General features: G+C 38.6%; 2 protein-coding genes and 1 pseudogene across 3 annotated transcripts; all 3 read left to right on the top strand.

The window, feature by feature from the left end:
• Nucleotides 1-29440: 29440 nt before the first annotated feature.
• LOC140936625 (fibroblast growth factor receptor 2-like) lies at nt 29441-40515 on the top strand. The gene is made up of 8 exons (XM_073386124.1): nt 29441-29720; nt 30005-30213; nt 32169-32353; nt 34288-34848; nt 36889-37103; nt 37633-37673; nt 39970-40066; nt 40314-40515. The coding sequence occupies exons 2-8, from the start codon at nt 30033-30035 to the stop codon at nt 40513-40515; spliced, it is 1482 nt and encodes a 493-aa protein (XP_073242225.1). The 5' UTR covers nt 29441-29720; nt 30005-30032.
• Nucleotides 40516-45786: 5271 nt separating this feature from the next.
• Nucleotides 45787-46557, top strand: LOC140936626 (uncharacterized; annotated as a pseudogene).
• Nucleotides 46558-51986: 5429 nt separating this feature from the next.
• On the top strand, nt 51987-55869 carry LOC140938841 (uncharacterized). 2 transcript variants are annotated; one of them, XM_073388366.1, is made up of 7 exons: nt 51987-52251; nt 52713-53080; nt 53410-53633; nt 53880-53971; nt 54136-54264; nt 54729-54919; nt 55612-55869. In XM_073388366.1, exons 1-7 carry the CDS (start codon nt 52170-52172, stop codon nt 55762-55764), a joined length of 1239 nt encoding a protein of 412 aa, XP_073244467.1. In that variant the 5' UTR covers nt 51987-52169; the 3' UTR covers nt 55765-55869. The 2 variants fall into 2 exon arrangements, with proteins under 2 accessions (XP_073244467.1, XP_073244468.1); XM_073388367.1 differs by lacking the exon at nt 54136-54264.
• Nucleotides 55870-72089: the final 16220 nt, after the last annotated feature.

Below are 72089 nucleotides of genomic sequence, written 5' to 3' on the forward strand. Positions count from 1 at the left end.
TAACATTACTGCAGCTCGCGTTTAGGAGGCCTGACAGGAATTTCACGCCTTTAACCATTCATTAATTAAGAAACCTCGCTGGCGATGAAAAACACGCCAGACACATCAATTTCACGTGTTTACAAATATCTCCTTTCGGAACAGTGATTTTAAACAGTTTCTGGGACATTCCTCCAAATAAAATCGGCAAACATGCTCGGGTGAAACATTTTCCTAATCCAAGGGCTAAGTATGCTCGCTTCACCACAGATTCAAACGGTAAAACTTCCCGATAAAAAGCCAGGCATTTCTGACAAGTCGTCTTCTATGCGTCGGCGTAGCGTTAAATTTCAATTCGTTTGGCAGAACAGTGTTGCAACATTCCCCTGAACGGGCTGCTTCAAAAGCATGTTGGCTTGCCTCATTCATCCGCAAAATACCAAAAATCCTTTGTGTGTTTGGCACTGTACTATGAAAGTGTTCGTTTTATAGACACGACGACTTGTCAGTGTCGGCAACTTAAGCTAAACCTGTTGTCAACGAAAATTAACTTCTATTGTGTAATGACCAATCAAACGCCTGCGTTGCTGGTACAACGAGCTCCGTGAACGCGAGCTGCAGTGATCTTATTACAGTCCCTCTATTTTTCTCGCCCCCCTCCCCCTAGAGCTATAATGCCCGACGCCCGCCCCCTAGGTACCGTACATTTGAAAATCAAGATGTCCGCCGTAAATGATAAGACGCGCTATAGCCTGTTCCAGGCGTTCAGATCGTAGAGTGCGGGAGAAAAATTCACGAAGAAAAAAATGGTGAGGGAGACTAAAGGGGGAAAGGGGGAAAGAACGCCTGCAAACATTCCCTTACAGAGCTCTTTCCGCCCTTAATTGACCGCCGACCGCGTAACTGTGACATGAAGTACAAAGTGTTAACAGGCTTGACGCGACCCATAAGTTCGTGATAGTGTGAGATGTGACCTTTGAGTTAGCTTTCAATAAACAGCATGAGAGGTTTTCCTTCTTTTAACTAAGCAAATCTAATTTCTGTCGCTCCGAGTCTAACATTCAGACGGTCAGTCGTGCATACTGGGCAATTATTCCTGCGGTTTGTTTCTGAAAGAATTCGATTCCAGATGCAGTTAAGTACTGATTTTCTTTGACCTCTGTTGATTAAAAGCATAAATTTTTTTATTGCGGCTAAATAACCTTTCAAATTAGATTTTTTTGCCTTTCTGGGCTTCCGTAAGTGATCTCACACGAACACCTTCCTTTCACATTGCCGTGTCTTCGTCCATGCCTTCCTCGTACCCCCAACCTATGGCTGTTGTTGCTGTTATCCCAAATCGCTTGAGCTTGGTTTCATTATGGCTACGAGAGGCGCAACGGTGATGATCGTGGAAATTGACTCGCCAACTTTTCCTTTAATTACGTTTATTATTCGTGGAAAGAGTAGAAAAATGAAGGTCTCCCAGAGCCCGTTGGAAGAATCGCGAAAACCTCCTGGCCTCGGCAAACGAGATTCAAGCAAATTTTCTGCTCTTCACGAAAAGATTCCTCATACAGCAAATGCTCGATTGCATTGTTTATAGTAGCTTCGATGCCCGCGTGATTCGATAACAGATGTCTCTCTCCCTCCATATCGCATTCCTCATCAATGCCACCAGTGCTCGAGTGTTAACAGAAGGTGTCATAATGGACCAATAAGAGGGTATACTGGATTCCACTATACCGGAACGACCTTTTGTTAACAACGTATACAGGCGTTCTGTCGCTCTCGCCCCCCTCGTCCCCCCCCCCCCCCTTCTTCCCCCGTTCTCCCGTTGTACAACTTAACTCGCTCCCCACTTACCGCCGCGCTGTACTATCTGAACGCCTGGAACAGGCTATTCCCGCTATATCATGACGATCTCATGGAAAAATAGGGGACTGTGAACAGTCTAGATTTCTAAGGTGACTCAAATAATGCCAATTTACTTGTAAGTGACCATGCTGAGTTGGCTAAAACAGATGCACTTATAACAAGCTTAGTGTTCTAAATTACTGCCAAAACTTCGATTGTAGAACATCAAAATGCTCGAAAATAGACCAATTTCGATATTATATTGAAATTCATTCTTGGCTCCGTCAGGCCTGTGAGAATAAATCAATAGAAATGTGTTATTAATTCATGGCTTAGCCTCATGGTGATTTAAGAGTGGTTGTCAGAGAAAACCGGACAAAATGTTAAAAATGTCAACGGAGGGGGGTCAACAGAATAAGCTCATACTAACATCATAGATAGGTTAGGTGGAGTAATGGACAAATATAATAAACATAGGTTCTTCACTGCTCTTGTATTAGAGATACGAGCATCACTTTATTTGACCCCTTCGGACGCCATTTTTGTAAGCAAATTTTGACCATTTTCTGAAGCTCACAAACTCCTCAAAATTAAACTAGCGAAGTTCATTTTTTGTATGCCATACAACACAACACAGGACTATCTTCGAAACCCATAAACATTGTTAAGTAGCTACGGGCAAGACTAAAACTTTCTTATTTTACCTGACCTAAACTTAGTGTCTGCAAGCCAATCCAAAATCGGTCGTTTTTGAAGTGATCTGTACCGCACAACTAAAAGGATGATAAAACTCTGACAACCAAATTGCAGTCTACAATCATCTATGTTACCAAAACACTAATAATCATTTTGGCTCGTTGGAAAAGGAAGAAATTAGAAAATTCACGTTTGTCATAGGTACCAACCTTTTTCTTGAAAATAGGCCGATCCTTTTTTGTTTGTTTTAAGTCCTTTTCATGATTTTTGTTCCCTATTTCGCTGTCAGTTATGGTCAGCAGGTATAGGAAATATCAGAAAGTTCGAAATACTATCGCTGTAACATCTTGGAACGGCAAAAGTGCTAAACCATCGGAAAAAACTAGAAAAAGCGACCCCATCTTGAAAGTTCAGTACACGGGAGGGACTGGCACTAGTAGTTGACAAGACGACGATTAATAAGGTAAAAGACGGTGTTGCTAAAACAAGGGTAAGGGTAACACCAAGGGCAAGGGTTGGGGGGTGAGGATAAGGGTAAGGGTAAGGGTGAGAATTGTTCTGGGAATTCCAATTTAGATTTTCATCCAAAATTTTTCCCCTCCTCAAATTGTCTTCTTTATACTTTATATTTCTTTGAATTTTACAATTCGTACGTCTTGGACTTAGCGCGGTTTGAAGACCATACATTTGCCTTTTTTAAGGGCAAGTGTTAGATGAACAGTTTGTTCGTCTCCAAATGTAACATATCTGAAAGAATGTCGGCATATTTTTTGTAACATGAGGGACTGTGGACGTTCGAAGATTGCACGAAAAGGTGGTTTGCTTTTTAACCCTTTTGCGGATCGCCTCGCCAACCCAGGGTCCCACATCCCCATATAAAGAGTCCTTTAGTGTATTCAAGCCTTTCAAGAGCAAAACATTTATTTCCGGTCACGTCGTTGGAAATTCTTAACTGCAACAGAAACGCGAAAGCTAGCCAAACCTTGAAATTAGAACAGCCCTGGACCAGCCTTTCATTTTAAAGAGCACCGTTTTCCAATAATATGCCAGATGATGCTTAATGACAGGGAATTAATGACAATATGCCTCCTAAACAGGCACCCTTACCCTTACACTCACCCCCCACCCCTTTACCCTTACCCTCGTTTTAGCAACGCCGGGTAAAAGACAGAAACAAACGACTCAGTAAATAAATGTACACTTTTTATACAAATCACAAACAAACCCTTATCAGCTACTTGCTCCAATATTACTTCTCTCTTTACTACTGGTTCGTTCACTTCTGAGTTGTCATTTTTTCCGGAGTGAATGGAGTGGAGAATATAAAGGGCTATCAACCTGGGACTTCTCTTTCCATTTGGGAGGCGAAAAAGAAAAATAAGAACTCCTGATCGCAGGTTAATGGGTGATTAACTCGACGTATATATTTGTACCTAGAATTTAGTTAGAAGAACAAAGGGTCTTAAAATCCATCGCTTACATTTCAGTTTCATGTGGGTCAGTAGTGAACAATACATTGAAAAGTCCTGCATACCCAAATGGCTTCTATGCAGCCAGCATGAGTTGCGTCTACAATACTTCGATTCCGTATGGTAAGGCGATGAGACTCAAGTTTCAAAGTTTTGACCTGGCGTCAGATTCAGAATGCAGGTAGGAATAAATAATTTTTTTATAAATGACGACAGCCAAATCCTGCTGTTTTATCCAAGACAAAAATATAGACATAAATAACAAAAGAGCACAGAGAAAAGCGACTTGAGTTTTCCCGATATTTTGGACGGACAATCCGTCCTTCGTCAGGGGATTTAATGAAGAATTAGAAAGTCGACTTTCCGACTCTTCATTAAATCCCCTGAAGAATTAAGGATGGCTTGTCCGTCCAAAATATTTGAAAAACTCAAATCGCTTTTCTCTTTGGTGTTTTGTTGTGTAGGAATAAATACGTTTAGCTTGTCTTTTCTGCACTTATGTCCAGGATCGATCTTGTTAGCAAAAATTTGCTAGCAAATTGCTTTCGCAATTGTCGCAAAAGAAATAATTGAGAAAAAATTATGTAAGAAAATCACTTACAAATATCGCAAAAATCGCAAAAATAACAAATCTAACAAGAATCAAGGCTTAGAAAAAAAGAAACCAAGAAGGACCCCGAAATGTCCGCAAATATCGCAAAAGTAACAAGGATTTTTCTTGCTAGCTGAAAACACCGGTGACAAACATCGCAAAAATCGCAAAAATAACAAATCTAAAAAGAATCAAGACTTGGAAACAGAAGAAGACAAGAAGGGCCCCGAAATGTCCGCAAATATCGCAAAAATCGCAAAAGTAACAAGGATTTTTCATGTTAGCTAAAAACACCCATGACAAATATCGCAAAAATACCAAATGTAACAAAACTCCAGACTTACAAAGAAAAGAAGCCAAGAAGGGCCCGACATGTCCGCAAATATCGCAAAAATCGCAAAAGTAACAAGGATTTTTCATGCTAGCTGAAAACACCCATGACAAATATCGCAAAAATAACAAATGTACCAAAATTCCAGACTTACAAAGAAAAGAAGCCAAGAAGGGCCCCGAAATGTCCGCAAATATCGCAAAAATCGCAAAAGTAACAAGGATTTTTCATGTTAGCGAAAACACCCATGACAAATATCGCAAAAATCGCAAAAACCAAAAGTAAAAAAATTCCAGGCTTACAAAGAAAAGAAGCCAAGAAGGGCCCCGAAATGTCCGCAAATATCGCAAAAATCGCAAAAGTAACAAGGATTTTTCATGTTAGCTTAAAACACCCATGACAAATATCGCATTAAATATCGCAAAAATACCAAATGTAACAAAATTCCAGACTTACAAAGAAAAGAAGCCAAGAAGGGCCCCGAAATGTCCGCAAATATCGCAAAAATCGCAAAAGTAACAAGGATTTTTCGTGTTAGCTAAAAACACCCATGATAAATATTGCAAATATCGCAAAAATACCAAATGTAACAAAATTCCAGACTTACAAAGAAAAGAAGCCAAGAAGGGCCCCGAAATGTCCGCAAAAATCGCAAAAGTAACAAGGATTTTTCATGCTAGCTGAAAACACCCATGACAAATATCGCAAATATCGCAAAAATAACAAATGTAACAAAATTCCAGACTTAGAAAAAGGAAGCTAAGAAGGGCCCCGAAATGTCCCCAAATATCGCAAAAATTGCAAAAGTAACAAGGATTTTTCTTGCTATGTGAAAAGATTGAGCAAGAAATATGGCAAAAATAGCAAGAATAACAAATTTAACGAAATACTTCACTTAGAAAGAGAAAAGGTCAAGAAGGGTTTCGAGATGTCCGCAAATTTCGCGAAACTCGCAAAAGTAAGAGGAATTTTTCTTACTATGTGAAAAGACTGAGCAACAAATATGGCAAAAATTGCAAGAATAACAAATTTCACAAAATTCTACACTTGGAAAGAGGAAAGGTCAAGAAGGGCTTCGAGATGTCCGCAAATTTCGCAACGTTCTTGTCCAGTAATTTTGTAATGCTTTCCATTTTCGCGAAAATGAAAGCATCAGTTACAAACGTGACACTATTTATAATTACTGACAGTAGCAAAATACTATAATATCAATCTGTGTATGCTTCGTTCTTCCATCAACATACAGCTGCAATGCATAGAAAGGAGTGTCGCTCACAGAAGGGCAATAAAAGCAATAAAAAGGGGGTGGTTAATTATATTGTATGACTCTTTTTTACGATCATTTTCTGAGTACTCAGTTTATTATCTGTATAACAATAGAACCTCCTCTATTCACGAAACACACCCTTGGGACCGAGACAATAAACCCTTCTCCTCCACGCCTGCCAGCCCTATTAATAAATCAGTAGCTTACATAAAACAAAGAAAAAATCATTTAAATCACACCTTAGCGGTAACTCGCTCTATTTCATTTCAAACAATACCTGCGTATAAACAAGCATATAAGCATACAACCATATTGGGACAGCGCATTTAACCTTTTGGCTGCGTACCGTGGTGGAAGGAATTGGCTCTGACGATGGCGACCAGCAATGCATATGTCAACGGAATTTTGAATGTTAGAGAACAACTTCAAAAATGCTGGGTGGCAGATTTGGATTGGAGTCTCTTACCCGAAAACGTAGGAAAGGTAAGGAATGCAACAACACATGCAGTGACATAAATTTCTAGAAATTTGCCTTGCCACGACAAATAATTGAAAGTGACTTTCCAATAGACGACCGCATGGTCAGACCTTCCGAGACCAGATCACCTAATTTCAACAGTTACTTATTTTGACTAACAGTAAGCTCGTTTTAGGATAACAAAGAAGATTCATAGTACTTGACCAACAATCGAAAAGGATCATAACACTAAATGCCCATGACAGATGTATTTCGAGAATTGCGATATTTGTCTTGGGTGTTTTAAGCTCGCAAGAAAAATCCTTGTTACTTTTGCGATTTTTGCCATATTTGCGGACATTTCGGGGCCCTTCTTGGCTTCTTTTCTTTCTAAGTCAAAAATTTTGTTAAATTTGTTATTTTTGCGATTTTTGCGATATTTGTCATGGGTGTTTTAAGCTAGCTAGAAAAATCCTTGTTACTTTTGCGATTTTTGCGATATTTGCGAACATTTTGGACCCCTTCTTGGCTCTTTGCTTTCTAAGTCAGGAATTTTGTTAAATTTGTTATTCTTGCGATTTTTGCGATATTTGTCACGGGTATTTTCAGCACGCAAGAAAAAACCTTGTTACTTTTGCGATTTTTGCGATAATTGCGGACATTTCGGGGCCCTTCTTGGCTTCTTTGCTTTCTAAGTCTAGAATTTTGTTACATTTGTTATTTTTGCGATTTCTGCGATATTTGTCACGGGTGTTTAAAGCTTGCTAGAAAAATCTTCGTTACTTTTGCGATTTTTGCGATATTTGCGGACATTTCGGGGCCCTTCTTGGCTTTTTTGCTTTCTAAGTCAGGAATTTTGTAACATTTGTTATTTTTGCGATTTTTGCGATATTTGTCACGGGCGTTTTAAGCTAGCTAGAAAAAAACCTTGTTACTTTTGCGATTTTTGCGATAATTGCGGACATTTTGGGGCCCTTCTTGGTTTCTTTTCTTTCCAAGTCAGCAATTTTGTTACATTTGTTATTTTTGCGATTTTTGCGATATTTGTTACGGGCGTTTTAAGCTAGCTAGAAAAAACCTTGTTACTTTTGCGATTTTTGCGATAATTGCGAACATTTTGGGGGCTCTTCTTGGCTTCTTTTCTTTCTAAGTCAGGAATTTTGTTAAATTTGTTATTTTTGCTTTATATGTCACGAGTGTTTTCAGCTCGCAAGAAAAAACCTTGTTACTTTTGCGATTTCTGCGATAATTGCGGACATTTCGGGGCCCTTCTTGGCTTCTTTTCTTTCTAAGTCAGGAATTTTGTTAAATTTGTTATTTTTGCGATTTTTGCGATATTTGTCACGGGTTTTTTCAGCACGCAAGAAAAAATCTTGTTACTTTTGCGATTTTTTCGATAATTGCAGACATTTTTGAGCCCTTCTTGGCCTCTTTTCTTTCTAAGTCTAGAATTTTGTTAAATTTGTTATTTTTGCGATTTTTGCGATATATGTCACGAGTGTTTTCAGCTCGCAAGGAAAAACCTTGTTACTTTTGCGATTTTTGCGATATTTGCTGACATTTCGGGGTTCTTCTTGCCTTCTTTTCTTTCTAAGTCTAGAATTTTGTAAAATTTGTTATTTTTGCGATTTTTGCGATATTTGCCGACATTTTGGGGCCCTTCTTGGCTTCTTTGCTTTCTAAGTCTGGAATTTTGTTATATTTGTTATTTTTGCGATTTTTGTGATATTTGTCATGGGTGTCCCAAGCTAGCAAGAAAAGTCCTTGTTACTTTTACGACTTTTGCGATATTTGAGGACATTTTGGGGCCCTTCTTGATTTCTTCCTTTGCTATAAGTCTAGAATTTTGTTACATTTGTTATTTTTGCGATTTTTGCGATATTTGTCACCGGTATTTTAAGCTAGCTAGAAAAATCCTTGTTACTTTTGCGACTTTTGCGATATTTGCGGACATTTCGGGGCCCTTCTTGAATTGTTCTTTTTCTAAGTCTAGAATTTTGTTGCATTTGTTATTTTTGCGATTTTTTCGATATTTGTCATAGGTGTTTTTAGCTAGCAAGAAAAATCCTTGTTATATTTGCGATATTTGCGGACATTCCGGGGTCCTTCTTGGCTTCTTCTTTTTCTAAGTCTAGAATTTTGTTAAATTTGTTATTTTTGCGATTTTTGCGATATTTGTCACCGGTATTTTAAGCTAGCTAGAAAAATCCTTGTTACTTTTGCGACTTTTGCGATATTTGCGGACATTTCGGGGCCCTTCTTGATTCTTCTTTTTCTAAGTCTAGAATTTTGTTACATTTGTTATTTTTGCGTTTTTTTCGATATTTGTCATAGGTGTTTTTAGCTAGCAAGAAAAATCCTTGTTATATTTGCGATTTTTGCGATATTTGCGGACATTTCGGGGTCCTTCTTGGCTTCTTCTTTTTCTAAGTCTAGAATTTTGTTAAATTTGTTATTTTTGCGATTTTTGCGATATTTGTCATAGGTGTTTTTAGCTAGCAAGAAAAATCCTTGTTATATTTGCGATTTTTGCGACATTTGCGGACATTTCGGGGTCCTTCTTGGCTTCTTTTTTTTGTAAGTCTTGATTCTTGTTAGATTTGTTATTCTTGCGATTTTTGCGATATTTGTTAGCGATTTTCTGACATAATTTTTTCTCAATTATTTCTTTTGCGAGAACTGCGAAAAACATTTGCTACCAAATTTTTGCTAACAAGATCGATCCTGGACATATCTTTTCTGAACCTTAATTTTGAGATTGCGGGTCAAAAGCTTGAAGGCATACAAAAACATTCTCAAATAGCTTAATTCTTGTAAGTTTAGTCCAATCGAATCTCACTTTCATCAAGTATACGTTTAGGTCAGCTACCGTCCCTTTAGCCCTGATTGGTGGATTTTTTATCAATCTCGAGAATCAGTCTGATAAACCGTTATTTTGGCATCTAGCGGGGAGAATGAGGGGTAGAGATATTTGTTATTATACAGCAACTTGTATTGATAGAGATTTTCTTGTAGGATCGATTATTTGAAAATAACGAATGGAATCACCGAACTTCGATACTGCGGTGACCAGCTTACTGGAACAGACCTTCTTGTATCAGGAAACTACGTTGTATTAACGTTCCACACGGACTGGCTGCTAGAGAACAAGAGAGGATTTGAAATATTCTTCGCTCAAGAAATTTCTAGTAAGTAGGAAAAGGTAACAACTTTACAGTTAAGGCTATTTATACGGGGAGAAATAAGACCTTTCTTACATAAGACGCGCCCTAAATAAGACGCGAACTTTACCGTATAAACGACACATAGTGTCTGAAATAAGATAAGACCCGACGTATCTAAGAATAGCCCTTAACACCTGTTTTTCTCTTGGTTAAGTCGCGTCTTATTTACAATACTTTTTATTAATTCTCCCGAGGGGCTTTTCAGAATTAATTTAAAATATGTATATATAATACAACTAAGACTAATGATATACATGTTCTTGATATATATATAACAACTTAAAACTACTACTTCTAATAATAACTAACAAAGTAAAAATATACTATGGCATGTATACCGGTATCCTATTTTTTTATTAATTCTGCCTTTGTATGCTTTTTAAATGATCTTAATGATAGGGCAGTTCTAGTGTCGTTACTGAGACTATTCCACGATTTTGCTGCCCTATAAAAGAAGCCACTCTGGGCAGCCGCCGTCCGGCATCCTGGCAGGTTTAGATCTTCACTGTTGAGGAGATTGTAAGCGTGCGCATTGGATCGCTTCTCTATTTCACAGCTAATATATGCTGGCACTAAATTGTTAACATATTTTTACATCATTGTCACGTCCCGCAACCAAAGTTGCTCCTCTATAGTCAGGCAGCCAAGAGCTTTTAAGCAAAGTTCTGCATGAGTTGTAATTTATGGATGTTCTGTTTATAAGTACCAGCCCATACAGCGGAACAGTAAAATAATTTACTAAACACAACAGAGTTGATCATTACATACAAAAATTCTTTGGAAAACAGCCGGCGGACCCTACTTATTTGACACAAACTAGATAGCAAGGACGATAATGATGAGATGTGATTATTGAATGTTAAGCCAGAGTCCAGGGTAACACCCAGATCTTTGGCGGACGAGACAGGGCATAGTTGTTGTCCAAGGAAGGATACAGTGACATCAGGTAGCTTTGATACAAGTTGCCGTGTTTCAAAGAGCACAAGTTTAGTTTTATCCGGGTTTATAGGCAGGTGATTTGCGCAACACCAACCAGCAATATTTTCAAGATCTCAGAGACTTGTTGCATACAAGAATTGTATCGTTTATACGGTGAAGTTCGCGTGTTATTGAGGACGCGCCCTTTTTTTCTTGGTATAAATGGCCGTAACTGTTCCACCTCTAAGATTGAACGAATGTGCTTCATCCCGGCCGAGCAATGGATAACGAGACACATCCGGGAAGAATGTTTCAATCCAGTTTGTACCGCGACACTGGAAATAAAATCACGTACGCAATTTTGAAAGCGGTTTTCATCAATTACATCTCTAAGGGGTCGACCATCTGACTTTTGAATCTATTTTACAAATATTGCATTACAAAACTGTTGCTTAGTTAGTTAATTACTTACTTAGCTATTTTTTTAATCTTATCCAATAATCCTCACAGTTGGGTTCGCAGCCCTCCTACACCCCTCCCCCTCCAATTTCCCATCCCCTCCCCGATTCATTAGTTACACACAAGTCTAAACTGTAAGATAATATTCTAAGGTGACTTAAATAATGCCAGTTTACTTGTAAGTAACCGTGCTTAGTTGGCTAAAACAGATGCACTTGTAACAAGCTCAATGTTCTCAATTATTCCCAAATCTTCTAGTGTAGAACATCAAAATGTGAGGAAAAAGACCAATTTCGATATTATATTGAAATCATACTTGGCTTCGAGGCCTGTGAGAATAAAACAAAGGAAATGTCAGTATTGTTCATTGCTTAGCCTCAAGGTGATTTCTTTTGTTTTATTCCCCTAAGCCTTGGTGCCAAGAATGAATTTTAATATACAGAAATTGGTCTGTTTTTCAAGCTTACCAATTTAAGGGAGCAGCCTGTTTAAAAGCATTGTCTTTTTTTTGATTTCCGCCCTTTTCTCTTAAAATCTAATAGCTACAATGTAGCCAGGATTTTATTGGAAAAAAAATGACTCCATGTATTAAGTTGGAGTCCTGTGGTGCAATATTTTTTTGAGAATTTTTGGATGATTTTCCCGAATGTTTTTTAATGTATGCAAATGGGAGAGGGATGTTTAAAATTTTGGAAAAACTGGAAAATATTGGATTTGGAGTTGTTAAAATTTTAAAAAAGAATAGAATAAGTGGTAGAAAAATACCAGATAGTCCACTACCACAACAAGGTGCCTCTGATCCCATTAGCGAACTAACTGGTTTATGTTCATACCTTTTCTACCCTAATTTATTTCCTTCCTAAATCAACGTAATTTCCACTAATAAACAACCAAAATGCCCTCTTTTACAGAGTGCTAGTCCTGTGAATTGCTTCTTGTACTCTGCTAGAACCGGGTCCATTCCTTGGTCTTGAGGTGCTAGAGGGTTATTTTACTGGATGAACAGAAATCTTAGCATGCGCGCTGTATGTTTCTAAGAGCATGATCTTTTGCAGCTCATTGATGTTAATAGCTTCAGACATCTTTCCTAAATTATGTTCCATTCCCTTACTTATGAGTGCCAGCTCACCAACAATAACTGGCATAATCTCTGTTTTCACTCTCCGTATTTCCGTGATTTCGATCTCAAAGTCTTTGTATTTCGAGATCTTTTCAGTGACCTTTGTCGAGGTGTTTTGGTCGGATGATACTGACACATCTGTAAACTTGCAACATCGGTTGCTGTGGTGCTTGATCACTACCTATATCAGGCATGTTCGCTGACAACTCTCTATCCGTATATTTTTTTGTATTCCAAAGGATTGTAACTTATTCAATTTCGGTGACCGTCTCAGGTTTTTATTGATAGCACCTCTTCGGTACTTCGATTTTGTAATGTTGACACTACTTTCAATGGATATATGCAGCTACCTCGTTAATATTGTGCCTCTCTAAAAATTCAGTTTTGGAAGTTCGGGACATCCAGTGTATAATCTACCGTTTCTTTTGGCTTGTCACATATCCTGCGTAGACTTTAGTGTCATCAATTACTAGTAAGACTTGGTAGGGAGGTTCTGGTCCTAGTGGGCTGCATTTTAGATCCTCTGTCTCAGCTTTCCGTCTCGTACTTCTGAGCCACTGGTTGGTTTTGCGATCACCAATTACCGTACTTCCTCTAATAAGCGCCAGGGCGCTTATTTGAAAATTTCTGCTAAAAGGAGGACTGCCTATTGGAAAGAGGGCGCTTATTTAGTTGAAAATTAGTTGGAATTCAGAAAAACGGAAGGTACCTACACCATTTTAGATAACTTTAAGGCTCCGCAACAAAACCAGATCCTATTATTTTATCAAGCAACTCTTATTCTATAACTTAATTTAAAATACAGAGGCTCATAATTATATTGGGATTATTCTTTTCAAATGAAAAAAACCTACCATTTAAACCGAAGGAACCCGGGTTGAGGCGGGTCGTTCATCCGCCTCACTTGCACTAGGATCACAGGCATGCCAAGCTTCATGATGAATACTTTTTTTTGGCTTTGAAGGAACGTAATGAACTCTGCTTACTTCGACGTGGATTCAACAGATCTTTACTTTTCCTATGTAACCTGGGCTGGAGTTCAAGGGCCTGGCACGTTTATTAAGGAAAATAGACAAGCCGGTTTTAAGTCGAGGGAAAATGTCATATCTTATTCATATGACAGACGCGGTGACGTAGCCAGCCCATAGACCGGTAGACCCGGGCCTAAAAATTTTTGGTTTGATCCCTCTACCGCTTGGAATAAGTTAATATGTGTTGTTGAATTGGGGTGAGCTAAAAAATTTAATCAAAGTGTTGGTGAGGTCAGTGCGTACTATATCCGCGCAATGGTTTCCGCCTTTGCGGATTAATAAAACAAAAGCGGGAAAAGTAAAACTAGTCATGCGTGCAATCATATATCAGAATGTATAGAAATGAAAGTCAGCCAGGCCTACAACTAGTCGAAAAGCTCGTTACACCGAGACGTTTATATCGGCAAAAACTACATCGAGTAATGATCACCGTTTGGATAAAAACGTCCCATTTTGATCAGTACACTCTTTTTTCTCATAAGATTGTTGGTTTTTCGGGCCAGGCTGAGTATTCTTATTTTTCTACCGATTTTAGCCTGAAAATATTCATGTATTATTCTTGAATTATAATTGAAAAAGAAAGAATTTATCATATCCTTTTTTGCGGTTTGTTCATTTATTTTGTTATTATTTTTCTTTGGCTGTATACTATAGATATGTATTTCATGTACCGTTCATCGAACTGTCATTAACACTGAACATTTGGCTATATAACCAATGCAGGTTTCTTCGTTTTGTTGGGTAGCTTTGCCGTGAGAGGAAGCAATAACTTGATACGGTTAAGTTAAAAACATACTTTTTAGATTTTCATCACTCAAAATAATCATCCTTCTGGGAATCTCAGCCTCGGGTTTATTCTTAAAATATTCTTAAAATTTTGCAAATTTCAGCCTAGCTATTCTTATAAAATATATTCTTATAGGAAAAAAAAGAGTGTATATCTGTAATCAGTTAAAACACAAGGTTTTGTTCATGAAATCATACTTTTACTTTCAGTTTCAAGTACTTTCAGTTTCAGTTGTTCGTCTGTCATATGAATATAGTAACATGACACTGAAAAGTCCTGCGTACTGTGATCGAACTTGATGCGTAGTGATTTTTTTTCGCAAATCCAACGCGAAATCCATATCGAATCCTGACTCGAAAATCTAATTCGAAAAACCAACTCAAAGTCTTAGCCCGGCAATGGGTATCCTCCTCCGCATGCAAATATAATGACAGATCCATGACAGTTCTTGAATACATTGTTATAGCTAATTTCTTCCCATTTACTTCAACTCTTACTTTCATGACAATGCCACCGTACCAGCATCCAAATAACGACGGCTCTTATTTCCTTTCAGTACTTTGTCCAGGAGGTTGGTTTTCAGGTTTTCATGGCGGATGTTTCAAAGTCCATTCCAATCCCCTGAACTGGACTTTAGCAAAATCCGCGTGTGAAGCACTGGGATCAAGCCTCGCCGTACTGAATTCGAAAGCTAAATCACGAGAATTTCCTCAGTTGTTGAACAGTGCAGGTGCAAGCAAACTTTGGTGGATTGGTTTATACAGGGATCCTAAAAACGAGCGACAATGGCTATGGGTCGATGGGTCAATCCTTTTTTTCACTTCCTGGGATGCTCGAGAACCAAACAATTCTGGTTCAAACGAGAATTGTGTGGTATTTAGAATGACGTCAGAGAAATGGAATGATAAGCCATGTCATTACAGCCTTCCTTACATTTGTGAAATCAGTGGTAAGTACAACATCCTTCATGAACATATATACAATTGATGGTTTGAAACTGGTTTTAAACCCAGGGGGTACTCAACAAATGTTTATACGAGGAGGCTCCGTCCCCGATTTTTTCACGAAAAAGGTACCCCTTTCGTATACCTTCTATTGACAAATGGTTCCTCTTTCACATACCCTGTTTAGATCTTTGCATCCCTTTTAACTGCTGTAAATGCACCGTCTATTAAAAAGGAATCAATCACAAAAATAGTGCATTTACTCGACTTGTCAAAGCCATAAAATTCATCTGTTAACCCCTTTGGGTCCTTTTACAGACCCAAATGACAGATTTCCCTACCCTTTCATATACTTCAAATAGTGAAATCTCTACCCTTTTGTACAGCTGAAGCCTGAAAAAGGTACCCCTTACGGGTGGAGCCTCCCCGTATAGGCTATCATAGGGAGTATCTCCCCCGGGGTCTTAAGACAAGACATCCCAGTTGGCTTGTTAGCTAAATGGGTAAGAGCGCTGCACCGGTCTCGCAGAGGTCAAGGGTTCGAATCCCGTTTTTTTTTTTTTTTTTTTCAGGCTTTCTTTTCGCAACTGCAAAAGTTGTGTCTATAACTTCGATGATCTACTTTCATATAATTCTTTCACACCGCAGTTCACATATTTTCATACATTCATAACTTCAAAGGTGAGCTATCTTCGCTCTAATGTGTAATTAGGATCCCTACATGAAAATTTATTCTTGAGTCTATTGGCCCCTGAATTTATTGGCCAATAAAGTTACCGCTTACTGAGTTGAGCAGGGAAAAAATGAGTCCTCCCAACAGGAGTCGACCTTCTGGTGACTTTTCCAGATGCTCTACCACATGGGAAACTCGTAAGAGTTAAAAACATTAGACTGGGTTCATTTAGGAGCCTGGTTTATTTGAAGAGGTTCTCTCAGGCCAGAGGTCCACCTCTAAATTTTACGTTTTGGAAGTATTAAGTGCGAGGAAAGGGGACAGGGGGTCCAAACCTCCCGTCTCCCGTACCTCGCATATCCGGCTTCCTCCCCTTTTTTCTTAGCTTCTTCCCTTTAGCTATTTTGGATTCCGAAATATTAAGCATTGATCAGTAATTTCCGACTATTTCTTTTGCCTCTGTTCCTTTTCTCTCCCGCCTCCCCCACCCCTTTCGCCCCTTTTCTCCCGTGTTCCAACCCCTCTATCCTTCCCCACAAGTGTAGGCAGCCTAAAGATATTCGTTAAGGGAAACCGGGGAAGTGAACGGAAGCTGTAGACAGTCAGTGGATGGTGGCATTTATTATATTCAGGAAGAATATAGCTGGAGGGGTCAGCTCTTAAATCTTTTTACGGTGAGAAATCAAGTTTACGAACTCCGTCGATAAAACTAACCCCGCCCCCCTCCCTCCGCCCATACCTCTGCAGCGCCAAAGTTCCAAGTAACCTTGCGATATTAAAAAAAAGGCGTGTTTTTTTTTTTCGAGAGCGCGAAAATCACCTAAAAGTCGCCTCCAAAGGGAGAAAAGGGACAAAAACCGCCTTATCACTGGTTATTTCGGAGTTAAAACTACTCAACCAGGTCCTTAATTTCTAAGTTGTAAGTTAGAAACTAAGAAAAATCTTGCAAGGCAATGTATCAAAAAGGTATAACCTAGGAAAGTACAGACGCAGTCATTTTAAAACACTTCGAAATGACCGACGTGCATATTAAATCAGCAGTGCACGAAAAATTTTTAGATTAACACCAAATATTTGCTTGGGGAAAATATGATGCAAAGAAGTGCAAAGTACCGTGTAGGACGAAATCAGGGTGAGGGTAAATACCGCAACTGAATCCTAATTTACAAGATCGGGTTGCAAATTCAGGAGCAAATGTGGTATTTACCAACTTTGCCCCTAATTTCCTCCTAGTTTGTACTTTTCAGTATTATGTTTGCCCTGAGCAAGTTTGGTGCAAATCTTATTTTATGCGAGGTGATGAAATATTTAGAAACTTGACCGGATTTTAAAATTCAAAGATGTATCTCAAATCTAGATTTAGTGCCTGATCTGTAAGCATAATAGGGAATCAGCGCAGTCATAAACTCAATTGAAGAAATTACAATCCTGGCCTCAATTTTTATATAATTATCTTTTATAGGTTGCCCTCTTGATTGGACTCAGCACCAATCTACTTGCTATAAACTATCCTCTAATACCCTGGAATGGATCGCGGCAAAATTTGCGTGTGAAGCACTCGGATCTAATCTCGCAATGTTGGATTCACCAGCTGAACAACAAGAAATTGTTTGGGGAAACAGGACATGGATTGGTTTGCACCGAGACTCAAGTAATAAGTCACGCTGGCAATGGGTAGATAGCTCGTTAGCGGTTCGCCTAAACTTTTTTCCTAACAACCAAGACAACTCGGGAGGCACAGAAGATTGCGTAGAAATGTATCCGTCAGGGAAATGGAATGACTTGAACTGTAATTCTCGTCGTCATTATTCTTGTGAAGTGTCCTCGGGTAGGTCACGTTAGTTATTTTCGGACAACAAGAAATGAAATAGTTTTATATTCAAAGAGACGTATCTCAAATGTTTACCGGCATTTGTTTTTTTTTTTAAGAAAAGTCACAATGGTGTAGATTGAAATAATAATAGCTCCTACAAGACTAGCCTAGTATGTTATATTTGATAGTAACTAATGCTATGCACTTGTGTAGCGCATTTTCAACAGTTACTTTAAGTAAGGGGCCGGGGCTTACCTACCTATTTACATTTTCTACAAACACACACACACAAACTCTTTATTGTCATTAAGTCGCTGTTATTCGTCTGCGGTCATTGCCCAATAGCGGTTTTCTAGAGGACTGGATAATATTTTACCAGATTTGTGACACGATTGCATGACGGTTTTATGTTCGATTCTGCAGTAAACACAGCCTCGTTCCCTAGGTCTTCTTTTACTCTCCGGAATTCGAATAAGAGAGACACTCCGGAGAAAGAGTAGAATAGGACCCTGAAACTAGGTTGCAGCAAACTAAGGCGAATCGCGAATTTAACTGAAATCGAGGACACAAATAACTCCTCTGCGAAAAAGTATGTTGCTAAAATGTCCTTACGTCCACGAGCACAAGGCTGGTGACCGCATGGTCGGGCAGGCAGCGAAAAGAAAAGAGTGATTTTTTTTCTTTTTTGGTTGTAAGAAGTTTCATTCCATTGTGTTGAGTATTCTAATGAATTTGAATGAAAAATACAACAAATGAGAAGAAAAAAAACAGCAACAACAAAAAACAGAAATTTCAATTAATGAAGAGCCTAAATTGAGGATCAAGTCCCAGATAACAGTTATTATTATTGCGTTAGACAAAAGCAAAACGCGGTTATAAACTTTTTGACACATTTAAAGGTCTAAGTAAACTACTATTAGTGTCGTGATTGTTTATCTCCTTTAATTCTTAAACTTTCTTTATATCCCCTCTTTTAAAGGAATTACATGCCGAAAACTCTCCTCCTTAAATGATGTACAAATTTTGCCCGACAATTGTGTTTTATACAATCAAAGATACGGCTCAATTTGCTCATTTTCCTGCGCTAATGGAAAACCAATTAGTGGTCCTTTATCTGTTCGGTGCGGAATAAAAGGATACTGGAGCGAGGAAGTGAACGAAGTCAGCTGTAATGGTTCGTATAACTCTAATTTCTTTTTTTGTTTTTTTTTACATCTTGTTACCCTTGTTTTTCTCTTGATGTTCCAAGCAGCGTTAAAAAATAATGGTAAGGATGTTGTAAAAGAATTAAAGCGCGAAGTCACTGGTTACATCACGTCCGCCATGTTGGTGTGCCAATTTGCGAAGACGCTGGCCACGTGGGTGAAAACACTCTATACCAAAACGTTGCGAGCACTGGAAACGTCGCCTCAATGATTTTTTTTGTGAGCCCCAGTTCAAACGTCGAACTTTTTATTACCGAACCTAATCCTTCAATTAACTACAAGAAAAAGATTGACGTTTGAATCAATTAAGTCTGACATGTCTAATTTGGGTCGACCATGCGGCATGCGCACATGGTAATTTCGACTTAGGAGCGGCGTCGACTGACTTTTCATGTGCCGAACCTAATGCAAAAATTACTATAATTTATTTTCACTGGTAAACGTTGTAGACTATGTACTTCTTGAAAATGAATTAAGTCCAACCAATTAAGTTTGACGTAGGAATCAACCATCGGACTTTTATCAATTGGGTCAACCCAAATTGCTATTAAGTTCAGTACATGAAAAGTTCGACGTTTGAACTGGGTCTTAGTCCCCTTTTTTTTTCTCATTCGCCCTTAGTGAATTATCGTTTCAAGATTTTAAGGTGTTTCGATACAGTTTTTCGCAGACCATACCGATTATTTTCGATCGCCTTAAAAAAGATTTTATCTTTGTCCGATCTAATAAAATCGACATCACTATGACAACAATAAACAAAAAAACTTTGACATCGATTAAATCCCAAATTCGCGCGATCTAGAACTGCTACTGAAAATCTGACACCAGGAACTTAAAGTGTGGTATTTAGCAAATAACCCCCGTGAGCAGTAAAAAATTATGTATGTTAAAATTCAAATAAAACGTAAATATATTTCACACCTTATATTTTCAATAGCCGTGATAAATTGTTTAATGAAAAGGTTCTAAAAAACTTAGTAATCTTAACTAGCGTCAGAAGGTTGCTTAATATCTTATTTCGATGCATGGAAATTTTGGTTTATTTCCTTTTTTGCGCTCCTGAAAACTAACCTGTTTTCTCACCACCTGTCTAAGGGAGGTGGCTAGTATTGGATATTTACCGAGGCCGCGACAGTGAGATAATTGAGCACAAAATGATGATTTTTAACTCATTTACTGTTGCCAACGATTACAATTTTGGCGCGCGATGACCGAACGGCCGCGGTCGTCGCTTTTTCTTAGCGACAAATAAAACTTTTGAAGGCTTAGTGTTTAGCTCTTGCGGGGAAGTTTCTTCAAAAGGAGTTGTGAATTCTGTTTGTATTTAAAATAATTCTGTAAAAAAGATTATTCAATTTAGTTTTAAGCTTATTTATGAACAAGTCAACTAAATAAAGTAACGCAAGACTTAAGCTTAATTTGCATTTGTAAACAAAAGACTGTTTCGGAAATAGCTTGCTTGATTAGTTGTGAAATTTCTTAGTTTGTTACGGCAGCAAACCGGGAAAGCATTTTGCTCGCAACCGACACGAGTTTGGAGGGGAATCAGTGAATAGTGCAGGATATTCGCTGATTGAGTAGCCAATCAGAGCGCGCGAAAAACACTATCCACTGTTTTAGTATATACTAATTTGAGTTATTTAAACCTTTTTTATTAAACAATTTATCACGGCTATTGAAAAGATTAGGTTTGAAATATATTTACGTGTTGTTTTTGAATTCAAACATACAGAATTTTTTACTTCTCACTGAGGTTATTTGCTAAACACCGCACTTTTACCCTAGGACGTGCAAAGCGGGGGGGGGGGGGGGGGCGTGGATGCCACCCCTCCTTAAGGTTTTTCAATTTTTTTCCTAGAGGATAAAACATCAGCACCTGACGTCTTCAATAGTTGTTCGCTCATCCCTTGCGCACATTTTGAGACAAGTTTAGTGATGATCAGTTGCCATGGTTACGAGTAATGACGTCATAAGCAGGTGGTCATGCAGTTTTTGTGTGAAAATACATGTTTTTTCAACTTCTTTCAACAACAAAACTAAATCTTGTGGCTAAAATCATGCAAAGTACTTATTTATGTGTTATTTTTCATGTAAAGCTAAAAAAATTACCATTTCTCGCGGTTTTAGCCTGATTTCTTATTCTTGGTAAAATCCAAGATGGCGCCAAGATGGTGACCATTGTTGATGACGTAACAGGCCTCCAGTAGCGCCATCACCCGTAAAATATACCTCATCATGTTAAGAAGATCAAAGGCTTTCTACTAAAGGTAAAATCATTTCGAAATACTACAACATATCAAAAACGCCGGGTAGGGGTTCCATCCAACCCCCCCCGCCGTCCCCACCTTGTACCACGTTGGCGGTATGGTATGGTATGGTGTGGTATGGTATGGTATGGTAACTTTATTTATACACGGTATTTCCTTCAGGTACATTTACATTCAAGTATAGAAAAACTAACTACCTAACTAATCTAGAATCTAAGATAAAAAGTAAAATAATAAAGATGAAAAGAAAACACCTGCTTTTCAAGGAGGCCGTGTGTAAAAACAGCAAATCGCTAATTAAATTATTTGTATTTGGTATGAGTTTGCGTGTAAGTCCGAGGGTTAATTTCCTGGTGTCGGATTTTCAGTAGCCAGTCTAGATCGGGCGAAATGTGGATTTCATCGATTTTAAAGTTTTTTGTTTATTGTTGTCATTGTGATATCGATTTCACTAAAAACTGCATTTTGGCAAACTTCAATTCATAGTCAAATGACTGGCGAAAATTTTGTGGCGTTCGGACGAGGATATAATTACTTTTAGGGCGATTGAAAAACTTCGGTATGGTCTCCGAGAAACTGTATCGAAACACCTCAATGTATTGTTTCATAACTCTTAAAAAGAGCAAGGCAGCGTTTTATGGAATTTTCTTTGACAGAAACACATCCACTGGATTTTTGAAGGTAGCACTCAATATTTGTGGCATTGCCTTTTAATTTGTTTTGTTATTTAGAATGTCAAGAGGCTCTCGGTATGGAGAAAGGAGCGATCACTGACGGGCAGATTAGTTCTTCGTCACAGCTTGATGAAAACCATGAAGCCAGCCAGGGTAGACTGAACTTGAAAGGATCGTGGTCAGCTTACGCTAATGACGCAAAGCAATGGCTACAGATTGATCTAGGTAGCAATCCTGTCACTGTCACACGGGTGGCAACGCAAGGAAGTAATTTCCAGAGCCAGTGGGTAATAAATTACACGCTGAAATACAGCGACGACGGTCTTAATTTCCAGTTGTACAAACAACAAGGACAAAGTGAACACAAGGTTAGACACCTCTGCAGACCTTTACATTGTGGGGAGTTTGTTACTTTTTTAAAGATGTGATTGTTGCTTGTCAAAAACAGTAGATACAGCAAATAGTTGACCGAGGAAGCAAAATAAAGTTCAGTAATCTGTTTCACTGCATGTAACCCTTAAAACCCAAAAAATTAATTATCAAAGTAATGATCTTGTACGTTTTGAGGTCTTGTGCATCCTTTACCCCTTCGTTAGTGAACCGTACTTTTGTTCTTCGTCATTTCGTTCACCATACTTAATCTCCTCATTCAACTCCCTCTGAGGAGTCAGCCGGGGTGAGTGAGGCTAATAAAAGTTTCCAGCATTAATTAATGTATTGTTTCCACTAGTGCTTAATGTTCAGTTACAGAAAAACTCCATACCTGGACAAAATGAATGATGATACCGAGAAACAGTGGTCCAAAATCTACATAATTCTGGATGAAAACAGAAGTTTGAACACTAAAGAAACTACACAAAACAAGACTAAAGCTGCAGTAAAACGGGCAACAAAGAACGTGTAACTTGTTTTGCAACATTGTTGCAAACCAAGTTGAATAGCGATGTTGCGCGTTTTACCACCCACCACCACCCTGTCTTGCAAGAAATAAGGTTGTAAGGTTTGTTTTCGTTGGTGGTAAAACGAGCAACATCACTATTCAGCTCATTTTGCAGCCATGTTGTAAAACAAATTGCGCGCTTTTTGTTGCCCGTTTTACCGTTCCTTAGGTAGCCAATGAGAACATCATTAAATGAATAGGTGATCAAAAGTCTTCGTGAATCATGAATCTGGAACAAAATCATGAATAATTGAGGTAAAAAAAACGACAGGAATCACGAATATCAAGATTCAAATGATTCGGCTTCTGCCCCCGAAAATATTGTAAATAGTAACATTTTTTTATTCCAATGAAATAATAGTCTCAATGTTACGCTGATATGGATTCTCGCTATGCAACATTCGAATGCTCAAAATGTTATTAGGGGAGGGTTACAATTTTTTGGGCACACATTTTTGGAGAGGGCAGGATTTTTGGGCTGTTAACCTGAGAGGGGCTAAAATTTTTGGGCCCTCACTTTTGAAATAATACCGGCCCTCCCAACCCCCCCCCCCCCCCAATATTTAATGACCGCTCCCTGACTAATGTTATGTTATGTTCTTTTTTTGGCCTGATTCAGGTGTTTGTTGGCAACACAGACGAGAATACTATCGTTTATAACGAACTCAATGGGTCGATTGTGGCACGCTACACACGTTTTCAACCAACAGCTTGGCATAACCACATATCAATGAGAGTGGAACTATATGGCTGCAAAGGTACTTTTTTGGTAACATCCTTCTTTTGTGGAATTCGGAAAAGATACAAACAAATCCTTGTTCGATTTATCACTTTTGGCGAACTTTACTACTGTATTGCTAAATAAATATTAATGTTTACATTTACCGTCATGGCGTTCCGTGACCGCAGAAGAAACCTATTCAATAGAATGCCCAATTTAAAGAAGAAGGAATTCATGACTCACGTTGTGGAGACCCTTTGGGAAAAAAACAAACAATAACAAACAAACAAAAATAAAGTTCTGACGAACTAAGAAATATTTCATCTCAAAGCTTTGTTATTGAGCGTATTATGTTGTGGTTCAATTTTTTTCCTTGGTTTAGATTTCATTTTCCTTTGTTTTTAATCTCATTATCATAGCTTTATCATACATTACCATACCCCAAAACAAAGGAAAATGAAATTTAAATATACATGCCTTTTTCGGTCGCAGTTAAAGAGTCCTAGGGCTACTTTAAATGCTTATGATTCTAAAGATTATAAAGGGCCGCGGAAGACCGAAGTATAATGAAATAGAGAGTAGCTTATTACAGGTTTGTTTGATATCGCCATCGCATATCTTTACTATTGGAATTAACTTGTTTGTTTTGTTAGGAAACCCCGTGTACAGCCGCTGGTTCCTAGATGGCAGTGATCCAGATTTGAGGTAAGTTGGGCTATATATTTATTGTTTGTTCAAGGTTGGGGGTGGGGCGGGGGCGGAGATGTGGCGTTTTATGCCTTACCCCTATTTTCGGATTTATCTTCCCCTCTTAACTTTCTCTAACTCTTAAATATATTTTCTGACTGACCATTCTCTCTTGATCACATCCGGGTTTCAGTATCGCCTCAAACTTATGTATTTGCCTTTCCGACTGCTGCAGGTGGCATTACACTCATGGCGTTAACTGGTTAAATTTTTGTCTCATAACGTAGGAGTTGAGGGTAAAATAGTGGCTTGCATGTTCCTATGACAGGTAATTCTTTTATTCACAGCTAGATTATTTTCATTCGTTTTTGTGATCTTACAGGCATTTTGGTACCGTCAACCATACTGAAGGCTGGTGTCCTGGAAGCAAAGCGGCGAGTTTCAGTCAAAATGGTTCTTATGCCACTGTGCCCAACATTAACATAACAACCTGTGACTTTACAATTGCATTTTGGGTAAAGTATATTGGTGTTAACGGACCTATACTAGCACTTTGGTCAAAGGGTGGAAAACTATTTTACGTTACAGTCAAGAATTCTCGACTCATTTTATCGATACACAATACTTTCCACTTACAAATCAATTACTGGAATCACGTAGCAGTAACCTGTCAGCTGCATAAGATCAAGGTGTTCGTTAATGGTAGGGAGGAGGCATTGAAGGACGAATGGAATGAGTATTTCTTCTCATCGTTAGGCCGTTACCAGTCTGATTACATCATAGGGAATGATCCGGGTTTAGTACAGATGCCAATGGCGAATGGGGTGTTTGTTGGAGCAGTCATGGATCTTTATGTGACTGGAATAGCTTTATCTGTGAAGCAGATTGGTGACTTAATGAAAGGTGAGAGTAGTATATCTATTCGAGGATAAATCGTATTCTTCGATCCTTAATAGGGGTCAGTTGGATGTTAAAAAATTGAATGTTCTTTTTATAGTCCTGGTTTTAGGCTTTTAAAGATTGTGCTAGCATAATGTTTTAGTGTAGTTCGTCATAATTTTCATCAATTTTCCAAAAACTATTGTAATAATTTGTACTTTTGGCTAGTTTCATAGCTCAAAATTGATCATGTTACCGCTTATTTTGGCCCGAGAGCAGAATTACAGGTAAATTTAAGTAACGAAATCAATTTTTTGTCTGCTTATTGTCACATTCATTGGACTTAGGTCCCGCAAGAATTAATCAAGATAATCAAGAACTCTTTTTACAGGACTCAACGCATGTGCATAATTAGCTCGATTACTTAAGATGGCGTCAGCGTGCTTGTCGTTAATTCAGGTTTCAGTTTTTGTAGTTGTTAGACAGTTTTGTAGGTTTAATGGTGTACCTTTCTATATTCATCTATCACTGCAAATACATTAGTGGAAATCACTAAGTAATCGCAGTATTATTCTCATTATTTAAAGGCAAACCGATTACACCAGTGATAAACAACAAAGAGTCGGAAATACATGGTTGCAAAGTCAGTGTAAAGTGGAGTAGAAAAGAAATATGCACCGTGACGAAGAGCAGTGTACGCTTTAGGGAGATAAAGCCACAAGGTGATGAAGCTGAATGGACAGAATATAAGGTTCCTTCAACCACCTTTCATCTTTTGTCTCTGGAATGCGACAAGGGGTATGAAATTGCTGTGTCTTCCTGGTTTGGAGAAGTTCAAAGCGACTGGTCAGTTTCTTGGAAATTTAAAACCCGCTCTACAGGTGCGACATTACCTTATGTATGTTTAATAATAGCTGATAGGTTTTGGTATTGACACCAAACCATATACAGTTCAACCTCTGCTTTGGGTCCACAAAAGCCGGGTTCTCAAGTCCCGCCTTCCCGCTAGTTTTTTCTTCGTAAATTCCGCTATCCCGCCTGTAGTTACTAGTAGTTACTGGTAGTTACTTGTAGTTACTAGTAGTTACTGGTAGTTACTAGTAGTTAAAGGTAGTTACTAGTAGTTACTGGTAGTTGCTAGTAGTTACTGGTAGTTTCTTGTAGTTACTGGTATTTACTGGTAGTTGCTAGTAGTTACTGGTAGTTGCTAGTAGTTACTGGTAGTTGCTAGTAGTTACTGGTAGTTACTTGTAGTTACTGGTAGTTACTTGTAGTTACTAGTAGTTACTTGTAGTTACTAGTAGTTACTGGTAGTTACTAGTAGTTACTGGTAGTTAGTAGTAGTTAAAGGTAGTTAGTAGTAGTTACTGGTGGTTACCAGTAGTTACTGGTAGTTACTAGAAGTTACTGGTAGTTGCTATTAGTTACCTATTTTCCTCTCTTTTTCCAGCTGAGTAACCACGCATCCATGCAGCCACGCCTTTGCCACGCAAAAATGTTGCCGGTCACGGTAATATTTTGTTTTCTAAACGGTAGCAAACAGGTAACCAATGTAACCTGAGATCAGGCCCAATTGTTGCGGTTCTCATACATTCTCCCTAACGGCTACCGCTAAAATTGGGCCTGATACAAACTCTCTCACTATTGTGCTCGTTACGGCCAGGTTTTGGCGGTAACGCTGATTGGTTGTTAGAACAATGCCACAAGAACTGATCTGCTGTCGGAAACCCCGGAAGTTGAAAGCGCTTATTCCTCGCGTGGTTGTTTTCGTGAATGATCCGTCGTCGGCGGAGAGAAGGATCGATTTGTCTTTTTTATTGTTTTATGGTTGTATGGTAGGAAAATATGCCTTAATATGTGCCATGGAAATTCCGAAAATTCATATGGTTATCATATCTTCTCAGGATTTGCTTTATTTAAGGAACTAATGTGACCGATCGCGGAGTTGAATCCCTCTGCAAGTTGTTGACCGCTAACAAGGTGCCTTTTGATTTCCATCTTAAAACTGGTTTCATTTGAAAGTTTAGCCGGGAATGACATCTCTGAACGGGGTACGCAAGCGGAGGCTCAATGCGAAAGAAACTTCAATCGCCAACTGTGAAGTATTAGACGAAAAATATCGCATCGCTGTTCAAGGAATTTTTGTAGGCATTATTATAAAAGTCGGTGGCTTAAGTTAACAGACTGGTTGTTTGCCTTCGCTTTTAGTAAAAAATAAACCATGAAAACTGGTGTCCTCGCTCGTTGGCTATTTGCTTTTGTTTTTAAAGATTTATGTACTGAAAATCGGGGAAAATATTAAGGCAACAGAAAAATAGAAATGTCAGTAAATTAAATTCGAGCGCGCCTAGCCAAAATAATAAAACTATTAGAACATCGTGTCGCCGTCTTTTCGATAACTTTTTACCTTCTACGCCAACAGAAATAACCTTCGAGATCTCCCTTAATCTCGCAAGTGTGCTGACGGTTTTATTTTTAGCTGAAAAAATTTACAGATAAAAGCTTTTTTTTAAGTCAGCCAGTCTGCATTTTTTCCCACGCGTGAAAAATTTGCATACTAGAAAAACAAGCAACGGAAGTAATTTTGGTTGGCTGATTCGGCAAATTTCAATCAATCAAAAAACTGCGCGGCAGACGTTTTGCAGAAGGTTTGAATCAGGCTCTCTTTTCGTTTCGCCTTACCCGCGTGAATGTAATTTTCAAAGCGATACGAAAATAGAGCCTGATCTCAGGTTATAACCAATGTAGGTCGCAAAGCAGAGGCGTGATAGGGCACGACTTTGGGGCGCAGTAAATTAAGCGAGCTCTAGCATTTAGAGAACAAATCTTGTGTATAAATTGTTAACAAAAGCGGTCGGGCACAAGAACCTTGTTGGAAACCCCATTTTAAGTTTCCTTTATGCAGATTCTTTACGATCTCCCTTCCAAGTACGACTTGAACCAAGAAAGAGAAGTACCACAAACACCTAGTAGTATTTGAAGCGATTGTAGTAAAATCCCATTTTCAACGGTGTCGAAGGCGGCACTTAAATCCAGCAGTAGTAATAGTGATACATTGCCCTTGTCCTCATTCATGAGTAGATCATTCGTTACCTTGAACAATGCAGTCTCCGGACTGTGATGGGAGCGATAAGCAGATTGCAATTGAGGGAAGAGATTATTTGTAATCATGTCACAAACTGCAAATTGCTTATTAGACGAAAATTCTTGAACAGTAGATCGAGGCCGGGCTTTTTTAATGATGGATATACCACAGCGGTTTTCCAGGTTTCAGCAAAATATCCAGTATGCAAGGAGAATCTGAGATCTGAGAGGCCACCACACGCTCTGTCAATTTAGACACAAACTGCAAGTTGCTTATTAGACGAAAATTCTTGAACAGTAGATCGAGGCGGGGCTTTTTTAATGATGGGGTACAGGTTTTAGCAAAATATCCAGTCTGCAAGGAGAGGTTGACCATATTAGTAATGACAGGAAGGAGTGAGTCTAAACATGAAGATGCAAGATTCGTTCTTTCCAGATGTAATCACATGACGAACTGTCTCAGTCAGGCTTGGCATTGGAAGTGGGAAAATACAATATTACCAGATTCAGATTCCAGGTTGGACTCAGCCGTTGACAGCAAGAATTCCGTTCAGCTTTGACCTGATATTGGTAATCCTGGCAATAAAAAACTGACCCATATTGTTTGCAAGAAGTGAAACAGAATGTGTGGAAGAGATAGATCTTTCTTCATATTCAATAAACTCTTACTTGCCGCGAACGGCCTCCTCTGGTCTATGCTGTTATCTTCGATAAACTGATTATAGTAAACACGGCGTGTATCATTCATCAAATTCACCACACGATTTCGTTCCTTCCTAAAGGCAGCAAGATCAACAGGTAATCTTGTAGCTCTCCACGTATTTCAGCATTTCGTCTCAAGCGTTTGGCATTCGTAATATCTTCATTGAACCACGCAGCAAGAGGCATGACATTAATGTCACGAGTTAAGACAAGTGCATACATCTCCAGTTGAGATCGTAACGACTCATTATAACAGCTGACTAGACAGTCTTAGTCGTTAGGTGGATCATGATTAAGCTGAGAAGGAGGAATGGCCTCAGAAAATTGGATGGGGTTAATTGATTTCATTTTCCTGAACTGCACATGCGTGACATTAGCTTGAGGTCTATCAGATCTTATTTGACAGAAGACTAGAAAATGGTCGGAGAATAACTCACAGCAATGAATGTTATCAGATGTACGAGTGATAATCAAGTCAAGTGTATGGCCAAGCTCATGCGTAGTAGACAAACATGCTGCGTGAGACCCATCGACTCCAGTATATCCGACCGGTAGGTCCATACGGATGTTAAAATCGCCCAAAATTATCAAGGGCTCACTTGACATGACCAGAGACTCGAGGTAATCGGTAAAGGGCCCATTATAAAATGTAAACGTGGTCACAGGATGTTTAGCAGAATATGGAGGCCTGTAAACTGTAACGAGTCGTAAACGAGAAGTAGTTCCTAGGAAACTTAATATTCCGTTTATAAGTTTACTAGGAAACTTATTCCCACGATGTTTATACATCAACAGTTCTTTACATTGATGATTCTTTGTATCCCTCAGTGACCAGAGACCCTCTTACAACTTTACTCTCTCACAGGTGTTCCCATACTCTGGATAGTGTTGGGAGTTTCCGTGGCTCTTTCTGCTTTGGTGGTGGGGATAATTGTGTACCGTAAGAGAGCAAAGAGGAATGAACGGTATTTCATAAAATGCTTTTGTCTATAGAAATGATTAAGGTGTATTATGATAATGATATGCATGCGGAAATAGACGATATTTTTCCTGTGTAGGTGTCTGTCTTTAAGTGTCCGTCTCACTCAGTCAATTCGCGCTGGTGAGTGGCCTTCCTTACACACCAAGGCGATGTAACTTTTATCACGTTGTATGAACTAGGAAGCCATCTCTGATTTTAGCATTACCACAAGCCCATGATTAATGACAACGAATTTCACTATCATATAATTTGCACTATTTTCTTTAGGTCCAGTGAGTCTGACATTGCTGAGTTTATGTTGCTGGAAGTCCCACACGAACGGGTTACTATCATGGAGGAACTGGGACGAGGCGCTTTTGGAAGAGTTTATAGGAGCGTAATGAAGGGGTTACCTGAAAAGAATACATCCTCCAAACCCAAGGATCACAGTTTGGATTCGCATAAGGGACGTATTGTTGCTACAAAAGTTCTACCAGGTGCGTGAATTCAGAATGTGGCAGAAAAATGACTTACTCTTTCAGCAAACGCTATTCACGGGGGTGATTCTTATTAATAGTGAGTTTACGCAACAGGACGGCAGAAAGAAGAGGACGGCAAACCGCTTGTGCGTGACGAACGTGACAAGGGTATAACTTGCGTATTTTGTCGTGATCTTGACTAACATCAATGTTTTCTGGTCTTTTATAAAAAGATCTGTTTAAAAGAAAGTGAAGTTTGGCAAAAAGTTATTTCAAGCAAAATTATTGTCACGCTTGTCACACAAGGTTTGCCGTCTTCTTTCCTCTCCCGTCCTGTTGCGTAAGTTCACTAATAACAGGCAAGAGAACCTCTCTTGTAACAGGTTCGAGTACTTAATCCAATAGATAGCAAACATTATATCGTGGAAAACAGCATCTCAATGCACCAGTCGGTAACAGTTTGATGTACCTCAGGGGCCCATTTTAGATCTTAAATTTTAGTTTTTACTTATATCAATGACCTCCCTGAATGTTTGCAATTTACCACACAAATTAAAGCAGACATAAAAACCTTCAGTGAGATCAGAACATTGATAAGGTGTGTTCCAAGGTTAGTCGCGTTATAAGTGGTCTTAGACACTCAGGTTCGAGATTATGTCACATTAAATGTACTAAAAAGTATATAGCGCTAAAAACGATGCCCGTGTTCAAGCGAAAATCGAGTGGGCGTCTTTTAACAAAACCACACAGATACAAAAAATGCAAAACAGAGCAGGCTGCATGATCACTTCTCAGGGGTGTGACATGATGACAGATTATCTCTTTAAACCAATTCAAAAATGTTAGTCCATGCCTTCGTAATGTGTAGATTGGTCGTTCTCTTATGTGATCTTTCGAAATACGTTATTCACATGTTTCAGTCACTTGCTTTTTGAGAACTTTATCTGATCGTATTACTGCAGCTTCACTTAGAGAACTACATTGGCTTCCCTTGAAGCATGAGTAGCGGAATTTTAAATTATTTTTGTCCGAGCTATAATCATCATTTGTTTCAAACTTACAAGCCTGTTAGGAGTTTACGATCATCAACCATGAACTTGTTAATTAGTGACACCCAGATCAAGGCTAAAATTTTACCGGGCGATCATGCTTTTTCATTTTGTGTCCCTTAACTTTGGAATGATTCTTCAGAACATACAGTGTAAAATAGAGTTTGAATATTCGTTCTTCTAAGAAAAATCTTAAAGCTCTAAAAACTTCTACGCTTTATTTCTATTTCGTAGTTTTGTCTAACAATTTTTCTAATTTTTAATGTTACGAGTTACTGCTTTCTAGTCGTTTTAGTTGAAAACATTTATTGTAAAGCGCCTTGGAGCTTGATGATGATAATGATGACGATGACAGAGTGAGCCGAAAACCCTTCATGAAACCCAACTACAAAAGCATACTGGGATGTCCCTGTCTATGCAGAGTCAATGGAAGTGAGCTAATTGGATAGATGCGTAAGGATTACGAATGTACACTGACAGAAAGTCATATTACTGGAGATGAACTGCTCGTGGGTCGAGAATAAGGAAGCAATTAAAGAACACAAAACGTGGCGTCTAAGATTAAAGAGAAAAGTTTCCGGACTAAAAGATCATCCAGTATCACATTATGTTACATGCTGTGTTTGGTGATCGTTGGATGAAGAGAACTAACGGTTTTTCTTTGAGACTTTGTTTTATCTACGTCACTTAACTTAGGGAACCAATTTTTTAACAAATAGATTTTTTTCTCAAGCAAAATTAGGACCTGAGCTATTGACTCGATATTGACTGTGTTATATTTTTATAGGTTAAATATATTTTCATCTTAATTAGTTCTTTTCTTCTTTACATCTGGTTTTAGTTGTTTGGCACTAACTGATATCGTGTAGCATATACGCAGGTCACGGTTACCTGGATTTTCTTTAAATGTCTTTTGTTTTTTAGAAAATGCCACGGAGGAGGACAAACGGCAGTTAGTTCAGGAAATCGAGCTGATGAAGGAAGTCGGAACACACCGTAATATTGTGAGCATGCTCGGCTACTGGATCCAATCACATCCCATCATGTTAATCATGGAATATGTTCCTAACGGAGATCTTCTTCAGTGGCTCAGAAAAAAAAGGCAACAGGTATCATTACTTTATCAGCCTTATCATTAAAAATTTGCTGCCCTCTTTTTTGCCTTTTGTTTAAAAAAATATCTTCTCTCCATTCGCAATAGAGTTGCGCACAGGCACTATTTATAGCACTCAAACTCAGACAAACAAATTCCACAATTTTGTTCGTCTTTTTGTTATTAAAATGTCAAGTTTGTCTGACTTTTTTTATGAAAATAACAAAAATGGCAGATTTCATACAAACATGGCAAAGTAGTCACTCTGACGTCATTAGTATTCTATGCTGCACTTTCTAATGAACATCGTCCTGGACGTGTATGTTCTTTTTCTTACATTGTGTGGTCTCTTAAGGCAGAGGGAAAATCCTCTACCTCATCACGCGTCTAAAAACCATCGTCTTCAGTAAAAATAATAAGATGCTAAACAACTTGATGTGAGAATTTGTACATGTTCCCTATAATTTAAGTTCTCAAAGACAGAGGTGCACTAAAAATGAGATATGAATGCAACCGGATATTCGTACTTTTCCAAACGCGGTTTATATAGCCAGACTGTTTAAATGCTATTCATGTATTCGGAAAACAAAGATCGGTAAATATACAAAAATTGGTATTCAACGCTTAGTTAATAAAGCCAAGCTTGCCCCGGTAGGATCAGTTAAGGTTTTGCGGGAAACTGCCCACCCATCCCTCCCCTAAGCCACATTTTGCCCTAAGTAAGAAGGTAGTGTTTGTCTTAGGGGAGGGGTCGGTGGTCAGAAAAGAAAAAAAATGACGTTTTGAGCGTTTACCCCTGGGGGCACTCCCGCCCGATAGGATGAGGATCTCCATCCTTAAATATGGCATCCTTGTTGCCCTTATTGGAGCAGTGTTGCCGATGCGATCCTTAGATAGGGTACCCTTATTCTATCAGGTAAAATTCACGTGCGTTAATGCCCAACACACCAAAAACAAATCATAGATCTGTTAAAACTGAACTTTACCCTAGAGCTGATTAGGAGCGCGATTTAAGGAAGTTTTTTTCTGTTTCCACTGATTCTTAGGTCATGTTTTTCCCTTGAACTGGGCTTCATTTTCCATGTTTGGGTCTTTATAGGATATTTGTTTTCGCTTGTCTCAACTATTCGAAATTTTTGAGAGTATCCCCCTCCCCCCAGGTGAGCGTTAATCTTTTCTGGTCAGCATGAATCACGGGATTACTAATGGTAGAGCTACGCTATTGTTTGAACATGGTAAAAAGATCAGAATAGTTTACTTCAACGAACGCTTTTCATTCTGGCAATTTACTTATTTTTTTCTCATTTTCCCATGAATTCACCATAGTTGAGCTCCGCCATTTGATAAACCGTCCTTGATTCAAGCTAACATAGGGCTTCCACTCAAAATGCGCGTCAGCTTTTCGATCCGCGGTCTTTCAATGGTGGCAAGATGAGTTATTCAAATCAACCCATAACACCAGGGAGAGTTTTGCTTTTCAACCTCCGACCGACGTAGTAGAAAAGTTTCTTTTTAAAAAACCCTTCAAAATATTTTGGTGGAGATAATGATTGTCCGTCCCGAAAGCCCTGTACGAGATATGACGTCACAAGTGGATTAGGTCAAGGCAAATATTCAAAAGCACACGTCGCGTTTTTGGGACTGTGTATCTTAAAATGTCACAGAAAATTGTAACAAAGCATAAGAAAAGCTTTGTTTATATTGCAGTTTAATCCATTTGAATTTTCAGTGGACGATTTAAAGAAAGTTGGCCCATAAGTTATTCCCGGCTAGATTTTCAGTTTAACGTCGGTTAAGTAATCTTTCAATTCACATGGATTCCTTTTAAATGCTGGGTAAAAATATTTCGCCTACCCAACTGATAGTGTTGAAATTGTTTCTGCTGACAAAACCGTTTCATGATCAGACGGAATTCATTACAATATTTTTTTGCAACTTACAATGAAAAAGAGTCGTCAAAGTGATGTCGTTGAAAGGCTTAAGCCTCCTGTTCCTGAGAGGCCGATCGCGAAATTGGTGTCCAAGAACCTGCAAACAAAAGATGTCCTGGATGAAAACCTGAAAGAGGAGAACAGGGAAAGAAATAATGAAGAAAGTGGAAAAGACGGTGGTTACCATTCCAGCGGGACGAAGGAAATTAAAATCGACCTGGACGACGTTGAAACAGGAATTTTAATCAACGATGCTCCTCGATCTGAGATGAAACCTTCTTGCTTAAACCTTGGTTACGAAGATGACAAGGAGGAAGAAGAAAGAGAAGATGTCAACACGTCATTTCATCAAATTGAACGGCGAAAGGGGTCGGTTACGTCGGTGATGGTGCTACCTTCGATCAGTATTGCCCATCTCTCCAAAGAAAAAGAGCTCACTCCCGCTGAGCCTTTGAGAAACGTCGAAGAAAAGATCACCATCGAGAAAGAAGAAGGCAGCTGTGAGGGCAAGGAAGATGATGAAGAAGACCTTTCTGGGAAAGAAGTTCTTTGTTATGCTTGGCAGATTGCTAAAGGGATGGTAAGAACTTTTTCGACTGAAGAATGTCTTTAGCAATTTAGTCATCGTTTGCAATCACAAAAATCTGCCTCTTCCCCGTATTTAAAATACTTCACTACTAGTTTTTTTCTGTGTCTGCAAGTATTATGCTATCTGGACATGAGACGGCAGATTTTTCAAGCATTCAAATTGCTGCGTTAATTATAACAGATTATTATAGGGCTAACTACTATCCCGCTGAATTTTTCGTGAAACATAGCACACATAAAATTGAGCCGTTTGATTTTAAAAAAAGGTCAAAAACGAGTTTTTTTTTATATCCCGAGAAGCCTAAAAATCACATGGAGCCGTCGTGAAGGTACCTAATGAAAAATCAGGTCTGTTTGTATTTTTGAAAAGCTGTCAAATGAATACAGCCATATGACCTGAATAAGGCTAAGCTATCAGTTATTTAATTTGAATCGTACAAGTCTGACATTCAGGGACGTAGCCAGCTTTTTGGCTAGTTGTAGGTTTGGCTGACTTTCATTTCCACATATCCTGAAAATTGTACGCATGACCAGTACGCACTGACCTCACCAACAATTTGAGCTCTTGTACTTTTTCAGCTGACTCCAACAACGCATAATTTATTACAAGCGGTAGAGTGATCAAACCAAAAATTTGAAGGCCCGGGCCTACAGGGCTATGGGCTGGCAAAAAAAAAGAGAAAGAAAAAAAAAAGAAAAAGAAAAAGAAAACGCAACGATTAAATTTGTTTTGGGGACTGGAAGACTGAGCAGCAAGGACTTTCTAGATAAATACTCCCGTAATCGGAATCTTGGAAAGCACAATAAACGGTCTGCAAGTGGAACTGATGATTGAAGCTAAGGGATTGCTTTTGTAAACGGCCACCATGATGGTCTATGCTAACTATTGTAAGCTCAATTGATATATCTGGTGGCTCAGCTGTATATTTGGCTTTTGGGTTTAGCAAATAACACCCTCCCGGTGATCCGCATAACTCTGCCTCATCCAATAATTGCTGTTTATTCATTGGTATGAATGAACCTTCTTTAACAAAAAAATCTAATCTTTAAATGAATAATGTTCACTGAGGTATGCCGTTTTGGGTGACTTCGAAATAGAAATCAGCAGTATAGTAAGAACCAATAGGTTTTTTTTTTCTTTTTCGGGCGTGGCAGTCCAAGGAGGGCTTTATTCCACTCACCTTAAGTCTCCCTGAAAAACAGCATTTAATTAAGTGTCAACAGAATTAACGGGCTTTCTTCCGCGGTTGAAATCTTAACTGAAAACCATATTTTTCAGCCAATATTCATCCCTTCGAGTTATCGAGTGTAAAATTGTATGAAAGTGATCTGAAGGGAAACAAAAATCACTTCGAGTTAGCGGGATTTTCGAGTTATCGAGGGTTCGAGTTACCGAGGATAAATTAGAGTAAAGGAAATCCAGGGGAAATGGATTCTGGTTCGAGTTAGCACAAGGTTCGAGTTAGCGAGGGTTCGAGTTATCTGGAGTCGACTGTAGTTCACTTAGCTTGTTCAACTTTGACGGCTTTTTGTGCTGAAAAGTATACGTCGCGGGGATATTGTAAATCAATTCCTTAATTTGTTCCTTCGTTTTCCAACAGCTGTGACGGAAATCCTCCCCCCATTCTTCATGAATAGGCCGACGATCACTTCCTCCCTATTCCCGGACCGTTTGCCAGGCACAGCTTGCAGTAGCCTGTTCAGGCTCTCGATAGTAGGGGTGGCACCGGCAAAAATAAGGCAAAAAACCGTAAGGCACAGGCAAAAAAGTGTAAAGCACCGGCAAAAATATAACAGCATGATCTAGGAAAAAGGGGCGGTGACGGGCTATTTTTGAGCCTGGAACAGATGTTTCATTGCACTTGGTTGCTTTTCCGTCAAATCGTTAAATCGGGAGTTCGTTTAACAACAATATCCCGATTAAACTGCTATCCCCTTGCCATATCGTAAAATCGAGCTTCCATTTTAATTTCATATTGGAATCTGGTAACTAAAAATTCTTTGAGAAATAATTTCGTTATTTCTCTGCCAGGAATACTTGGCCAGCAAAGGATTCATTCATCGTGACCTGGCAGCCCGTAATATCCTACTTGGTGAGGACAGAGCGGTGAAGATTGCCGATTTTGGTTTGTTACGCCACGCAAATGAGAGTGAGATATACGAAGTTACAAGCGTACACAAGCTACCAATGAAATGGATGGCACCTGAAGCGTTGGAGAGCGGCATTTTTACTTTCAAGACTGACGTGTGAGTATATGTTAACGAGGCCACAGTTAGGCCAAGCTTGGGCTTCCTGTGATGCAGTGTGAAGTTGAGGTTTTAGATAACATAGACCCTGCAGTGTACTGTTTAGAACTGTCTGAAAAAAAAGAGCACAATTTTGATCATGACACTGTCTACAGTAGCGGTTATCACTCTATCTCTAAATAAATACTCAAGTGTTTGGAAAACATTAGCCTGTTCCAGGCGTGAAACTTGAAAATAAGATATATAAACAGAAACTTTGAGCCGATGAAGTGAATCAGTGACCATCTTGGATCCTAGATTCCACGCTCCACATCCGGCTTCCAGATACTAGATTCCGGATTCCAACTCAGTGTATTCCAGATTTCAAAAGGCCTAGATTCCAGAATTCCATAGTTTAATAGCTGGATTTCGGATTCCAAAGTCCAAGCAAAAATTTCCTGGGTTACCATCCATGGGGCGAGATAAATAAAATTGATATTTCTAAGAAGTTAATTCTTGCTATTTCTTTATCTGCTTCCTTTTATTGCAGATGGTCTTTTGGAGTTGTTTTGTGGGAACTAGCCACCATGGGTAAGCTAGTTTTATAAATCTTTGTATACTGATGTTGGTAGAATAATACTCTAGTCATTTTCCTATACCCGAGGGAATTGAAAGGGAATCCCCAATGACAGTAGTTAGGGAAAAGCTGACTGTTCAGTTTTAGGATAGCAGTCACGGGAGAATCGAACCGCTTTATAAAAGAAGCCATTCTCGCATAATGTCGTGATTGCTAAACAACTAGAAAAAATAATAGGCTAACTTCCGCCGCTCTCCTAGCCGTCTCCGTCTTTACCGGGGAGGAGCGCAGGCTCATAATAATCCAGCCTATAAGTCATACCCTTAACCACAACTTGACCTGATATCACGTGTCACTTGGCGAAATGAATACTCAGTAATGGTAAACTTGTACATTACGTTATTTTAATCCCTCCTGGAGGTTAGTAAATTGATAATACATGATGGTCATTGAACTGAGTGGAGGGCAATTTGGTCTGAAATCATATGCGTGATTTCGCGCGCGAGTTCGATTTGAGATCAGAAGTATGATTTCAGACTAAAATTGCACGACACAAAGTGAAATTATCACTTTATTACAGCCATTTTGAAATCGCAAAATTCAATCCGTACCAGCAGTGATTGCCCGTGGCACCACAGGGCGCCCACACAATCTGTTTGTGTAGCCGATTGTTATTTTATAGTAAATGTACTGGATTTACCGTTTGCTTCACCTATAGCGATATTTCGCTAACTTTGTATATAAATCAATGATAAATAAACGTTGAATTACCTTACCTGTGGTGTATAGTCGTCCTTTTGCCTCAAAAGCGGTTTTTTGAGCGATTTTGAATGAATTTGAGTTCGCCGTTGACTGTTCCATGCAAAGATAAACGGTTAATGAAATTGGAAAAGCCAAGCCGAAGACATGATCACAGGACAAAAACATGGAACAGTCAACGGCGAACTCAAATTCATTCAAAATCGCTCAAAAAACCGCTTTTGAGGCAAAAGGACGACTATACACCACAGGTAAGGTAATTCAACGTTTATTTATCATTGATTTATATACAAAGTTAGCGAAATATCGCTATAGGTGAAGCAAACGGTAAATCCAGTACATTTACTATAAAATAACAATCGGCTACACAAACAGATTGTGTGGGCGCCCTGTGGTGGCACCAGACAAGTTAGCTCGTTATCCCCCATACTCGTTAACATATATTCTGAAGCCATGCTAAGAGATGCTTTAAGTAGTGTGAATGAAGGTATTCGAGAGGGAGGTCATCTCATTAAGACAGTGCGCTTTGCGGATGATCAAGCAACCTTAACCAGTTCGGTTAAAGGTCTGCAACTTATGATGGGTAAAGTGCAGGAAAGCACGGGGGAATATGATATGAAGATCAATGTTAAGAAGACTAAGGTGAAGAAAATCAGTAAGAGGCCTGGTTAGGAATTCACGATGTTTCTTGAGGGTAAACAATTAAGTCAAGAATCGTCGCACCTTAACAACCTTGGGAGCCTCATTACACAGGATGGATCCTGTGAAAAATAAATTAGATCGAGAATAGCCCGAAAACGCGTTTACTAAGAAAAAAGAACTGCTGACAAAAGCCTTCAGCGCGCTAGCCTTTGCCTGAAGAAGAGAATTATAAAGACTGTCATCTGGGGTACTTTTCTGAATGGAGCCGAATGATAGACCTTAAAGAAAGAGGACGTGCGAAGACTGGAGAGCTGTGGGATGTGGCTTTGAAGAAAGGTTTTAAACATAAATTGGTCTGACAAAGTCTGTAACAAAGAAGTATTGAAGCGTGTCGGTGACGAGAGGGCCATCATATCTGTTATCAACAGAAGACAGAGAGTCTGGCTTGGTCAAACCATACGACATGGTGATCATGCCCAATTAGTCATTTAGGGAAGAATACCAGGAAAGAGACCACCTGGAACACTTCGAGCGGGAATGCTGGATAGAGTGAAGGATGGCAGCTCTTACGTAGCGTACAAGGGGCGTGCCTTAGATCGAGAACCATAGGAAAGGACCTGCCTGTAGGCAGATCAAATAGCTTGTTGAAAAGCGGAAACAAAAGGGCTTTTACATCTCATTTTGTATTTGAAACAGAAATGATGCGATATACACCAAGGTGCGACGGTGCGACGTGGCTTAGAACATAAATAACGCGATTTAGAGCAGATGTGATTGTGTGATTCGTAAATAAATTACACCGCTGAAAGCCAATCAGATTGTTGGGATCCCCAGCGATTTCAAAATGAAAAATTAGAAAAGCCTGATAATCTTTGATAAGACAGCATTGATCTTATTTTGTTATTTTAGGGGGTACTCCATACCCTGGGATAAGCCCTATGAGGTTATGCAGTTTACTTAAATCTGGATATCGGATGGAGAAACCCAACACGTGCAGCGATGAAATGTAAGTCAGAATAGAGATAATAAAAGACCTCCGAATAGAGGGCACGATGAAGAAATACGTACTTACATAGTCCTTCAAACAAATTGTCAACCTTTTCCGAGGAGTGGAAACTTCAGCGCACCTCTTTGCTTTATCTTGCCCCATTCTAAAAAGAGCCAATAGAACATAAGTGTCTTCAATATTCAAAGTAAATTAAGACATATCTTTGTGTAGTGGTATTTTAAACTATAGCTTCCATTTTCAACAGATACAAATTGATGATGGACTGCTGGAAGGAGGATCCAAATGAACGACCCTCATTCGCTCAACTAATACCGATACTGGAAGAGATGATGACAGAAGATACCCCTTACTATTATTTCAGACTATTGGATCAGAGCCAGCCATGTTACCGTGAGGCATCCGCTTCTAACACCAGTAAAACTAGTACTCTCGATACGAAGCTGTAATTTCTGTGGGGTCTCTATGGTTTAATTTTCGTCGAAGCACCTTTTTTTCTTTAGATTGGGAAGGTGGGGGCTCCAATATGAAAGCAAAGCGGAATGCTCGACGGATAAGTAGATTAATAATTGCAGTTGCACCGTCTGCAACACCAAGAAACTATACTCATAAACTGAACACCGTTGTTTTCATCTTCACTGTTTGCCAGTATTCATAACCAGTCTCCCTCGGTTACGATCACAAATGGCAGCCAAAGTAGAACACTCTCTAACTCATTATGACAACGCCTTTTTCTATATAGATATTTCTTTACGCACAACCCTAAAGCTACGGGCAAACGGACGCAACAACTTCCAACAATGTTGAAAAATATTGCGAGTTGTTGGCCAACAAAGTTACGTCCGTTAGCAGGGGGTTAAGCGATACATTTATGGTTAAAAATAGTGGCTTTTTGTCTTGCACAGTCAAAGTGAGACCAAAAACTGCTATGTCTACGTCTACGAGAGACGAGCAACCCCGTCATTTTCATATGGGAGTTCCCTTGCCCACCAAGGAACAGGACAGAGATGACGAGCGCAACTGTTTAATGGGTTATTACAATAAGATACCTAATAATATTTAATTTCATTTGAGAGACATCGAGAAAATACTGAATAGCACTGGTAATATATCAATTCTAGGCACTAAAATCGGTTCATTCTCTGCAAATGATTATTAAGTTGTTAGTAGTTCGGATTGCTCCTTTTACTTTTTTAGTCTGTCCACACTATACTGGAAATAGATTTTCGTGTCGACATGAAAATGTATCCGGTAGTATGAACGACAACCGTATAGAATTGGAACAAGTCGTCCACAAATATCGAACATCGCACGAGAGCGGTCGGCTGGCCGAGTGGTCAGTTTGGTGAACTAAATCCCAGTCCTCTCTCCTGACTGATGTGGGTCCCAGCCCACGCTCGCCCCTACTCATTTTACTTGAAAACCTGTTCACACTGCGACGAAAAGTGGCAGAAACCTATCACGGCGATATGTGACGATCCACTTTAAAGATCGGCGGTGGTGCAGCGCAGTTTCGCTCCTTAACAGAAGTAGCCGGAAAATCACCGTTCTTATATATGAACTGACAGAAGCAAAAATCCGGTATTATTGTCGTGTCTGTGCAAGGACTTTCCGGCATAGTGGGACTAATCATAGCCTTCAGAGTTCTTCAGATGCCACATAACCTACCACATAATTCCGTGACTACAATTCAATGTTACGAACGTTTCAATCGGCTAGGTTAGATTACAACATTGCCACTCCCTATAAACATGTCATGTCATGTTGGAGAAACGAACTGTTGAGTCAAAAAGGTGTGATCAGGAGTAAGGTGATAAAAGGCACCTCGGTTCACCATAACAATATTGCGGCAGTAAAAGAAAAAAAAGCTTAATTATTGTAGAGATCTTTGCTGGTGTTGAATAATAATTGTAGAGATTATAGTTTAGATTTTTGTGCTCTTTAGCAGATCACTAGGAAACCCACTTCTGGGTGTGAGAAGTGAAGATTCGGATTATCAGGGCAGTTCGGAAAAAATAACATCCAATTTCCGACCATTGGTGCCAATACAATAAGCAACGCAGGAACCTTTTTTACAACTTCTGCAGCTAAGTTCTGGTTTGGAAGTCAGTATACAGCTATTTCGAGAAAGGTTGTCGGAAAAAATGTAGACGCGACCATCCCGAAAGGTATAAATGTGGGATATGATCGATACACTGTTCCTGATGACTGTAGCTGTCGAACCTACTTTTGTTTCTTTACTTTACTTTACATATTTCCATGGCCTTTCGTGCCAATTTTTTAAAATTTCTCTGAAGAACAGTGAACTCAAAACCACCCACAATGCCTTTCGGAATTGTCAGGTTCACTTTTTCTGACAACCTCTCTCGAAATAGCTGTATATAACACACTATTCTCTGAAGACACACAATCAGGGTCAGCAACGGAAAGGAAGTTATCCGCCTCGGCGTTCATCCGATATCCCTCCTCGATCTGCATAATTTGTATAATTCTTTTATTTAATGGATCATACATCAGGAACGAAGTCAGCACCAGCAAGAGTGTTTCAATGGTTGTAGCAAGAACTTAATTTATGCAACTACATTTATTCATTTAATACATAATACATATTTACACAACAATAGTGCTTCATTTTATAATGATGATAATAAATTTTTGAATGGCAAGGGTAAGATTAAATATTGTAGGGGCTTCAGTATGAATGGCGTCACTTTGATATATCGTGCTATTATCCAAATTCATAGCCAGGCCAAGAAAACCAGAAGATACGAAAGTCATCACTCTTCTTCCTCGTGTTCTCAGGACATGACGTCAATGGATATATCGACAGTGGCCTATTTCATAAACGAATGTCTAGCTTTTGTCAGTTTCTATATATTTGATGTCATTCTTTAAAATAAATTAAAGGCTTTTAAACTTTATCTGCGTTTGTTGTTCATTTCTAAGTGATACGCTGAGAATCTCGAGAAAAGCAATCTCCCTGTTCCCCACAAGACGGACTATTCAGCTTAATGATTCAAATTAGTGGGAAAGCGAGACCATTATGTGGTATCTTTGTGTTATAAAAGGTTAATTCGAATCACACATGTGTTTGACCACATGATACAAAGGGCAAAACAGGTTGTACAAGATCACTATTTTTTTTTTCGTACCTGCTAACTGATAAAAAACCAATTGTCTAGTCTGTGTCTGTGTATACAGCAACCCCTTAGGATTTTTCCTCAGGAGAGCTATTTTGAATGCACCGACACAAATATCATAAGGTACATTGCGTGTTGGACTGGGGAGTGAACTGATCGAGTGAGACAATTTGAACGTGAGTTAAAAACGAGGGTTGTAAAAGAGCCGGCTTCTTTGGCTCTATAAGAAAGGGCATAGCAGATTCTATGGTAAATAACTTCTAAGCGCACCTATATTTACTATAAACACGTCAAACAACAAGAAAATATATTGAAAGTTGGTGACACTACACAAATGCTTGTGGAAGTAACGTCATTCGAGTTTGGTTGAGGATATACAGTACAGAGGCACCCAACGCAACGACCGAATGGTTCCAATTAAGTCAGGAGTGTCTTATGAGCATTTTGGTCTTCTCGAAAGTTTTTGGATGGTTTTCCTCTCATCCGAAACTGTTAGCTACCATGATGGGTCCAATGGTCGAAAAATAGAGGACATGGAGTAGCCGTACTTTTTACCGAAATTTGCAGGAGACCTTCTTTAATAATAATGGTAATATCTTGAGAAAAAAATGTCAAAATCGTCGATAAGTTTAAAGAAAACTCCGAATACCTTTTCCGAATAGGACTGGCAGTTATCCAGGAATTTTAGGCCTTCCTCGAGCTCAAGAAGTTTCTTGGCAATATTTTCTCCTTGGAACAGTTATGTTACAGAAAAAAAGTCGTTGGGTCCCCCTGACAGTAGCCTGCGAGGAAGCTCATTTTGAGACGTCGCGCGTGAGTGGGACACGAAAGGAGGTGTGAGAGTGAGGAACAGCCAGCGACAGTCGAACTCGAAATGGAGTCGAGCTTGCTCGCAGGTTAAACATACAGGTTCGAATTCTCCTGAACGTTTAAACTGTTTATATGCACCATCTTGTAACCATTGGGAATCTCTTATGATAACCTATCGAACGACGGTAATTTCTGTGTCGAGCCTTAGAATGACTCATTAATTTTAAATATAACTCTTTCTTACCTTATTTACTTATATATATATATATGAGCATAACATTCAGAACAAATTACAGGAAAGAGCCCAAAAGTGTGAACGCTTTGATTTATTCACATTCTTTCGTACAGATTTAATCCAGTCAGAAGCCAGCTGCAGACTGTCCCCACTTCTGATAGGTTAATCTCAGAATGAAAGAATGTGATTTAATTAAAGGAGTCACACTTCTGGGCTCCTTGCTGTAAAGGTTTGATTTTAGCCGTTTTTTTTAAATAAGCAAAGCAGGAAAAATCATGGTAAGGAAAAGACAGGCTCAAGGAGAGGTTACATGCAATAACATCACAGGTTTATGAGCCCGCAAGACTAACATTCATCATCACCACTGGGCACAGAGGCTTTTAGTATTTATGTATTGTATGGGAACGAAAATGTACCAACACATATTCCCCTCAAACGTTTTAGTTGCCCTCATAGACATCCCCATACACCTCGTACCTGCTATGTTTTCCCTCAAAACTGCTGGGCACTAAAACTGATATCGATAGATGTCATTTAACGCCTTCCATTCTGGGACGGGACTAGACTTGACGGGATGGGGCTGGCTCTATTTTTCTTCTTTATTCCAACTATGCTTGCAATGATTTCGCCCGCGATTATCCCGTGTCGACTAGCTTCCCACAGTGGGAGACGTTCCTCCATCATTTACCTTCCAGCCGTCCTTTGCGCCTATTTTATAGAGAAACCGTCGTCATCAGTGGCAATTTAGGCAGCACAATTTGGAAGCTTATAGGCCGAATAATTCGTGTCTTAATTTGGTTGTAATTAAGAAGAATTTTGTCTAAAAACTAATAAGGCATTCCAATGAAATGTTTACTAAATACGTTTAACTCAAATTCAACATCTTTACGTTTAGTACGGTACAAGTTGAAGGGCGCCTTTTGCTATATTTGCGACAACTATGATTAAATTGGACATTGGCCAATTTTGGGAGTTTTTAAATGACCTCAAACTTAAAAGCGGGCTGAAGTGCAACTAATGTAGCACCAAAACAGTGTTTTGACGTAAGACAAGATAAAAAAAAACAAGAGTTTCTGTTCATTCTTGACTGGTTGCACCAATCGATGTCTTATTCATTAAAAGACTGTCTAAACAAAATATTTGAGCAGAAATTTAAATGAAGGTGATACGCTTACAAAGTAAAACTTCATGAAAGTTTTATCAGCGAGATTGTCTTAGACCTCATCCCAGGGGTCTGGGTTTTCGGTCTGTATTACGCAAATTACTTTGCATAATATACAGGTAGTTTTAGTTTTCAAACAAAAGTCTTGGAATACCAACTGTAAACAAACTAATCTCGCACTTGTCGTTTATAATTACTGGCAGAACGTAGCCTGCTACCCCTTTCGACGACTGCTACGCAGGCTAGGCACAACGTCCCTAAAAGCGAACATGTCAAATCCAGCGAGACTGAGACAAAGAGCAGACCAGAAAAGTTTTTTCGTTTCAAAGAAGAGGTTGATAATTCTGAGAAAAATGCCAGGAATGGAAAGATTATGGACACCAAAGAATCTTCGTGTCAAACAGAACTTGACGAAATCTTGCGGCGACAAATGGAGGAATTTGAAGACGAATTGGAACAAATGCGACAGACAATGGAGGAATAATCTGCTGAAGAGAAGGAGGACATTGAAATGAGAGTGAGGAATGAGTATAATGAGATCATTAAAGCTAAAGACGAGCTTATTAGAGTTCTTACAGAGGAAAAAGACTTCTTTCGGAACGAACTTTGTGATCTGAGGAGATCATTCGACCTTTTCACTAGACACGTTCATCGCGATGCATTCCATCACCTGGGCTTGCGAAACGAGCACGAAATCCCTGACACCATCACAAAGTCAACGGCGAATGGAACTGCAAGCAGTTGCTGTGACAACGTCTTTAATATAGCGGACAACAGTGAACTTTTGACTCTCCTGCGGAAACAAGAAGAAATCTTGTTAGGATCGTTTAAAAGAGAAAAAGCTGCGATGCCAGAAAGGTTTCAGCAGGAGAAAGCCTCTTTGCGCAAAGTCGTGGAAGACGAATGTGAATCGAAGTACTCTTTTGAGCGAGCTTATCTGCTGCAGAGCATTGAAGTCCTCAAAGAAGGTCTTGATAGTTTGAGAATTCAAAAACATGAACTTGCCAAAATTTTCGAAGGGGAAAAGAATGCCATGGAGCTCAGCTTTAAACGAAAGGAAGATGAACTGCGGCAGCAATTGAAACTAGAACTTCAGGGTAAAATGATTCTTGCTCAAAAACAATGGGCCCGCACTAAAATTTAACAAGACCAAACGTTAGTTCGTTAATGAATTCATATTTCATGTTCGGGAATTTAATTGGCTGATAGCAATGCAGTGTTTAGTTAACAGAGCAAAACACGAGGAAGTATAATGCAAAGGAAGGAAATAAAATGAAAATATCTCGAGGAACGTAGAACTAAAGGTTGGCTAATAAACAGTAAAAGAAAGACTTAAGAACCACTTTAAGGTCGCGTGTGACACTGGGATGTATTTTGGCGACGAATTGTGATCCAGTAAATTTTTTTCGTGTATATTATTTCACTGCATGTAAGGGAATCCAGGACAGTCTTGGATTCTGCATTCCACGACTTGGACTCCGGATTCCAGGTACTAGATTCCAGTCTTTGTCAGTTGTCAGTGGAGCTTGGCCCAGGAGCCCGGATTCGACAAGCAAAAATTTCCCGGGTTCAGGATTCCTTAACGAAAAATTCCCTGGATTCTGGAATCAGGATTCCCTCAAATTGGGCGAATTATTAAGGGGTAATCATACGACTTTTCTCGGTTAATTTGTTATCACACTCAATTATTATTGCCTTGACAGCCTTTTATATATTCTCTTTGATTTAAACGTTATAATTTAAAATATAATTTCATTACCTACAAAACTGTAGGAAGTTTATTTCCTAAATGACCGACTATCGTGTTTATACAACATTGATTTATCTTAAATGTAATATTCTACAAAGCACTAGCCACATGCCACATGTAGTCATTATTGCCTTTTAATGGAAACTTCTACTGATACCTCTAGTGCTGCATGACCTGTAAGTTGGTTAACCTCCCGCTACCATACAAAAGTCTGTACAATGTTGTGTGGACTTTGAGGAGCAATAATGTCGCTTTCTTTGGAGAAAATGGAAACGTTCTGATTCTTCTGATTCCGATTCCGTCGTGCTTATTATTTTTTTGATATTCACTAAGTCATAAGGGCTCTTATGACTCCGCTTACGACCCCGACTCCGACTCGCCGTAGTTGCCCTAGCTGAACAACTCCATGCCTCACCGCTGTTTTTCAGGTGCAAAAACGAATAAAGAAAACTTTAAAAGGTTTGTTTTTGTATTGATCTTATGTGCTCAATGTGCCTATATATCGGGCCTCTAGGGTCACTGCAGGGAAACATGAGTAAGGGTGTGTCTCTGAAGTAGCCAATTGATTGATTGATATGATACTTTTGAAACGTTTTTTTTTTTTTCTCCTTTGAAGGCATAAAAGCATCTTTAGAGACTTTGTTGTTGTTAAATATCGCTATATTCTTGGAACATGGTATGCCTGCCTATAACTTTTCTTTGCAAGATAATTAATCAGTCTGATTTATGCCCGGGTTATAACGCTTCACGCAAAAGTTTCATGCACTTGCAGTGCTTGCTTATGATTGGCTAGAGTGAAATAACCAATCAGAAAAAGCGTTAGAACCAAAACCAGAAAGCACAGGGCACACACACGCAGGGATCAATAAATTATCCATAGGAAAGACGTTTTTCAAATGGAACAAAAGTCTGAATGGTTTGCTTGTCGTATAGTACGTGAACTTTAAAATATTTTATGCGATATTCGTGATTTTAACTAATTTTTTTCGTTTAAATAGATGGTAAAGTTCAACTGAAGACAAATTTTGGAAAAAAAAAATTGGTGGAAATTCATATGAATTTTTTTAAAATGTCTTAAAAGACTCGTTATTATTTTTCCTAACTGACCTAGCCTGGGAGAGTAGACGCCTTTGTCGGCTCTTGTGTGCCTCACCCGCCGAGAAAATATCGTCTGCGATCCCAAGCTGGGAAACGACTTCCGTGACGTCAGCATTTTTCAGCCAGTCAGCTCTTATTTTTGTGAAGCTAACACGCGTGGGGATCTCGGATGCAATGACAGACAGTGATAATGAGCAAATTTTCAAATAAGCAGGAATGATGTATTATGTAGATCCCAAAGCTGTAGCAATCATGGGTTTTCTTGGAAATAAGGAACGAATTCAAATACCCATTAACAGTAAGCATTCATCCCTTGAGGAGATATGTCCAGAAATGCACGCATTGGCGAAAATGGCAGAAATGGCAATTAATCGCCAAAATCGCCAAACTGTAAACAGAAATTCAAATGAGATGGCAAAGGGGCCCTTTGCAAAGTGGCGATTTTGGCGAAAATGGCGTATTTGGCGAAAATGGCAGAAATGGCAATTAATCGCCAAAATCGCCAAACTGTAAACAGAAATTCAAATGAGATGGCAAAGGGGCCCTTTGCAAAGTGGCGATTTTGGCGAAAATGGCGTATTTGGCGAAAATGGCAGAAATGGCGCTTAATCGCCAAAATCGCCAAACTGTAAACAGAAATTCAAATGAGATGGCAAAGGGGCCCTTTGCAAAGTGGCGATTTTGGCGAAAATGGCGTATTTGGCGAAAATGGCAGAAATGGCAATTAATCGCCAAAATCGCCAAACTGTAAACAGAAATTCAAATGAGATGGCAAAGGGGCCCTTTGCAAAGTGGCGATTTTGGCGAAAATGGCGTATTTGGCGAAAATGGCAGAAATGGCGCTTAATCGCCAAAATCGCCAAACTGTAAACAGAAATTCAAATGAGATGGCAAAGGGGCCCTTTGCAAAGTGGCGATTTTGGCGAAAATGGCGTATTTGGCGAAAATGGCAGAAATGGTAATTAATCGCCAAAATCGCCAAACTGTAAACAGAAATTCAAATGAGATGGCAAAGGGGCCCTTTGCAAAGTGACGATTATGGCGAAAATGGCGTATTTGGCGAAAATGGCAGAAATGGCGCTTAATCGCCAAAATCGTCAAACTGTAAACAGAAATTAAAATGAGATGGCAAAGGGGCCCTTTGCAAAGTGACGATTATGGCGAAAATGGCGCATTTGGCGAAAATGGCAGAAATGGCAATTAATCGCCAAAATCGCCAAACTGTAAACAGAAATTCAAATGAGATGGCAAAGGGGCCCTTTGCAAAGTGGCGATTTCGGCAAAAATGGCGTATTTGGCGAAAATGGCAGAAATGGCGGTTAATCGCCAAAATCGCCAAACTGTAAACAGAAATTAAAATGAGATGGCAAAGGGGCCCTTTGCAAAGTGGCGATTTCGGCGAAAATGGCGCATTTGGCGAAAATGGCAGAAATGGCAATTAATCGCCAAAATCGCCAAACTGTAAACAGAAATTCAAATGAGATGGCAAAGGGGCCCTTTGCAAAGTGGCGATTTTGGCGAAAATGGCAGAAATGGCGCTTAATCGCCAAAATCGCCAAACTGTAAACAGAAATTCAAATGAGATGGCAAAGGGGCCCTTTGCAAAGTGGCGATTTCGGCGAAAATGGCGTATTTGGCGAAAATGGCAGAAATGTCAAAAAATCGCCAAAATCGCCAAACTGTAAACAGAAATTAAAATGAGATGGCGAAGGGGCCCTTTGCAAAGTGGCGATTTCGGCGAAAATGGCGCATTTGGCGAAAATGGCAGAAATGGCAATTAATCGCCAAAATCGCCAAACTGTAAACAGAAATTCAAATGAGATGGCAAAGGGGCCCTTTGCAAAGTGGCGATTTCGGCGAAAATGGCGTATTTGGCGAAAATGGCAGAAATGGCGCTTAATCGCCAAAATCGCCAAACTGTAAACAGAAATTCAAATGAGATGGCAAAGGGGCCCTTTGGAAAGTGGCGATGTTGGCGAAAATGGCGTACTTGGCGAAAATGGCAGAAATGGCAAAAAATCGCCAAAACCGCCAAACTGTAAACAAAAATTCAAATGAGATGGCAAAGGGGCCCTTTGGAAAGTGGCGATGTTGGCGAAAATGGCGTACTTGGCGAAGATGGCAGAGATGGCGCTTAATTGCCAAAATCGCCAAACTGTAAACAAAAATTCAAATGAGATGGCGTGCACTAATTCTGTTTCTTTTCATCAACCACATATAAAAAAAATATAGTGTGCATGTTGGCCTCATTTGAAAGAAATGGCAATTACTCGATGAAATACCCAATTTGTATATAAAGTTGAGGACTTCATAAAATACCTAATAATGACAACGCTCGTGTAACTTAACTGTCATTAATCTGTTTTTAATGTTTTTACCTTTAACTGATAACCTCTTGTGATTTGAAATTCGTCCCAGACAAGAGTGTTTGGTCGGGAATTGCCACTTATAAATGATTTGTTGCTCAATTAAAATTGAATGGCCAACGAGTTGTATTCGATTATCAGTTAATGGTAATCTTCGTAATATTCATGACAACTTTCTTACCAAAAAATTCAGGATTGGTATCCTTAATTTTCCAGGCTTGTAGGCATTGTTTGAATAGCGACAGTCCAACATTATATGTTATGAGGAATCCAGGCTGGTTCTTGGCTACGCATTCAGACAATTAGATGGTCAGTATTGCCTTGTATATCCATCCTGTTTGTTATAATGGCGTTCAATCGTACAAGTATATATAAACGAGCTTGTTCATTGTGGTTGCACAGAACATGAACGTGTAAGGTTTAGTAGTTGTCATATCAGCGCGGCGGCCATGTTGAAATAGTCGATTTTGGATAATTACTCTATGTAAGCGAAAACGATTAATGTCATTCCCAGCCGACTTAGGTGGTCACTCTATGTAAGCAAAACGAATAATGTCGTTCACAGGGACTCTCAGGTAATTGTTAAAAAAGAAGGTAAAAGGGCAGGGTGGCGTGTTTGGACGAGCATTAGCAGCGTAGGTTTTGGGCAATAGTGTGGCTTTTTGTACTTATGCATATTTGAAAGGAGATTTTAAGGAAAGATGGAAGTGTATTCATTTATTGTATTTTTTGAATGTTGGAGTTCCCTTGAAGGTGTTTTTGCTAATAAGTGGTCATATTGCCGGTTTCCACATGAAGTCATGGCGGTCACGTTAGCACTTCTCTCCTCTGGGAACTTAACCGTTTTTGTCGTAAAGAAGGCAGAGATATACAATTCAGTGCATGGATATGTTTGCAAAAGTGCGGCGGTTCCAAGTCATGAGGAAAGCGGCAGTAGAAGTTCAAGGTACGTTAATATGACATTTTAAAGCTTTTTGTTTTGGTAATAGGTCGTTTTGTCGTTTTGTTTCGGGGGGCGTAAGTCCATTCGCCGGCTGAATGAGCGTGTAAAGAGAAACTGCACGTGTGCAGCAATCAATTATTTCCGGATGAAAGTGTGCGCACGTGCGGGCCAAACAACTTCAGGCAAAACAACCACAATCCTATGTTCCAATTTTCACCAGATATCAAACTGGTGACGCTTATGTTATCACATAGATATTTATTGCTACGAATTGATAACAACTGAGAGGTTAATGCTTATGTAACAAATAGTGCTACGGATATCGCGAACGCTTGTTACCATACCTCAAACCGCGCTTAGATACCTTGTGTTGCCTACACAAAGTAATTTGATATATATGACAGTTAAGCACTTATTTGTGCATAACTAAGCATTTAGTAGTTGATGTGAACTGTGTTTATAAATTTTGTAGTGGGGATGACCTGAAGAGGGTCTTACAAGAGAGGAAGTCTTTGGACAGACGAAGGTTGGAAGAAGGTTTATTGTTGTACTGGTGTTTGGAAAGGATAAGGGAATACAAAGTGAAACAACTTCACGAAATGCCTATACCAGCCGATATAGACAACCTTATTCAAGAAGTGTCTCCTCTCTATCACGAAGAATATATAAAAAAGTGGATTGGTGAGTAGTTGTTTTCTATTTTTTCCATAGTATGATCCCGGGGAGGGGGTATACTGCCAAAGGAGAAATAGGTATTTGTCATTCTGAATTGCATGGCTTTGAAGCAGTTTATTCTGGGATAGGGTTTATCAATTGGCTATTATTTTCCAGGAAACTGATCAATTGGTTGAAAATCTTACCCTAAATTGGGAAACCAGGGAATTGCCACTCAAAAATTTGAAAAAAATGAAATCATTTTAGTTCTGTGTGTTATGTTAGGAACCTCAGGGGAAACATAAAGTAAAATAGTATCCTTCAGTGGCAGATGTACATGTGAAACAGTAAAAAGTCACACTATTTTCATTTTTTTTTTCTGGTTCTAACGTTGTTCTTTGTGTGTATGGACTGTTTGTAATCATTGCAATACTGCTAATTGACAACTGACCTTCATGACTACTTTCCGAACTTTTTTGATTTTGCAGTACATAGCTGTGAAGTGAAAGGATGTCAAAATAATGTAGTGTTGGACGGGAATTTTGACAACAACCGTGAGTGTTGTATGGCCAAAACAAGTGGCTTTTTGAAGTACGATTCCTTACCTGGGGAAATTACCACAGGGTGTACGAAGACTCCTAAGCTGGGCCAACGTTTTTGCAAGGACCATTGTCAAGATCATCAGGAGTTGGACAGAAATTCAGAGGAAATGAATTTGGAAGATGCTGTGAATGAATTTGGCACTACATTGGGTCCAGTCTTAAGAAGCACTCAAAAGAAAACTGTGGAGAAGCAATGGGGTCAGGTTGCAGCAATAATGGACAAGAAAAGTCTTCGAAATAGGACCTTTTACAAGGTATGTCTTTTATGAAATAAGGTGCAAGTGTCAATTGTGAAGTACGTGCAGAAAGATAAAAAAGTATTGAAAAACAAATGTGTAAAACAAAGTATTTTTACTAGGAAGTTTCTGAAAATTTTGAAATCTTTCAATGATTATTGTATTGTATAACATTTTTGTTATTTAGTAAAATTCAGGAATACCTGTGCAGTCATTTCATTGGGGGGTATGTGTATTGGTCATTGTCTAATAATTAATATAATATCACTGTATTAAGAAGTCTTTTGAATTTTTATTTTGATGAATCATTTTTATGATAAAAAATCTGGTATGTCACAATGACTTAGGTAAAATGGATAGGTGATGGCAATCAAGAAACATGGGAACCAGAGTGCAATGTGCCAAAGACCATGGTGGAAGAATTTGAAAAAGGTGTGCAGGAGCCAACTGTATTTTGTCAGGAAATAGACAAGAAGTTTGGAGTAACTACAATGACTAGTGTAAAAGTTAAAACACGTGATGAAAGACCAATGAAAAGGAGAAAAGTATGTGATGCTGTGGATGAAAACAGGTAAAGTTAAAGGTGATATAGTATTAAATAGCAACAAATTATAGTGGAAACTGAGGGTCAAGAAGTTAATGTATTTTCTTTTTGTGCTTAGGTTAAATTGGGGTGTCAAAGATTTTGCATGTTTTAAATGTTAATAGATATGTTGTTGAAGCAATCCTGAAAAGGGGTAACTGAGAATTGTAAAAATTGTTTTAAAATAAATGAGTTAATGTTATTAATGTTTTTCTTTCTTTGTTCAATTTGCAGATCCATTTATCAAGAAACACCCCATGATCGTGTTGAAAAATGTAATACAGAGAAATCCAAACATTACCAAAGGAAAAATTTTAGAACTGCAGGTAAAAGAAGTTTTTTTTCTGTTTAAATACAGTACAATTCAATATCCTGGATCAAAACCTTTATTTACTACTGTGTTAAAATCATAAAGTGGTTTGATGTTTCGGTCATGATAGGATATGTAATATAAAATATGGTGCTGATTATAGGTTGTTTGTATTGGTAGGAACGTTCTTTGGTATGAAGCCGTGTGGTATTATATTATTTGTGTACGAATTATTCATAAGTGAATCCAAGTCACAAGTGTATGGCATACTACATGACGTGTTCAGCAAATGGAGGTTAGAAAGCATTGGTAGGTGATTTTTGTGTTTTATGGAAAGTTCTATTTTCTTTTTGTTGCTTCTATGTTGCTGGCAGGCATGTGTCAGCTACAGTTCAAGATGATTTAAGGAAACAATTTAATAACGATGCCATCCAAGTTGTGTTGAAATATGGAAATATTCGAGCAGCACCAATTATAGCACAGGAAAAATTCACAGCAATTTATGATGTTATACTACTAGACGAGAAATTTCTGTAATTTGATTGGCTTGGAGGGGTGGTATTTCATCTTCATTTGGTGTAAGAATGTTTTTCTCTGCCAAGCTGTATATGTTATTCTGAACAGGCTTTGGCATTTGCTCCTTTAATTAGGACAGCACTGGATTATATGCTTGTGATAATAGAAATGGTATGTGGGGATGTGTGTGGCTATGTGAATTGAGAACTGATAGAAAGCAGAGAAATAAAATATATGTATAATACCTTGCTTCGTAGAACGAATTTGCTATGATGATGCCTGTCATTTAAAGAAATACTGCATGAATCCAAAAAGGAAATGCTTAACAACTGTTACAGAGAGACTTTCAAATATGGACATGGTGATTGACAAGATGCACTTCCGAAATCATGTGGACAAATGGTGCAAGGCAAACTGCAACCCATATGATCGTAGCGACCTGGATGGCGTAAGTAGTGTTTGTTTTGATTGTGTAGGTTAGAGTTATGCTTCCTATGGCAACAGACAACAAATGTATTGTTCAGTTTGAATAATTATTATTAAGAGAGGCATCTTGAGTGTAGTTTTTTCAATGATTTATTTGTCATAATAACAGTACTTAAAATTTTCTGGCTGAATAAATGAGTGAAAAGTTTGGTAATATGATGTTATTTTTTAAAAGGTTGATGGTATTGCAAATACTACTTACCTTATTTATTAGATTAACCGCCCTGGGTGCTTATTACATTTTTGGACCTTGCTAGTGGGCTCTTATTTGAGGTGGGCACTTATTCGAGGCTGGGCGCTTATTAAATTTTCACCATTCTCAGCAAGTGAAGTATGTTTATTTTGCAAGAAAACAGTAAATGGTAGCAACAAAAGCGAAGATGTAACAAAGCAAGGTTTCTGTAAAATACTCTGAAGAAAACTCGGTCTTTGGGAGGGTGTCTTATTATCTCTTATTGGAGTTTGTGTTGGAGGAAGTGGGGTGAGCGTGGGCGCTTATTCGAGGCTGGGGGCTTATTAACTTTTTCTGCCTTTAGGATGGGCGCTTATTCAAGGTGGGCGCTAATTCGAGGTTGGGCGCTTTTTCGAATAAATACGGTATTATGAAAAACAATTGGATTATAAACTTGTATGTATACACATTTTTTTTTTTAGGTTGACACTGAAATCTGTGAGCAGACGTTTTCATGGCTGTCCCAGTATGGAAAAATCACACGTCACATGAATCAGCATCGTTTCTTATTTTATATACTTAATGTTTGTGAGTTAAGAAACAGGCGCGTGGAAAGAAAACACAGTGTCAGTTAAAAAGCTACATGTAAGGGTGGCAAATGGTAACATTGAGACTCCGAAGTCAGGGAGATCATAGTTAGGAATCCAAGCCTGAGATTCATTTAAAGAGTAATAGGCGAATAGAAGACGTTTTGAACAGACTAATTTATTGGGTAAACTATGAGTACCTTGATCATGCGTAAAAAATTATTGTACATAATGTAAAAGTTTTGGTTGGGTTATTTCTGGAATGGATACAATAAATGTAAATGGTTTTCAGTATTTTGGTGTTTGTATGTTGTATTCATTATGTAGCAGAAATGGGGGAGGGGGGGATGGGGATGGAGTATTGATAAATTGTACCAGTTTAAGCACCAAAACAATATAATGCTAAATTCACAGTATGGCCGTTACGAACTAGCTGTCAAAGGCACGCACTGGTTATAAGGAGTAGTATTAGGCACTAGTTACAAATTGAAAACGGCATAAGGAAGTCATGAGCATGTTATAGTTGTGAACATTTGTTTCATTGGCCGAAATGTAAATTGTGCAAATGGCTGGGCACACCACATCTACCAATAATGGGAGACATGTCTTTAGAACGAGGCAAACATGCACACTATATTTTTGTTATATTTGGTTGATGAAAAGAGACAACATTAGTGCATAGAAGCTGTAGCAATTGGTTTGGTGGTCTCAGCACCAAGAAAAAACAATACATTTTCTAAATTTGTGGCCCCACCTCAAATAGCAATAATGGGACACATTTTTGAAGAACGAGACAAACATGTATACTATCTTTTTTATATATTTAGTTGATGAAAAGATACAGAATTAGTTTGAATGGGATATGTCTTATGAAAGAGACAAACAAGTTATTAGGACAACTTGTCTACTGTGGTTTTGACCTTTGATCCAATGTTGCGGTGAAGTATTGGGCACGAGTGACATTTCGTGGAGCTTTACATAAAGAGAAATAAGCGAATTTTCAAAATGGCGCACGCAAGCTGCTGGACATTTCGGCTTTCGTTACTTTTAGGGGACTGTTTCTCTAAAGAGGAAAACAAGTAAGTGCGAGAGGAAAGTGAGCAGTTTAAAACGACGGAAGAAGATAATGTGTATAGTGGAGAAGCAAAAAAGAATGAAGGACACATACTGGTTTAGCCAGGAACCATGCGTTTCGCATTCGCTTTTGATTTAAGGCTGCCTCACAATTTAATGGAACCAATGTGAAGAGAATTGCAACCAATGAGGATTGTTAATTTCTACATCGAACCTCAAAAGTTAGAGTGTCCATGGCAAGGAATTATTATGATTTCAAGGACTTGGTACTTCTCTCCTCGGGTAATTAGTGGACTAGCTGTGGGTCATGAAATTTGGTGTTGGTTGGCTTGAACGAACTCTCTCTCCATTGTGTAAGTCTTTGAAAGGAATGAACCACACAAAAGCAAATGATGCTAGTGTGATATTTCATCGCATCACACTACTTTGGGTAAGTCAACCGACATCGGAAGTAAGGAAATGTTTACTTAACCTGTGAAGTGCATGGCACACTGAAACGACTTCCATTCGTTGTTTTCAGATATAGTTGATTCAGTTGTATTTGATAAATGTTGTTTGACAGTTAGATAAAGCCGTTTTGTAATATATTTGATTCAGTTGTATTTGATTAATGTTGCCTCACAGTTATTGAGGCCTCTTATTAGGCAAGTAATTTGAACTTTTTTTTGAGTACTGTTGCCTCACAGTAATAAGGACCTCTTTAGTTACATGTATTTGAAGGGGCCACTTAATTATCACCAGCCCTTCGCCATTTTCGCCAAAATCGCCAGCCTCCAAGGGGCCACTTTTGGCATCCAATTCAAATCGCCAGCGGCTGGCGATTTTTCGCCACTTTCGCCATTTTTGCCATTGCATGCATGGCGATTTTTGCCAAAATCGCCATTTTCGCCAAAATCGCCAGCCTCCAAGGGGCCACTTTTGGCATCCAATTCAAATCGCCAGCGGCTGGTGATTTTTCGCCACTTTCGCCATTTTCGCCATTGCATGCATGGCGCTTTTTGCCAGTGGCTGGCGATGGCGATTTTTCGCCAGTTGTTTACCAAAATCGCCATTTTCGCCAAAATCGCCAGCCTCCAAGGGGCCACTTTTGGCATCCAATTCAAATCGCCAGCGGCTGGTGATTTTTCGCCACTTTCGCCATTTTCGCCATTGCATGCATGGCGCCAGTTGTTTGCCAAAATCGCCATTTTCGCCAAAATTGCCATTTTCGCCAAAATTGCCATTTTCGCCAAAATCGCCAGCCTCCAAGGGGCCACTTTTGGCATCCAATTCAAATCGCCAGTGGCTGGCGATTTTTCGCCACTTTCGCCATTTTCGCCATTGCATGCATTTCTGGACATTTCTGCCCTTGAGGCTCTTAAGGGTACTTAATAAGCATCATTGAAACTCATTAAAAACTCTGGTTTGAAAGCTGAGTGCGAAAAGCGTTGTTTAGGATCCTCGATTGAAATAAAACTCTCTCGGTTAGAGAAGTCCACCGCAGAAGGGAGCAAACGTTACATTACTTCTGAAATTTCCTTGAAACGTAAACACATAATTTCAATCAATGTGATGCGTTATTTCAACTTTTTGATGTCCGTGATAACGTGCGTAGGACCGCCCCTCCCTCCCCCCACCCACAACGCCCCTCCCTTTACCCATCTCACGGCATTAACGCAAAGATCCGCTCAAAAAAAGGAAAAACTTCCCAAGTGTTCCCGTTGAGACTTGACACAAGCGAATTTTTTAAGCCTTCCAAGCTTGAATCCACTTGTTGATTGTGTCCTGTGCGCCGTAGTGGCTTAGCTTGAATGGAGTAGGAGGCGTTGGTGTGGGACATTATCAAAAGCTTTGGCAAAGTCAAGCAAGTTAATATCGCTTTGCTTGCCATGATCAAGGTTTTTAGCAAGATCTTCCAGGGTGATGCGCAGTCGGGTTTCCATAAATGAGATTTGCGGAAGCCATGCTGGATATCAGACACAATCTTGAACTCTTCAAGGTGGGACATAATGTGACTAAATATCAGATATGTTCCATGATCTTACAGGAAAGAGAAGTGAGGAAAATTGGTCTGTAGTTCGAGGCAAGTGACCCCGGGAGGAAGGGTACTTCCTTCTAGGAGGCTAATGGGGATTTCCCGCTGGATAGAGTCGCATTTTCACGACTGGTTTGACTGTAATGGGGTCAGATTTTCAATACAGCTACTAGAATGGGGTCGCACACTTTCTGAGTTTTAGGGTAAGTAAGTTCTTCATATTTACGGTTAGCAAATTAAACGTACCAGAATGTTTGTACTGCAGGTGAAAAGCGAAGTGTTCTTTATTCTGAATATAAGGTAGATACATGAAAAGAAGGTGACTATAGTTTGTTTACTATAGTCTCGCTCATAACTCGCGAAAGTTCATGGACAAGAAATAAGCATGAAAATGTTTACTTTGCTGACCGCCCGCGCCATAAAGCGCATTTTACGAGTACTCGAGAAACGTGAAACGAGTGCTGCAAAAGCCCGTGCGCGAGATGCATGCGCCAATCGAGAGACTGGGCTGTACAAGAAACCAATATGGCGGCCGATTATTGAGGTTAGTTCGTGGATCTAAGTAACATTAGACTTCTGGAACTCGGATTTGAGCTTCAGCAGTTCTGTTACTTACTCGTCAACACTTGGCTTTATTCATGATCCAAAAATTCTCGCACTTGGCGTGGCAGAAGTCGTGAAAAATGTGGCACGGGTCTGGTGAGGTAGGCTAATGTTTGATTACATTGTAGTTTAAGTTATTTACTGTTAAGCTTAAATTTAGGACTATTTCGCAGAAAGCGATGGTCTCATAAGCAAGTAATATTGGTGATGGTAATTAAAGGATTAAGCTTGTAGCTTAAATCATCAAGTTAATTTGGGAGATCTGGTACAAATTAAGGTGAAACATTTTTGGCAGGTACAGAATACACGACTCACAGGTCACAGGTCACAAGTGCCGGTCATTGCTCTTGTTATAAATAACTGATATAAGCTAAAACTCTATTGGGAAGGGGCAGAGGTTTTTTGGGGGGGGATCTCAAATTTTTTGGAAAGGGGCAAGGGGGAAAGCGGAGGGTTGTATTTTTTTTCTCCATTTATTAAAAAAGGAAGCATTGTTTTGTTTTTTTTTTTTAAAAGAAGACCATCTTTAATACTCAGAGCATCCAACGAGAGTATAGTTCAGCCACTTGAACATAGCATTGTTAAACGTATGTTAGTATTTAAATGGTAGATGTAGGCATATTTTATCCCCAAAAGTTTTTATCTATTCGGAATTCCTAGCTGAAAGTTTAGTGATCTGAAAATTATAGGGATCAAATCTTACCTTTCTGAAAATTTTGGCCAGAAAAAAGGCTCCCAAAAATTCTAAAGTGACCTTTTTAGGGTAAAAATCCGTTAAAAAAATAATGGGCAAGTATACCACTTTTTAGATGTTTGAAAATCCCAGGAGAGGTAGGCAAGCAAGAAATTTTACAACAAATGTTCCGAAAATTCTAGATCTCAAATTGTCTTCCGAACAGATATTTTTGGAAAATTGACATTGGGTGCCCCTGATTACCAGCACTCTATGCTTGAAAAATGTTTTGAAATTTTCGAATGGATTTGGTATCCGTTTGAATGGCTCGGGGTATCCGTTCCAAAAAAATTTTCATCCATTTGAACAGCTTGTGCTATCCGTTCCAAAAAAAAATGTCATCCATTTGAATGGCTTGGGCTGTCTGTTTGGAAAAAATTATGATCTCCTCGAACGGCTTGGGATATCCATTTCGAAAAATTGTTATCCGTTTGGATGGTTAGGACTATCCATTTGAAAAAGAAATGGTAGACCGTTGGAGGAACTGAACCTGTCTGTTCAAAGATAAAATTTTAGCCGAATTTCCATCCCAAAACCATTTCATCTCTAGCCACTCGTGTCAAATGATGTGTTATTCTCCAGGTCTCGTATGTTATGAAGTTTCTTTACAAACCTATCATGAATGGTTATGGATCTCTGCTCCTTTGTAGCCATCTTTGCTTTTATATAATTATCAATCGATTATCGACGGTATCGACATATGTTTTATTCAATACTTATAGGTGTTACTAAACAGAGTAACGCAGTAATGAGTAATGAGTAGTAGGAGTAACAAGAAAACGAGTATTGGGATAAAAACTCAAGGGGATAAAAAAATTAACAAATAAATCCTAATGAAAGAAAAACATAAAAATGGTTGTAATATCCTAATAATGACCTTTACCAATATCGATACACGAGCAAACTGTTTCTAAGCCTTGGCAATCGAGTATTTTTAATTGGTTAGTTGGTAACCTTAATAAGGGCCCAACAAGGTTCTATTATTTTGATTTACCTGACAAAGCTTTTTCTTCTAAGAAATGAAATAATTGTGGCAATCAGAAAGAAAATCTGTACCTCCCCTTCCTCCATGCATGGTCGCTCCTCAGTCTCCTCGTGGCTGTGAGAAAATAACCATTTGACCTACACCCATCCAAACCTCTTATTTCATTGGTCCCGGTAACCTGCACTACCTATTGTTTTCAGGAATAGGGGCATTGTTATGTCACCATCCCTATTGTTTTCAAAAATGGTCTTTTTTTCTGTTCTCATGTGGAATGGACCATCTTCGCAAATAAATTGTCATGGTAAATTTTTGTGTTTTTTCTTTGTTACTCTCTTACCCATCACAAGAACCCTCGGGAAATATTTCCCTATGGTGCACCCCTCCTCCCCACTGGAATATTAGCCAAATTGACCCCCCCCCCTCCCCCCTGGAAAATCCTATCCCTTCTGTGGGGGAGGTGTGGATATTTTCTGGAACCACACAATAGAGCTCTATAAACTAACATAACAGCCATAGAAAGCAGGGGCATAGCCAGCTTTCTGACTTGTTGTAGGCCTGGCTGACTTTCCTTTCTACATAATTATTCCGAACATTTCACTTATGACCATTACACACTGACCTCACCAACACTTTGAGTTCTTATTAGCTTAACTCAGCTCACCCCAACAATGCATAATTTATTACAACTGGTTAGAGTGATCAAACCAAAAATTTGTAGGCCCGGATCTACAGGTCTATGGGCTGGCTATGCCCCTGCGAAATATTTTATAATTAGTATTCCTATGCAAACAAGTTGACATTGGAATGTCTTAAAGTGTTCGATAGCTCAAAATTAATAGCATACACAACTTGAAAAAAATGTCACCATGAAGTTTAAAATTTGCTGATTAATGTTATTAAACTGTACAAAACACATTGCAACTTTCATTGTGAAGGCATGTTCTAATCTTCATCATTGTCACCAAAATTCTTAGTAGCCTCTTCATTTCCACCATAATCATCATCATGATCATCATCAGCAGCAGCATTGACAACATCATCATTCCCATGATCATCATCATCTTCAACATCAACAACACAATTGCTTCTCTAAATTTAATTATGAATAGCACAATCTACATGTTCAAGAGCATCCCCACTGAAGATTAAGTCAGTTCCCTCAGTTGCCAAAGTGATTTGAGACAGAGTTTGGGCCGTAAAAAGTAGAGTGCTTGTACCTTTATATCCTCTTCTTTGGATATTTTTATTTCACAAATCTCTGTGAACCTTTGGTTACCTTTTGTTTTTAGTTTTTTATTTTAAACATTGACCTCTCCACCATTTCATCAGTATTGCCTATATTTTACTTTCCTCTGCAAGACTGGGCGGAGGGGAGTTGCCAAAAAATTCTCCATGATGTATGGGTGATCTTAAAAAATTTTGCCCTTTAAAAAAATATCCTCTGTGCCCCCCACCTGCCCCTGGCATTATACTTAATGAATGCTGCCTTATGTTGTCTACCTTTGTATCAGTTGTACTCTGGAAGATACATGTAACATAAAATTTTTGCAAATTAGTAATACAAGTACCCTTTGCCTGTCACTCAGAATCCATCTTTTGGTAGAAGCACTTATTAGTAAAATTTACAGGTACCTTTAAATTTAAATGTTCATGTGAAAAGAATTCTCTTTCTTGTCCATCAGAAAGCAATAACAAGCATGGTAGACTGAGAGAGGGTTACATGGGCGAACAGTGTTGGACGCTAGATGGGAACCATCAACCAGCAGAATCACATAACATACACCTACATGTAGTACAAGGCAACTGGATAATGGAGAGGACAGACTTGAGGGGAAACAAGACAGCTGGCTGGGCAATGCAGAGGGCAAACTAGAGCTGGCTGGATGACATCACCTAGTACAGAACCTTGTTTAGAAGAGAATGGAGAGGATGGATTTAAGAGGGCAAGTGATATGAGACATCATGTTTACCAGGTCAAGAGTTGGGCTGTGCATTGTGGAGAGTCTTGCAGCATCTGGTTTGTATTGCATGATATTTTAATTGACTAGAAATGGTGTAATTACTATTTTAAAACATCTTAGTTTAATAACATCTCACTCTCTAAATAATAGCAATAATAATAACATAGAAAACCTGACGATAAAAAGTAAGTCAAAAGTTTTGGCCCTGCCCAGGAGGCCTGAATGTGGGGTACAGCTGGCCTGGGGTTTTCCTCCTAGGAGCAAGTGGACGTACGGGGAGGTTTTTCACCCAGCTGTTGTTCCACAACCCCCATTCACACAACTTTTTCTTAGACATAAGAATAGAACTTAAAATATTATATATCACATAAAAATTAATACACAACAATCATTAATTTTAATACCCAGTTGTTATATGACTGAAAGAACTTCCTTATAATAGCTGTGTTTTTTTTGGAAAACAATTGCAACCTTCAGAAATTACTTTTAAGTATTGTAAGGGTTCCAGAAAAAAGTCTATTTGCCGAAATTAAATATTTACTTTTTATCAGGGAAGATTGATTTTCATTGGTCTCTTAATAAGGACAGGTGGAGTCAGTTCGAAAATCTTTTACATTATTTTTATATGCATGTAGACACTTTTTCAGTCATGTGACAAACTGAAATTAATTCATTAATATTATTATCTTAAAGTTAAATTCCACATTTTTAGCACATTGTAGTAATAATTCCAGTGTGTGTGCCACCATTGCACAAACAGAGGCCATTGGGAAGTGTTATTTATCAGCATTACATTTACTTGTAATGTAGGGTTTGTTTTATTGGATGAATCAGTTATTCTGTCAAGGAATGTTAAGTTGTGGTCTTCAGTTTAAAATTTGCTCCCTGGCACTTGTTTGTTCAACCAGTTAATTAGAAGTTAACATTTTCACTACAGGATTCCATTAAGCAGTGGTTTTCTTTGTCAAAGAAACCAGGCAACATTTCAAGATGCCATGAAACATCATCTGAGGAAGGAGTGCAGAAATTCTATACTGATGACATATCACATACTCATATTTGGGAAGTACTTCTCTTTGTTTGAGGCAAATTTACCTCATGACTCAACCAATCAGATACACGACCTAGGTGATAGGTCATTAGTATGAAATTTCTATGTTTGTTCCACAGACATTATTTTATGGGTAATTCAGTCATGGCATCACACCAGTCATCGCTTTCTACAGTGGGAGTCAAACAATGTTAAGTTTACAGAAGGTCACATTTGAAGCACAGGTTGTAGTTTTTTATCTTTTGCAGTTTGATGATCAAATCAGTGTGACAATTGATGTGGCCACTTTTAAAGTTGCTGCTTGCAGGTTACCAGGGATACCTCCTTGTTCCTTCCTTGATAGCTAAAGGTTCCTACCACCAGTTTTCTTTACACCAGTTTCCAAGCTCGTCATGGTGAACTGGATAAGTGAGCTAACTGATGGCTTGTATAAGACGTTATGTTTTTTTCTCTCTGAAATATCTTGCCTTTCACTGGAAATTTCAGTAGGAGGGTGTAGGTCTTTGTGAGAGAGTATTCCCTTACATGTACATTTTGTGCATTCTGCAACCGGGGTCAGATAGGATATGCTATTTTATCATTCCACTTTTAAAGACAACAGTTCATACTTGAAGTAGGGTAGGGAAAATCACGTAATGTGGTCTGAAAATACAAAAATGGTTTCCACGGGACTCTTGCTGGACAGTAATATATTGTGATCGAATCATAAACTATAGCTGCTATCTTGCTTCAATACATCCAGGTTACCATTATTTTGTGTTTCATAAAATGTTAGTCAAATTACTAGCAATTTTTTAGAAAATATATTTTAACAAACCAGTCTGCACCCATTTGAGTTGGGGACTTATTTATGAATTCAATTTTGGCTGAAAACAGGTAACCTTAGTACTGTTTTAAACTGCTCTGTGGAATCTTGTTTAACATCACTGTGCTTGCTAGGTGGGAACATATCCCTTGGTCATTAATTTGTTGTTATATTTTGAATGATAATTATTGCTAAATAATTACTGATAGTACTAGTATATAGGAGTCAACACCTCGCTACCAAAATTTCATGGAAGGACAGGCATCTTCTGCCCTTCCCAGGTTAAGAGCAAAGTTTATTTAGACAAGTAATCTGGGTATAATTGGTTTCAGATTTGAGTAGGCAAATTGATCGTTAAGTGGGGTTGTTCTTGAATTAATAGGCAAAGGAAGCAGTTAAAAACTGAAAACTCATAAAATTTGATTAAAAATTAAGATTTTGGTTCATTTTCTCAAATCTAATTTCTTGGCATACTACAAGGCATAAATTCTTGCTTCCTTCTAAAAGTTTACCATCAGAAATGAAACATTTAGGGACAAAACAAAACCAAAAAAATAGAAAAATTAATGTGCCCTGCATGTAAGGGTTAACCTTCAGCAATACAAAGCTCTGCGTCTCAACTCAGGGACATTATTCAGGTTAGATTTAATTTATTATTTTAATATTTCTTCGATATAATTATTTAATAGTGTGTAAGGTCATCACTGGTCTGTTTCTTTATTGCCAACTTTCATTCTAGTTCAACTCTAGAAACAAAAATTAACACTGATTTCACAACTTACAAAGTTGCATCTTTGCAACGGTTTTTCCGTCGGAGAGCACAAAGAACTTTTCGAATTGCTTTTTTGAAGGCCGTAAGTTAGATAACTATTGGGTTATTACGTCACCTTCGTTAAATAAAGAATATTGTATTGTATTGTAGCTTTCAAAAAACCTAGTAGCGTATTCAAGGCAGCAGACTATTGGTTACAATCACATTCTCTTTAATTATGTTCGGACAAGAGACTATAAAGGGGACAGAGAGGGCATCCCCCATATACACCCTATTCCATAGATAATTCGTCTCGAGTTATTTTTAGAATCGGGATAAAGTTACCTCGCGCGAGGCGTGGATGTTTCGTGGAGGTTTCGCATGACCAAACGCCGTGCAAAACATGTCGGGCGAGAGGCAATGAAAGCGTAAAAAAGATCGAGAGCATTCCTGAATATTGAAGCGAAATGAGTCGGCGCTCACCTGGGAAAAAGGAATCGCTGGACTCTTTGACAACCCGTGAAATCAGTTTAACTCGAAGTTGTCGTAACCTCAGTGCTTTAATAAAATGAGAAATTTCGCCGGTCTATTGAAACCGGTCCTTTGTACAATTTAGGGAGTTTAAGATCCAACGACGCGGACGACAACTAGAACGTCAAAAAAACAATAGGTTTAATTAGCAAAACAACAACTTCGCACGTGCAACACACTTTTTTGTTCATTTCTTTCCCGTTTTTGCACCAGTACGACGTGAAAATGCCTAATTTCGCGTTTTATGGAGGACGTAAATAAGCAAGGACGAAATTTTATTTCTCTTTCTGAGCTTGAATATGGTCCCTTGAAATTCAGCTTTAGGAGGGTTCGCCTACAATTGACAAAGTAAGTGGGTAGGAATAATCGCTATAAAGACTGAAAAAAATAAACCTCAAACCATAAATTGCTCTCTTCAAACTGTAAATTATAAATGATCCTGAGAGAATATTCAGGCTGTTAAGGATTTCCCTGCTCTACTGTTAGCTCTATACAAGAGAGGAAGGGCGATTCTTTTTTAATTTCGGTTTCGCTAACACAGCTTTCGCAGAAATCTCGCTGTAGTCGTTTTCGTCGACAAAAGGAATAGCAAAATCGCTCTCCGCGTCTTCCCCCATTTTGTTCTGCGTCATTTCGTGAAGGACGCGTGGCTCTCAGCGTGGGTCATCCACGCGGAACACATTCGCGCTATGTGATTGGCTGTTGTCTAATCCCCCTCGAGATCTGTGGTGTCAAAAATAACTCGAGACGAATTACCTATGGAATAGGGTGTATATGGGGGATGCCCTCTCTGTCCCCTTTATAGTCTCTTGGTTCGGATTATTTATAATATGCAGGTCCACATTTCTTGGTGTTACACAAGTTCCTTCGTAAATAACAGTTGTCAGTTTGTTTTTGTTGTTGTTGTTGTTTTTTTACTCTAGGTTTTGCCTGTTAGCAAACCAGCAGTTATTGGTTATAAAAAAACTAGTGAAAAGGTAGGATTATTACTAACTCTTTCTCTTTTTGGGAATTTTATCGTAACACCAAGTAATAAGGGATATTATGTTTTTAAAGTGCTAATTGGCTTGCATTATCTACTTAAAATTTTAGCTTCTTATTTAATTTCAGATCTAAGGTGGCACACTCACAAGATTAGGGGCCCATCACTTGGGAAAGGTCATGTTTAATGTAGCCAACCTCGCCCCTGCTGGGAAGTGGAAGCTCTGCCTCTGAGAAGGTGTGAATTCTGATGTCCTCTGAGATATTCCAACTGAGAAATCCTGGGAAACTTTATCTGATCCTGTAATTCATGCTGGGGGCAGTTGGGCACTAGGAAGATTTGGCCGTTTGTTCCCAAGTGGGGAGGACAGTGTGGAGGAAGGTGAGAATTTGCTTCTTATGTTCTTGGGGCTTCATTCATTTTGTCATAATACTACCCACACCTTTTTCCAAAAAAAAAACCGTAAGGTGCTTGCCTGCAAACAATATGTCTGGGAATGTTCCACTGCGGTAGGATGAAAAACGTGGGTGCTAACATTGTGCCGGCTCACGGCGTAGGTGGTCGATGGAGGATCCGAGGACAGAGGACTGGACACTGAATCTCACTGGTGTGGCGTGGGTGGATTTTTACAAATGACATCAAATTGAGCTGATAGTCATAAAAAATCTCTCTAATGGGGGGCAACTGGTAATGGAGTTCTCTTCTAAACCTAAAAATTTCATATCTATCTCAAGCTTGCTTAGGCCTAATAATAAATAACCGTTCAAACCATCGCATAGGATAAAAATCATATACAAATCAATTATTTATTATCTTAATTATCATTTCATTCTCATATTTCCTGCCTGAATTATCTAAAAATGCTCAGAACTAAGGTTTTATTACATCGACATCTGTTGTTTTTTTGTCTGTTGTTTTTGTGTCAACTGGAAACAACAGTCAAACAAACTTGGCTGTTGATGTTAATGATGTTAAGGGCTAACTTCTCTTTGACATTATTTAAACCTTCGGAAAGCAAAATAACTAAACCATTTTTAATTTAGGATTTAATTATTATCTTAATTGTCATTTCATTCTCATATTTCCTACCCGAATTATCTAAAAAATGATCAAAACTAAGGTTATATTACATCAACATCTGCTGTTTTTTTGTCTGTTGTTTTTGTGTCAAATGGAAACTACAGTCAAACAAACTTGGCTGTTGATGTTAAAGACTAACCTCTCTTTGATATTACTTAAGCCTTTGGAAACCTAGGTAACTAAAGCGTATTAATTTAGGATCAAATTATTACGATGAAATTAACTTGGTTAATCAGACTGCTGTGGAACTCTTCTCTATTTCCTTTCTTTTAAAGGGACATAGAACAGATTTCCTTGGCTTGTGTGAGAAATCAAGTTAATTTAACCAACTTTTATCATAAGCATAGATTTCGGTGAGTGTCTTCTTTAAATTTTCAGCTAATAGACCTTGTCACGGTTTTCGACGCCATCTTGACGAGTAGGCAAACGCGTGAGAAATTACAGTGTTTGTATGAGAATCTAATGTCGAATAATTTCCGTAGAACGGCTGTTCTAAAAAAAATATGATTTGTAAACTAAAGCTTCACTCCCAAGGATTCTACTGGAAAAAACTGAGGGCGTTACATGCACTGGAAGACCTAGAACCACTTTTTAAAATTTTTTATACATTTGTCTGTAAGGGAAAATTACAGACAAATGTATGGAAACTCTAATGCAAGCCTCTGGAGAAATTTAGGGACAGGTACGCCTCCAAAATTCTTTAGGATAATCCTTTGCTTGGTAGCTTTAATTTACAATTGATATTTTTCAGAACAGCCGTTTTACTGAAATTATTCGACATTAGATTCTCATACAAACACTGTAATTTCTTACGCGTTTGCCTACTCGTCAAGATGGCGTCGAAAACCGTGACAAGGTCTATTTCTCGGCAGTGACTTCAATTGATACATTAAAATCGGCTTTCCCGTAAAGGACTGGAAGATTCTTCTTATTTAATTTTTTTATTATTTAAACAACGCATTTGACTAGTAGCAGTCTTTTGTGGGAAACCTGATGTAATGTATCCATTCCGGTCACGACAGCTGAAACATCTCTAGGGAAATTGGTCCTAATTTCTATTCCGGCAAATTTCATTATCATGCGGATAAACATCGCGGCTAGCTGCATAAATTAAGACTTAAAAATCAAATCGAAGTTTTCCCAGCTAACATTTAATTTTACTTTATAGGATAAAAAATATATGTTTGCGCTAATTTCCGTAATTGCCTTTTTCGTTTCGAAATGCGAAAATTTGTCCGTTATTTTCATTGGAAGTAAAATGATCCAAGATTTAACTTAAATGAAATATTTATTTACAAAGTCGCTCTAGATCTAATCCCTTTGGCGAAATTTGAAGGCGAAATCTATTCGGCAATTATTTTAATTAACGGCATCCTAATTCATAACAGGGCAGACAAATTTAGATATTGAATTTTGAACGAAATATTAAGACAAAAACTCAATCGCGACACTTCGGCATTTTAAGATAAATGATAATAAACGGCGTTAGAACAAAATCTTATTTAACCTAAACTCTTATTTGACCTAAACATTAAAATAGGGGGAGAGAAATCCAGCATAAGGTTCTTCGCAGTAGAGAGATCATTTTTGACTTGTGCTTTTGGTGAAGTTTGTGAAATGAGGTCAGTCAGACCAGCGTAATTCTTTGTTCAATTCTCTGCCTTCGTTTCTGACGGAGACCCACTGAAGACTGAGTTTCACTCTGTAGCACCCTCTTTTTTCTTGTCCGAGTCTCTGGATATTTTCACGATATATTGACTTTGTAGATACGCGTCTTCAACTACAACAAATTATTTTTTTACTGAGAATTATCTTGGCCGGTGTGGTATTGTGACGTAAATGAATGAGACCCTGAGGGCTTGAGGAGCAAACTCTCACTTTCCTCTACGTTGCCCACCCCACTTGGGAACAAACTGCTGAATTTTTTAAGTGCCCAACTGCCCCCAGCTTGAATGAAGGGAATAGATAAAACAGACCAGGATTTTAAAGTTGGAATATTAAATGAAGACAAAAAAATGAACACCGACTCCGTGCATAGCCCAAGCAACCTGGCAGGGGCGAGGAAGGCTACATGACTTTTTTTTCTTTAATAAAGTATTGTTATCTTCAGTACCCGTGCTGTTTACTTTGGAAACCAACTACTTGAGTGAATCAGATAAACACCCGAAAGGTTCGGACACAGCAAAACATTGCGCGCAGTAAAGACTTGTTTACACCAGCGACATAAACACAATCACAAATTAAGTGCGGACGTAACAGCACAAGAATAAACACAAACACAGGAGAAACTACGCACTTATTCTTTCTATTCTCAACAGTAATTAACGCACTTAAAGCACAAGTACAAGAAAATCAAAAGATTTTGTTTTATTTCTTCTTGCGCTTGCTCTTTAATTTTGTGAATTAGTGATGATCAAGAAAAGAATGATTGTGTTCCGTCTTCCCATGTTTCTGCTTATGCTTTTTTTGTTGACGATCACACTGAACTTAGCTGTACCAGTTTTGCTTGCGCTTATATCGCTACTATAAACTAACCTTTAACTTACACCGTTTTCCAACCAAGCGATTGTAGCATTTGATGTTGTTAAGGATTATTGAATTAAACCAGAAACTCTTATAAGTTTCTGATTAAACAAATTGCTTTTCTTTACACATCGCAAACAACGACCTCAACGCTAAAAAACGACGTAAGTTTACTGCGCGCAATGCTTCGCTGTGTCCGAGCCTTTAATTTTGAGAAGACCAAAAGTACTTCAACAAAAAAGTACAAGTGTCAATGCGAACTTGGAAAAACAAAAAAGGACTTGACAACACTATTAAGAGAACTTTCGCCTACGAAAATTCCTATAATTTTTCCGATAAGCAACATTTTAAGTTGTTTCGATTGAGTTTTTTCGGAGACCACACCGATATTTTTCATTCGTCTCAAAAAGTGATTTTATTCCTGTCTGATCGTTATGAAGTTTTTAGCACTGAATGATTTTGGACTGAATAGCAGTGATAAATTGTTTAATAAAAAAGTTCTAAATCACTCAAATTAGTCCAAAGTAGCGTCAGAATGCTGCTTAATATCATATTTCACTGCTTGAAAGTTTTGGTGTATTTTTTTTTTCATGCGATCCTGAAAACTGGGCTATTATCTCACCACCTGTCTAAGCGCAACTTTATTCTAAATTTTGATTTTTAGCGCTTTTCTGTGTATCTCTACAACGGCTTGACCAATTCTTTTTAAACCTAATCAAGTAATCTCTATGATCTGCATAATAATATCTGAAACTTTCATTAAGATTGACTCACTGTAACACCTTGAAATTTCAAGGCAAACGTTGCCTACAAACCGGTCAAAAATCTCCGTTAGTACAACATTCACTGTTTTGATGTTATGCTAATTTTTCCAAATTAATGCGGACCATACATTTTTTCGAATCTTTTGAATGTAAAACATTAACAATACTCGCACTAAGGCGAAAGAAAAATATCGGTATGGTCTCTGAAAAACTGTATCGAAACACCTTAAGGTCTTTCTCAAACTCGCACCAACACTCGTACTTCGAGCTTAAAGTACTAGCTGGTTTAAATCAAGAGAGAGCTAAGTTTTGTTTCTGATAAACTCTTGGTAAATCTTTGTGGTAAAAATCAGACAAATCTTAAACAAAAAAACACCTTGCATGTTGACGCAAAGTACGCCACAAATAAGTGATTTCAGAAAATAAACAGACAAAAAATATCTTGACTGTGTCTTATTCTTATGAAATAAAATGGTGCAGTCTTCCTTGAAGTGGCCCTCGGGGTCGTCACGCAGA

This window comes from Porites lutea, chromosome 5 (genome assembly GCF_958299795.1).
Source record: "Porites lutea chromosome 5, jaPorLute2.1, whole genome shotgun sequence".
Lineage (NCBI taxonomy): Eukaryota > Metazoa > Cnidaria > Anthozoa > Scleractinia > Poritidae > Porites > Porites lutea.

Coding starts and splice junctions, on each gene's coding strand:
- LOC140936625 (XM_073386124.1), top strand. CDS start 30,033: ATGTTGCTGGAAGTCCCACACGAACGGGTTACTATCATGGAGGAACTG. Junction 34,849..36,888: donor GGCAGATTGCTAAAGGGATG/GTAAGAACTTTT, acceptor TTTCTCTGCCAG/GAATACTTGGCCAGCAAAGG. Junction 40,067..40,313: donor AACACGTGCAGCGATGAAAT/GTAAGTCAGAAT, acceptor CATTTTCAACAG/ATACAAATTGATGATGGACT.
- LOC140938841 (XM_073388366.1), top strand. CDS start 52,170: ATGCCTATACCAGCCGATATAGACAACCTTATTCAAGAAGTGTCTCCT. Junction 52,252..52,712: donor ATATATAAAAAAGTGGATTG/GTGAGTAGTTGT, acceptor TTGATTTTGCAG/TACATAGCTGTGAAGTGAAA. Junction 53,634..53,879: donor GATGCTGTGGATGAAAACAG/GTAAAGTTAAAG, acceptor TTCAATTTGCAG/ATCCATTTATCAAGAAACAC.